Source organism: Crocuta crocuta, unplaced genomic scaffold (assembly GCF_008692635.1).
Source record: "Crocuta crocuta isolate KB4526 unplaced genomic scaffold, BGI_CrCroc_1.0 scaffold193, whole genome shotgun sequence".
NCBI lineage: Eukaryota > Metazoa > Chordata > Mammalia > Carnivora > Hyaenidae > Crocuta > Crocuta crocuta.
In genome coordinates this window covers 2,890,387-2,962,164 of record NW_027529624.1, presented here as the reverse complement: position 1 = coordinate 2,962,164, position 71,778 = coordinate 2,890,387, and the positions used below count along the sequence as shown (strand labels likewise).

The window sequence follows — 71,778 nt, the reverse complement described above, 5'->3', positions numbered from 1 at the left end:
CTGTAAAGTTACTCCTTTTTTCTCCTTTTTATACTGTATCCTTTGGAAGAAAGTCACTATGTGCACCCCACACTTAGAGTGGGAGTTATACCCTACCGCCTTAGGGGTGGAGAGTATACATAAATTACTTGAATTTCTTCTATACAGGAAATTTGTTCTGTTCTCTATATACTCAATCCTTTATGTCAGCGTGGAGTTATATTTATTTTATTCTTTGGCTTATCCAATACTACTTCATTTATTTTCTTGCTCAAATTGTTTCCGACTTTGGCCATTGGGATATCTTTCAGTTGGCTACTGTACGCATTTGATGTCAATGTGGATTTTTGTTCACTTGGGGGGCGTGTGTGTGTTGGTTTTGACCACTTTCTTATTTTCTGACACTATACGATGCTTTAGGACCATTTTGTATATATCCTGCCCCAGCCTTAGAATCAGTCATTTTTCCAAGGTGCCCCAGTTCCTTTTCCTGGAGAGGGGTATTAGAAACCAAAATCTGGGTGCTAGGTGTGCTCATTGCTATTGGAGTGTTATTGCTTCTAAGTCTTCTCAGCTGACACAGCTGAGAGATATGTATATGTACATACGATTTCCATACATAACCATCTATGTCTATATATGAAGCTGAGCATGAGTTCATTTTCTTGTTTCCAACTCTAATCCATTGCCACATGATTGTTCTGGTTACCTTCTTTGTTTATCTGTAACTTCCCAATCCAGCTGTGACAAACCTAGCTCCCCGCCATCCACCATCCATTTACTTAATCATTCATTTCCAGCATGTATAGTGGTTTCACAGTTCTTACCCCATACCCTTGTCAAAAACAACATTGTCAACTGGAGTAAGTGCTTCAACAACAGTGCCTGTGGCCCCTCGCCTTAGAGACTCCATTCTTTCCCAAAGTGACACGGGTCACCATCTTGTTCCCCAATCCCCTTTAGCAAGGTTGTTTCATACATTTGTAATACACTTAGATTCTTTTCTCACATTCTGCATTCTGTCTTGGACCCCTCAATCTCCTACATGATTTTTTTTAAGTTTACATACATTAAGGTTTGCTCTTTGACCTATAAAGTTCTATCAGTTTTGGCAAATGTATAATGTCTTATTTCACCAACCTAAAAAATCCCCTGTGCTTCAACTTACTCCCCCACCCCTGCCCCCCCCCCACCTCTGGCAATCACTGACTTCTTTACCATCACTTTACTTTTGCCTTTTCCAGAATGTCATGTAATTGGAATCATAATGTGTATAGAGTTTTCTGGCTTTATGACTGTCTCCTTTTACTTAACAACATGCATTTAAGATTAGTCCATGTCTTTTTTGGCTTCATAGCTTATTTCTTTTTAATGCTGAATAACATCCCACTGTCTGGTTGAACTATAGTCTATCCATTCACCTGTTGGTAAACTGGTTGATCCCAGTTTGGGGCAATCATGAATAAAACTGCTAAAAATATTTGTGTTTGTGCAGGTTTTTATGTGGACCTAAATTTTCATCTCAGTTGACTAAACACCCAGAAACACCAGTGTTGGGTCTTATGGCAAAACTAGGTTTAATTTTGTAGGAAAGTGCCAAACTGTTTTTCAAAGTGGCTGTACCATTCTGCATTCCCATTAGCAGTGAATAAGAGTTCCATTAATTTGTGTTGTCAGGTTACTTTTCATTTCAACCATTCTAACAGATGTATAGTTGTATCTTGTTGCTTTAATTTATAATTCCTATAATTACTGAGCATCCTTATGTTTATTTGCCATTGATACATCTTCTTCAGTGAGGTGTTTTCAGATCTCTTGCCCACTTTTTAATTATTTTTTTCTTATTGTTGAGTTTCCTTTAGTTTCCTGAATATAAATCAAATTTCTGTACATGATTAAAAAAACCCTTTATAGTCCAACTGGAAACAACTTTCTTCAATCTTCCCAATGACCCCTACTCACACTGCACTAATCCAAAATGCGCTTACCCCCTCCTTACACACTCCCCCACAAGTAAGTTTGTGTGCTCCTGTGTTTTTGCACATGCTGGTCCTTCTACCTGGAACACCTTTTCCTTCTCCCAGGAAAAGTGTGTTGCTCCTTCCTGTTGCTCCAAAAGCACTTGGATCATACTTTTCAATCTTATCCATCATATCACAGCACAATTATTTGCATATCAGCCCTTCTCCAGTCTTAGGTTATGAGTTCCTTAAGGGGAAAAGGCAGGTTTTATCCATCTTCAACAACAGCCAGCCCGCACCTCCATGTTAGGCCCGGTAAAGCAAAATTTTAAAAGGTATGAAGATATTCATGCTAATGTCAGAGTTATTGATATATCTGTTTGGAAAGTAAGATCTTCCTTCTGTCTCTACCTGAGAAAGCCAGATTGACCTTAGTTTGAGTGTTTACTTACAGATCCAATCCATTTTTCTGAATCCTGAGCCTTAATTTACACAGAGTTTCTCTAATAGGTCTGGAGAAGGGCTTGAGAATTTGCATTTTTTTAAATGTTTTATTTATTTCTAGGAAAGAGAGAGAGAGACAGCATGAACAGGGGAGGGTCAGAGAGAGAGGGAGTCACAGACTGAAACAGGCTCCAGGCTCTGAGCTGGCAGTCAGCACAGAGCCCGACACAGGGCTCGAACCCATGAACCGCGAGATCATGACGAAAGTTGGACGCTTAACCGACTAAGCCACCCAGGCGCCCCGAGAATTTGCATTTCTAATGATTTCCAGGTGGGGCTACTGTGAAACCACACTCTGGGAACCACCAGTCTGGACCACGTGATCTTGCTGTAGTTGTTTTGGGTTGTCTTAACACTATGAGGCACTTTGAGGTAGCTGTGCTTGGTAAGAAATCGAAATGGACCTTAAAAATTGTCGCGAGATGAAATTAGAACCATGCAAGGTAGAAAAGGAGCCTTCAGAAGTTGTTAAAATGATTAAAACCTATCCAAGGACCAAATGAAGATGTCTAGAATCTATTGAAATAAATAAATAAAAATATAAAAATATTCTTGGAAAACAACCTAGAAGGAGGCATACAGAAGACAGGGATAAGGGGTGGGAAGAGCACCGAGGATTTTCACCGTTTGATAAGCTTCAGTCTTGTTTGAATCTGTCACCAAGAGAATGTATTCAAATATGTATTGGATAATTAAGAAAAATATTATTAGGAATATTAGAATCTGTCCCTCAAGAGGAGCCGTGTTCCACAGCAAGGGCTAGATAGAACACTTTAATATACTTTATTTTCTTGATTCTCAACCAAGGTGCGTCCAAGGATGTCATACATAGACTGGAGACATTTTTGTCACAACTAGAGTAGGAGAAAATGGTGCTACTAACATCAGGGCAGAGGCCAGCGATGCTATTATTATATGTTCTATATATTATATGCACAGGACAGCCCTCACATCAAAGAATTATGTGCCCCAAAATGTCGATAGCACTAAGGTAGAGAAATCCTTGTCTGTCTGACGTGGGCTCACACTGATGGTTCTCAGACATTTCAAAGTTACGTTACACTATCTTGTGTGCTTGCTCCCAAAATACCCCTCATGTCTTACAGGAGTCATTTACGTACATTTCAGATTTAACGTGAATTTAAATTCACTTTGAACTGCAAATAATAAAATGTAGCTCCCTTTCACACAACTGATAATAAGTGAAGGTAATTGGGTAAGTGGATTTGTTTATTTTTCAAATAATCCAAGGAGGTAGTTAGTGCCATAAACCATTCCAGAATGTGGCTAGTGGAAGGGCCATGGTCTAGATCAGTCACCACAGGCATCAGGAGAGGGTGTCCTGGGACAGAGCTGGGAAGAGACGGGGAGATGCTGCCAGATGTCTCCTCAGCCCTTCCAGAGTGAACTGTAGGGTCAATGATCTCTCTCGACAGCCACACAAATTCCAGACAGCTTCCTCCGGTCAGGAATAAGCTAGCAACTTCAAACAGACACATGTATCTGTGTCACTCTCACAGATTCAGTTAGCAACCTGGAAAAACAGATGTACTACCTAGCAACAGCATCCTTGTCTCTCCTCATCTTCCACATCCCCTGGGCTGTGGGCTGCCCTTTAGCGATCTTCCTGAAGAAGCAGTTTGCCATAGTGGTTAAGAAAACAGACTCCAGGAAGTAGGACACCTGGGTCCTGAGTCCTGGCTCTACAGCCTTAACTGTGACACCTAAGCTTAGACATATACTTAACCTCTTATTTTCCTCATCTATAGAAGTCAGATAATATTAGTACCTCATACAGTCTTCGTAGGATTTGATGAGGTAATATATGGTTGGAGCCCAGAGCATGACAAAAAAATAGATGTTAGATCTTTTTTTCCCTACCTCTATTCCTTCTTCAGGGTGTCCTTTTAACCAGATTTCACCAATACAAAATGTTGGCTTATCCCCCCTTACCCCCATATACAGATGATCCCTATCCATCTCACTTTTCTCTCCTGCAAAGAATAATATGATTTCTCTTCCAAGCTCAAAGAAAGTCTGGAACTCAGATAGATTTTCTCTATATGGGAATAGCCCAGACATTCTAGAAACCAAGAAGGAAGATGCTCAGTTCCTTAACACTGTATCTTGACATCTTTCTTTAATGAACAATTATTCTACCTGGTTAATTATGATGTTTCTTTGGAGTTTTAATTAAAAGTGTCCCTTGATCTGCAGAGACTAACACGCTGTCAGCCATTAGTAAGTGAAATAATTACTCTTACCTTCTAGATTGCCATCGTGGGTAGGCTGGATAAGCAAGAGTTCCCAGCAAATTTTCAGTTAAGTACGAGAAAAACAAAATAAATAATGAAACTGGACACTGTGCTCCTGGCTTTGTCATGATGATGAATTCAGCAAATTTGCCCTAAAGCAACTCCTTTAGCAGAAAGGAGGCTAGCTGAGCTGACTTCTCAGGCCCCTTCCAAATGAAATAAGACAAACCAGCTGCACTCTCTTCTTCCATCTTTGTTTCCTAAACTCGAATTATTAGGAGATCCTCTTTTTCTAGAATTATTCCATGCCCCCTCTGAGTTGCACCATTATTTACTTTTCCCCATAAACCAACACACTTCTTAAACTATATGTACATTTGTTTAAAAGGAGAAGTTATACAAAGGGAAAACGTACTCATTTCCAAATAGAGAGTAAATGTAAAAAATAAATATCATAGAAACTAAACTTTGTATGTTTTTTTTAAGTAGACTCCACACCTGATGTGAGGCTTGAACTCACAACACTGAGATCAAGAGTCACACGTTCTACTGACTGAGCCAGCCAGACACCCCAACTTTGTACATTTCCCAAAAGTTGTTTAAAATATCTTTTAAATTATTAATCTAAAATAAAAATGGAGAAAATATAGGAGTAATGCATCTTATTAACATGGCATGGAAAACTATGTGCTAGCTCATTCAACTTAATTGCCTCAGCGACTTTCCACTTTTACAGAGGATGGTGGAGACCCAGATAAGTGGAGTGAGTGCCTAACTCACCAGTTCCCCCCACCCATTCCCGGGTGCCAGGTGGGGTGGGCAGGGCAGGCCCCTGTGAGGCCAGAGCCCTGGAGCTCTGCAGGATGGAGGCCCCTGGTGCACTTTCTCCAAGCCGCTCTTCCAGAGAACTCTCCTCAAATCCTGCACCAGACGCCCCAGGATACATAATGGTGAGTCAGGTTTCCACCAAGACTTTGAGGTCTTCTGAGACAAAAGGAAAAATTAATAGTTGCATCAGGAAAAATACTGCTGTTTTACAATGTTCAGCTTGCCTGTAAGTCTAGCTGATCCTGTGCAGCTGGTTAATGGACAGGAGAGGGACAGAGGAGGCTGAGCAGGACGGCGATCTTTGTGACTGAAAAGGAATGGGGCAGCAGGGGAGGAAGGCAGAGGCAAGCGACGGCTCTGGGCAGATTTGGGAGGAAGCCTAGGACCGTGGGGGAAGAGAGGAAGATGAGAAACAGGTACTGACACCCAGGGAAGATTCCGAGGAGAGGAAAAGTGAATTGTTTTCCATGTGATGCGTGATGTCATTCCTCTTCTCCCACATCTGCCTTTGTATTCTTTTTCCTCATGTGCCAAAAATGATCACAATACAGTTTCAAGTGTTTCAAGCACTCGAGATAATCCCACATCCCCCAGTAGCCCATGCACCATGGGAAACTGCCTCTCACACACACCTGTCCACTTCTGTGGCTTTCGTTTCACCTCTAAGATGATGACTTAGAAATTCATACTTCCAGCCAACCTTTCCCTGGACTCCAACTACCCACGTGACATGGCTGGTTAGATGCCTAATATCAGTGTTTCTGCCCTTCCTGCTTCACAGGCGCACAGCCCACCTTTGCTGTTCCCCCCACCCCTTCCCGTCCATGCTTTGCCCACCTGGCTTCTCGTGCTTAGACCTCAGCTCAAATATACCTCCTCAGAGAAGCCCTCCTGGACCCTCTCACAAGGTAAGTGTGCTTCCCCCGGTGCCATTGCTCTACCGCTTACAAGATCAGCACACCAACTACATTCCCTATTTCCTTCATAGCACATGTCACGTGTACATTTTTACTTATTTTGTTTGCTTATTTATTTTATGTCTTCACCTAATAAACACATGGACAGGGATTCTTTCTTTTTTACTGAAGAGGCCTTTGCGCACAGTAGGTGCCCAATATTTGTGGATTTAATGCATGGAATCTGTGATGACTGACAATAAGTGATTCTATGAAGAAAATGTCTTCAGGCTCGTATCACCACTGATAAGGCCACATACTAATAAATAAGATTTTACAGCACTTTATAATTTTAAGAGCAAATTCTTATGGCTTATTGCTATGGTCTGAATGTTTGTGTCCCTCCATAGCTCATAGGTAGAAATCTTAGTCCCCAAAGGTGATGGTATCTATAGGTGGAGTCTTCGTGAGGTGCTCAAGTCATGAAGGTGGAAACCTGATGAATGGGATTAATGCCTCATAAAAGAGGCTCCAGAGGGATCCCCTCCTCCTTCCCCTGCGTAAGGACATTGGCAAAAGGTGCTAGCTATGAACCAGGAAGACGTGATCATGCTGGCTCCTTAATCTTGGACTTCCCAGCCTCCAGAACTGTGAGCAACAGATTTCTCTTTATACACCATAGCAGCCCAAACAGACTGACGGCTAACAGCACATCTTTTCACCAGAAGCTATCAAGGTAGGTACTATTCTTTTTTTTTTTTTAATTTTTTAAATATTTATTTACTTTTGAGAGGGTGGGAGGGGCAGAGAAAGGGAGACACTGAATTTGAAACAGGCTCCAGGCTCTCAGCTGTCAGCACAGAGCCTGATGTGGGGCTTGAACTCACAAACCGTGAGATCATTACCTGAGCTGAAGTCGGACGCTTAACCAACTGAGCCTCTCAGGCTCCCCAGGGTGGATACTATTCTTATTCCCATTTTGTCTCTAAGGAAACACAAGTTAAATAGGAAAATATGACTGGAGGTACACTAGATGAGAAAACTGAAAATGTGCCTGCTCTTATTAGGGTTCCCAGTCTCCTGGGTGTTCCCAGGACTGCCCTGGTTTTAGTACAGAAAACCCTGCATCCTGCATCCTGCATCCTGAAGAACCAGGACAGCTGGTCATCCTACCTTACCCCGAAAACTGTAAATAAGACATTAGACACTTCATGCAAGCAGATCCTTGGCCATGTAAAATGCAATGACTAAAACATGGGGGATGGGAGTGCAGACGGGGTTTAGAACTTACAGCTGCGAAGTCACATGGTGGTGGCTGCACCCACCCAGCTTACCTCAAAGGAATGCTGGGAGTGGAAGGCACCAACAACCCAAAAAGAAACAGACACTTAGAGACACCATCTGTGTTTCTACCTACCCTGCAAGATAAAGGTGGTAACTAGATCAGCCCGGTTACCAAGCCTCGTGCTTTCAGACTGAATCCGATCCACCAAAAGTCCAAAAGGCATTGTGGGCAGTGGTGGCCCATCCACTGCAAGCACCCTGACCAGGAGAAACTGGCTTATTATCCCAGAGAAGAAAATCCTTCCTCTTCCAATTCAAAACAATTTGACACCTTTTTCAGTATACTGGAAATCTCGACTTAATCATCCTGGTAACGTAGTCATAATAATTTGTGTGTGTGTGTGTGTGTGTGTGTGCGTGTTGGCAGGGGGTAATCATTGCATGGGTGGCATTGTCTGCTCATCTAGGTAAAGCCTGTAGTGTTCATTCATGCTATTGGGTAATTGAAGTGTAGCAATTATATATTACATTTTGAAAGAGGCATTTTAAAAAAATCCACCACTAAGTGATTCAGACTTAATTATCTTGTCTTTAAGCAGCTGAGTTCAAGGCTCAAGTGGAGAACACATAGCGCTTCAAAGGCAGAAGGAGTCGAAGGTGGTCCCTGGGGTTGGACGCTTCCTCTGCTTGAGGTAAGAATCATGAACGAACTTCTCTGCCAGCACACCTCCCAACTGGGATTACCCTCTTACTGGAGATGCCCCAGATCTGGTAGAACACCGTGGGCAGTCAGCTGTCACATAGCCTAGGTACTAACTGTCTGCCTAGGTTTTTCTGTTTTGTGTTTGTTTTTCTGTCACTCATGTCCACCCAGAAGACTATCAGCGGGTCTAAGAAAGAAAAGAGAATTTTTTTGGACAATAGACTTAGTTTTGCATCACTCAGCAATATTGTAGTAAGTCTGGATTTAATTATGCCTTAATTTCAGTGAGGAACCCAGCTCAGTGGCAGAAAATTCCACTTTAGCTCTGAATTAGCCTAGACGTAGGAATAAAGAACTGCTGTGATGTCTGTGCTTTGGGGCCAGATCTTAAACCTAAACCACATCAGTGACCTACATCTTGCCAGAGCAAAGGACACTCCCACTTGTCAGAATCGTTTAACCTGTTTGTGTTAAGTACAGAGTTTGTAGAAGACCAAGTGTAAATTTTCAAGGTCTTCTCATTAGAGATCTTGGTAAAATCAGATGTGTGAGCTGAATCCCTTGAAATTAGAGCCCATTTCTGTCCATATTCTATGACTGTTGATGTAGACTCCTTAAATTCATTTCGTCTTAACCATTAAGCTGGAATATTATGACAGTTTAGGCTTCTTTAAACCAATTGCCTTAAATTTTCAACCTTTCCCTTGTTTTAAAGGCTACATTTCATTCATTTATCACTCCTTTAACTGATTTTTCCAAAGTCTATTAAAGGCCCCTCCGTGAATACTTATGGTAAGTCGATCTATCTCAGGAATTTTCTAAGTTGTACCGGAGTTTTCTTACCTCTGGTCATTAGAGTAGCTTAGGCAAAGCCCATCTAATATATTTGCGTTTGTATTTGTTAAGTTTTAACTTTAATTTCAATTATTTGACATACGGTGTTTATTAGTTTCAGGTGTATAAATAGTGATTCAACAATTCTACACATCACCCGGTGCTTATCACAAGTGCACTCCTTAATCCCCATCACCTATTTGACCCATGCCCTCATCCACTTCCCTTCTGGTAACCATCTGTTCTCTGTAGTTAAAAGTCTGTTTCTTGGTGTAACATATATATATATAACATATATATAACATATATAACATATATATAACATATAACATATATAAAAACATATATAACATATATATATAATCTTTTTTCCTTTGCTCATTTGTTTTGCTTCTTAAATTCCACATATGACTGAAATCACATGGTATTTGTCTATCTCTGACTAACTTATTTTCCTTAGCATTATACTCTCCAGCTCTATTCATATTGTTGCAACTGGCCAGATTTCATTCTTTTTTTATAGCTGAGTGATATTCCATTGTGAGTGTGTGTGTGTGTGTATGTATGTGTATGTGTGTATGTGTGTGTGTGTATGTATGTATGTATGTGTACCACACCTTCTTTATCCATTCATCTGTCCGGGGATAATTGGCTGGCTCCATAATTTGGCTATTGTAAATAATGCTGCTATAAACATAGGAGTACATGTAATTCTTTGAATTAGTGTTTTTGTATTTTTTTGGGTAAATATCCAGTAGTGCAATTACTAGAGCATATGGTAATGCTATTTTTAACTTTCTGAGGATCTTCCATACTGTTTTTCCACAGTGGCTGCACCAGTCTGCATCCCACCAACAGTGCATTTTTCTCCATATCCTTTGCCAACACTTGTTGTTTCTTGTGTTGTTGATTTTAGCCATTCTGACAGGTATGAGGTGATATCTCATTGTGGTTTTGATTTGCATTTCCCTGGTGATCAGTGATGACCATCTTTTCATGTGCCTGGTTGGGCATCTGGATGTCTTCTTCGGAGAAATGTCTATTCATGTCTTCTGCCTATTTTGTTTTAATTGGATTCTTGTAAGATTTGGGGTGTTGAGTTGTATATGTTCTTTATATATTTTGGATACTAACTCTTTATCGCGTATGTCATTTGCAGATATCTTCTATTCTGTAGGTTGCCTTTTAGTTTTGTTGTTTCCTTCACAGTGTAGAAGCTTTTTATTTTGAAGTAATCCCAGTAGTTTGTTTTTGCTTTTATTTCCCTGCCTCAGGAGACATATCTAGAAAAATGTTGCTTTGGCAGGGCCATCCAATTTAGAAGTGTTGTTCTGTCTGTTCATTGGTATAGAAATTTAATGAGGCTTTGAATCTTGGAAAGAAACAATTCCTTAGAAGCAACAAAATAGGTAACTTGTTGGCAGGGTTTGTCAGTCATCTTGGATCCCTTCTTTTAAGGCAACTCATCCTGCCCTTACTTGTCAGCCAAATTACTTAACCTTTTAGGACTCATCTCCTTGCTTGACAAGGTTCCTTCCCTCCCCTGTCCATAAATTATCATCCTAACAAACAATTCAACTGAAAGTTACATACAGTCTATCCTTTTATAGCCCAGTAATTTCATTCACTCATAAAATCTCTAGAAGGAAAAATATGTTTTTCATGCGCGGTTTTGAGTTCCTGGATCTCTATCAAAGTAGACCATTTCAGAAACATCCTTTCACCAAGAAGGGAAATAGATTTTTGCTGCTGGAAGGGAATTTAAAGTTCCATTTGTGCCCAAGAAAATACAAAAGCATTTGCACTTTGGTGCTTGAAAATTTCCAGATGCTTAATGATTTTTTTTTTTGACATAGAAAATGGTATCAAGCAACTCGTATTTAAAGTTACCAGATGAAGGGGCGCCTGGGTGGCTTAGTCGGTTAAACGTCCGACTTTCGCTTGGGTCATGATCTCGCAGTTCGTGGGTTCGAGCCCCGCGTCAGGCTCTGTGCTGACTGCCAGCTCAGAGCCTGGAGCCTGTTTCAGCCTGTGACTCCCTCTCTCTCTGACACTCCTCTGCTCATGCTGTCTCTCTCTCTCTCTCTCCTAAAAATAAATAAAACATTAAAAAATAAAATAAAATAAAGTTACCAGATGAAGGGGTGCCTCTCGGTTAAGCATCCAACTTCGCCTCAGGTCATGATCTTGCAGTCCATTGATTGGTTCAAGCTCCATGTTGGGCTCTGTGCTGGACCCTGCTTTAGATTCTGTGTCTCCCTCTCTCTCTGCCCCTCCCCTACTCACACTGTGTATGTGTGTCTTTCTCAAAAATAAACATTAAAAAAATTAAGTTCCCAGATAAAAATGAAAAATCTAGGACTTATCAAGTAATTAAATTCATAAACACTAGCATTGGGATCCAGAAGAGCAAGCTGTTATTCCCAGGTGCCTGATTTACTGCATGATCTCAGATAGGTCATCAGACTCTCTAAGCTTCTGTGTCCACATATCTAAGATGGAGGTGGGATAATAGTAACATCTACCCCCATTGTTGTGAGTTTTGTAAATGGTAAAAAAAAAAATACAAATGTATTATTTTAGTTGTTGCTCCATTAACAAGTAATAACTTTGCCTTGGCTTATTGTGCTTTTTTACTGTAAGAATGAAGAACGATTTATATAATGGCTTGGTTTTCTCATTTTTTTTCACACTTCTCTAGAACCTTTCTTAGTTAGCCAGAATCTTGTAAGACAGTCAAGATATTTACTGAGGTCCTACTATGTGCCAGGCACTGAGAGAGCATTTCAACCTTAATTTAGATACAGTCGAATATGTATAGACTTTTTGGTCTAACTTTTTTTTTCCTGTCACTTTCCGCTGCTTTGAAAATGTTTCCCTCTTAAAAAAAAAAAAAAATCCCTCTCCTGCCTGCCTTGGCATGGCACATCCATTTACACTTCTTTGTCCACAGCCATGTCAGTGTGCCTGCACATCAGTATGGCCTCAGCATTTGTTAAGATGTAGAAATACTTTTATACCAGTTGGTGAATAGCCATTAACCTCAGCCCCAGAAGTGTTCCCCTCATAGCTTCATCCATCTCTGCCTGCCCCCCCCCAAGACCCCTTGACCAACTATCATCCTACACTGGACAGCAAGGATCAAGGAGGGCCTAGGGCATATGGCAACAGGACCTAACTCCTGCATTCATTCTAACTGAATATAAGATGTTGATATCACTGTGCCTCCCACTTGCTTCTCCTACTCCCTGCATTTCCTCCAACCTTCAGATGACTAGCTGTCTGACTAGAGACCAGCCCCCTACTCAAATCCCTCCCCCTTGGCATTTACTGTCATTGCTCTATGCTTCCCTTGGTGTCTTCTGCACCCTGACCATCCCCAAGCCACCCCTCTGTAGCCCTGCCCCCCAGCACTGCTGCCCCTTTCTATACATTGTCCTATAGAACAACCCAAATCAACTCTATAGGGCTAAAACATCACACTAAGTGCATAAGGCCATAGCGGTGTTAAGATATTGAAATGCCTCAGTTTCTAATAGTAGTCACTGTGACTACTTGTCCCTCATTCTACCCCCAGTACCCCAACCACACTGGCCAGTCCATCCAAGATTTCTCCTGTCCCCATGATCCAGTACCTACCCTCCCTAACCCTGCCCCCAGACTGTGGCCAACATCTGTTTGAATGGGTGCATGTGCTCCACTAGTGTACAAATGCTTTGTTTATCACCTCTGCAAAGAACTGTAATATAATGCAGAGTGAGGTAAGGACTCTTCCTTAATTTAGAATTCATTGATTCATTCTACCAATACTTATCAATCACTCTGTATCTGAGACATTAAGCCAGTCTCTAAGATCTCCCAACCAGATGAGGTCTCTGCCCTCATGGTACTTACATTCTGGTAGGAGAAACAGACAATACATGAGAAAATAAATGTACACACATAGATAAATACATATTTTGACCAAAGATTCAGAAGGAAATGAGACTAATTAACCTAGGGAAGTAGAAATGGCTTCAGAAAGACTGTGTTTAAAATGGACCTTAAGGATGTACAGGGTTTCTTCAGGCATAGGTGAAGAAGAACAGTATAAGCACAGGCTTTAGGCAGGAAACATGGTGGGTGTTTAGGGACCAGAAGTCCAGTTTGTCTGGACAGTGGGGTACACAGAGATAGCTCCTGGGAGATCAGGTGAGAAAAGTAAGCAGGTTGACTAAGCCAGCCTCTTCTCACACCTGAAGGTAGACTTATACACCACAGAACAGAGAGGTCAAGATCCCAGTTCTCAACCTCATGGCCCTCCAGCAAAATACCAACATGAACATTCACTAATCTGAACATAGGTCCTCTTTGTAGGTTGGGCTGCTTGTGCACTAGACAAAATGCCAGCCCAAGGGATGATGGGGGCAGCCCTTGCCCTTCCCCCCAAGCTGGGTACACTGGTATGGGATTTTCCTAAAACATTCTCTGCTGGCCCCTTTGTGCCAGAAGGTGGGTATATCTCCAAAGGGCCTTTTCCCATTCCAAACAGAAGACCAAGATAGGCTAGCAACAACTTTGCTCAGACACTCCTCTTCCTTCCCAGACTGCTCTGTTCCTCTCAAATAAATCCTCTGGAATACCCCTTTGTCGACATCATTCCATTCCCATCTCTATGGCCTTCTCCATAAACCTCACACAACCCCCTTTATCAAACCTCTTGCTTGTCTTGGTCAAGCACCCCACACACACCCCTCTCAATGATCTTTTCCTTCATCCAGACTGCTCCTGAATCCCAGCCCTTTGAATCCTTCCCTGACTCACCTCCTCCCTTTGCATGCCTCCCACACCTTCCTCTTCCTTGACCACCCCCGCAAAGGCTTCCCTGGTTTGTTTCACATTTGTATGCTAACCCAGTGGGTCTCTGTCACCTGTGGGTCTTTGGCACATATGAATGCAGCAATAGTCGCTCACCCAGATTGTAAACTCCCAGAACTAGAAACAAGGCTTATGAATGTATTACTCACTCAGCTGTCATTAAAAGAAACCCATGTCACTGTTACTATTGGTAACCAGTGCTTCATTCATCAAGAAAATGGGCTGGCACTAATTCATTGAGTCCACTAATGAAATAAGTATACATTATATATTTAATATATGCCAAGCAATAGCAATATAACATGAAAAACATGTGGTCTCTCTCCTTGGAGATGTTTATTTAAGATTTTTTGTGTGTGTATCTACTATGTGCCAAGCATTGTACTAGACTCTGGGATAAGCCAAGCATGTGTCAACGAGGAAGTAGAAGTGTAGGGAAGGGAAGGGCCTTGCAGCTGGGCTGCGAGCTTAAACCTCATGGACAAGGGGGAGTCATTAAGGGTCTTCTTGCAAATGAGTGATTACCTCACACCCACTGAAGCCACCTTTCTAAACTACTGACTCTTATTCTAAAACTGTCAAGAATTCCGAATCCTCACCCCATTATGCTTCCCAAGGCATATCGCAGTTGTTACATTTACGGCAAGGCTCTTATGTCACATTGCATTGTATTGTGTTGAGTTATAATCATCTGTGTGTGTGTGTGTGTGTGTGTGTGTGTGTGTGACTCATCCACCAGTCTGTGGGAAGCAGAGGTCGAAGGCATACATAGGTCATCTCTGCATCCTCAGCACCTAGCATATGTTCTGGAGTGTTCAACCAATGATTACTGGATGGATGGATGGATGGATGGATGGATGGATATATGGACAGATGGGTGAGTAGAGTGGGTTCTTAAGAAATCATAGCAAAGCAGGATGGAACTGACCAATGAAAAAGTCAAGAATAATAAAGGAACCATAAATGTTGGTTGATTGCAGATGCATATGAAGGCAGTCGTAGTCCTCTGGGGATGTTTCTTCCTGTGGAATCTCTACATTTCATCCGCCCAGACCATTTATCCTGGAATCAAGGCCAGGGCAACGCAGCGGGCTCTGGACTATGGTGAGTGGGGTGCTTTCAGCCCCCAGGTGGGGTCTGTAAGCCAACCATGGAAGCTCATACCAGACCGTCTCATAACTGAGGCAAGCTCTACTATGGAGTGATCCAGCCCCTAATGCAGACACTGCAGGGATGGCTGGAAGGAAGTGGTGTCTTAGAAACAGTCATGTTCAAGCACCTGAGTGGCTCAGTCAGTTAAGCATCTAACTCTGGATTTCGTCTCAGGTCAAGATCTAATGGATAGTGGCTCCAAGTCCTGCCTCAGGCTTTGTGCTGACAGCATGGAGCCTGCTTAAGATTCTCTCTCTCCCTCTCTCCCTGCACCTCCCCTGCTCATCCGGACACATGCACTTGCTTGCTCTCTCTCACTCTCTCTCTCTCACTCTCAAAATAAATAATTTTTTAAAATAAAATAAAAGGGCACCTGGGTGGCTCAGTCAGTTAAGTGTCCAACTTTGGCTCAGGTCATGATGATGCAGTTTGTGAGTTTGAGCTCCAAAGTGAGCTCTATGCTGACAGCAGAGGGGCTCTCTGCCCCTCCCCTGCTTGTGCTCTTTTGCTTGCTCTCTCTCTCTCTCAAAAATAAATAAACATTTAAAATAAAATAAAATAAAATAAATAAAAAACAATCAGCTTGACGGTAGACCTATCCAAACACAGCCAAGATATTCATTCTCTCCCCTCCCCTGCCTGCACCCCCCCTACATACATACAGTGAACATCTCTGCTCTAAAGGAGGATACATCATAGGACAGAGGGAAGGAGCTATGAGAGTAAAAGTAACACCTCAGAGCTTCAGAAAGGTCTTGATTCCAAAAGGAACCTAGAGTCCCCTAAAACTGTGCCAAATGTAATGTAGATGATGATCTTGCATTTTCTTGAGAGAAGCTCCATGCATTCATTAGATGTATAAAGGGGCCTGAGATGCTGAAAGATTAAGAAAACCCCTCTAGAAGTGTTTATAAATGTTGGGCAGAGCTGGGGCGAGAGCAGATTGTGTACAGGAGAGGGACTACAAAGTCAAGGTGTGCAGGCCTACTTTTCTCCTATAAATTTTGGCCTGAGGTTAACTGAATCCAGGCAGCAGATCACCCTATCCCTTCTTAACTAAAGCACTGCTAGTCTCACTGAGAAATACCAAAGTGTAACCAGGAAAATCCTCCCCTGCTACACCAGAAAAAAAGTACAAGGAGGATGTGGGTGCCTGGGTGGCTCAACTGGTTGAGCATCTGACTCCTGATCTTAGCTTGGGTCTTAATCTCCAGGTTGTAAGTTCAAGGCCTGTGCTGGGCCCTGCATGCTGAGCATGAAGCATATTAAAAAAAAAAAATACAAGTATGGAAGAAAGGAAGGGAGAGATGGAGGAAGGAAAGATTGAGGCAAATCCTTGTCCTTCCTTCCCCCAGTACCTCATCTGGCACAGGGAATCTTAATTAATCCATCTTGCATGATTCTTATATGAGCTGGCTATAATGAAAAAATACATACCAGGAGGCGCCTGGGTGGCTCAGTCGTTTGAGCAGCCGACTTCAGCTCAGGTCATGATCTCACAGTTGTGGGTTCGAGGCCCGCGTTGGCCTCTGTGCTGACAGCTCAGAGCCTGGAGCCTGCTTCGGATTCTGTGTGTGTGTCTCTCTCTGCCCCTTCCTCACTCATGCTCTGTCTCTCAATAAATAAATAAATGTAAACAAATTTTTTAAAAAAAGAAAAGAAAAATACATACCAGGTACACCTGTGTGTATCCTCATGTATATATGTATGTATATGTATATCTTGTTACTATCTTAACATATTAATATGCACAGAAATAGGTATCTTGAAACAGTATTAAAGTTGTGAAAAACATCTTATTCCACCCTCAAGATCAGAGCAATTAAGAGAACAGAATTAGGGGTGCTTGGGTGGCTCAGTCAGTTAAGCATCTGACTTTGGCTCAGGTCATGATCTCACCACTCATAGGTTCAAGCCCCGCGTTGGCCTCTGTGCTGACAGCTCAGAGCCTGGAGCCTGTCTTCAGATTCTGTGTCCCCTCTCTCTCTGCCCCTCCCCCACTCACACTCTATCTCTCTCTCTCAAAAATGAATAAATGTTAAAAAAAATTAGAAGAACAGAACTCGTCAGTCCACATGTGTGTGAATCTCATTCAGTTCTGCCCCTTTCCTCAACACATAGCCTTGGGCCAGTGGGTTTTATCCTCTGGAAAACAGGATGGGGGAATGATAACAATGGTGCCCCCGTATAGTGACATGAGGACCATGTGGGATCATCTGGGGAAATACGGCATAGACTCAGGAAGGACAGGCTCTAAAGTCAGAACCACTTCTAGAGACTCTATCATAGCCAGGCTCTTTGATATGTGCGTTATGGGCTCTAGGTTGATTTAATTCCAACAGCAACCCTATAAAGAAGGGATAGTCATTTTACAGAGGAGGAATCTGAGCCTCAGAGGGTCTGAAATAATTTTCCAAGTCACACACCAGTAAGGGGGCGAGGCAAGATCAGATCTCAGGTCTGCTCTGCCTGATTTCAAAACCTATGCTTTGCTCTCCTCTTCCTATTCCTCCTAGCCATCGATGATGACACTCAGTAGCTGTGAGCTCTTGGGCAAGCTAGTGAACCTCTCTGAGCCGTACCTGCCTCCTATGTGAAATAGGGATCATGACACCTATGTCACTGGGCTGCTATAAGGATCAAAAGAGAGAATATGTGTAGAGTATAGACAGTCCTGGCACATATAAACACACAAACTAGCTATTCTTATTAATTCATCAAATATTTATGTTGTCACATTATGTGATGTACCTATTATCGGTAGTACCTTCAAGGTATTTGTTAAAATAACAATAATAGTTCCAACCCATGGGGCTATTGTGGGAAACACATAAATTGACATAAAGGTTGGAAGAGAGTCTGGCAATAGCATATGCCTGACAAATATCAATTACTGTTATTTTCACACGGGTGAACAGACCCTTCCACAGTTACTAATGTTCCTATGTTACATATGAGGAAAGCAAGGGACAGCAAGATTTTGTAAATTGCATAGTCCTGCAATGCTAGTGACAATATTAGGACTCGAAACTAAGCTGTCTGCTGGTACTTTCTGTTCCATCTTTATATCTTTTACACTCTATCCCTACAACCCTATATTACAGTATGATTCATGGTATTACAGAGGATAAAATCTGTTCTTCATTGTCCCCAGAAGGATAGCCTAAGTGAAAATGAGCTTAAGCTGCAAAATAAGGGTTAAGGGCAAACTTCCTCCTTAAGAAGGTTAAAATGAAAAGCCCATTCTTCATTTACTATGTAAGTTACTTTTCTTGAGCTCTTTATGTGGAAAAGGGCTCTTTCTCTCCATGATCTCAGAAAAATATGTCCTGGGGTACTATCACGTAAAGACGGGTTTATTCCTAAATTGCACATAAGCAGGGCTTACTAAACTTTTAGGGGTCCTGGGATCTTTGAGAATCTGAAGCAAATGTGGACTCTCTCCCATGAAATATGAGATACAAATGGATACGTATGCATACAACCTATTCATGGACTTCTACTAGAATTTTAGGAAGGTTAAAAGCTCCCAACAGCCCATGCATCTCAGGCCAAAATTTGTTGAGCTTAAAGAATCTAGGGGAAAAGAGAGAGTGTGGAATGACTTTCTAACAAGGCATGGAGTCTAGAGCCAAATTGCCCAGATTTCACTATTGGGCTTTCAGTTCTTTGCTGTGTGAATTAGGTGAGAATTCATCTCTTTGAGGTTCAGTTTGTTCATCTGTAAAATGTGGATAATGATAATAGTTTGTACTTTCCTCCATCACACTGCCCTGTAGTAACTGCCCTTTACCTTAGCTGCATAATGAGAATTTCTCATACTGTTAGCTCTGGGGTCCTGGGGTCTTCGTTAGCCTCTTTGAGGACCAGTGTTTTCACCTGTAAAGCAGGGACAATAACACCCACTTTGTAGGGTTGTTGTTTTCTAAGTTTCTAAGAGCACATACTCTGTAAACTTCTTGCGTATGTTTAATGACATTATGCCCTTATCTCTGTCATTATCAGTAAGAGCTCTCTTTGGTTCCTTCATAGGCGTTCAAGCTGGGATGGAGATGATTGAGCAAATGGTTAAGGAAAAAGACATCCCAGACTTAAAAGGTTCTGAATCTCTGGAATTTCTGAAGGTTGATTATGTGAACTATAATTTTTCCAAGTAAGTGAAAAAGAAGAGCATTTTTAGCGGTGAAATTAATCTTTAAAACCTCAGGGTTGTAGATATGCCACCATGTCTTCTGATGTAACACCAGGACCTGAACAGTAAAAGTTAAACCAACTTTGGTAAGAGGCTTATCAGACGAATGACCCAAGAAAGAGGGGTCATGAAGCTGACAAAGATTGTGGTATTTGGGTCAGAACACCCAGTTCCACATCATATCCCTGCTGCACACTAGTTTTGTGTGTGCCTGGAGAATATGCTGAGTCCCATGTCTTTTCCTCTTTCCTAAAATAAGAACTCCTTGCCCCTTGAATTTCTAAGCGAAATTCTTGTCCATCCCATTGCTGACCCCCCCCACCCCGCTTTAAACCTAGATGTAGAATTCAACCACAGTCTCAAAGACAAATCTATTCTCATCAAGCCTTTCCTTATTTTAATCAAGTTTAGTTAAGATTTCAGAGGTCATAGAAACAGGACACAAGCTCAAAAAGAAAGAGTAGAGGAATCCTTTGGAAGCCCCACGATTTCATCAGAACCCTGGCTTCTTGTATTTCTCTGCCCCACCATCTTAGTTCTGGCTTCTGTCCTCAAAATGGTCTCATGGTCCAGTATGGCCCCTGCAGCTCAGCCATCAAATCCATCTGTCAGACCCGAGAAGGAGCAAGATGCAAGGCTGAACGGGCTCTTGTAAGCTGGGTTAGTCTCTTCACTGAGTTTTTTTTTCTGAAGCCCCGCTCTAATAATAGTCTGCCTATACAGCAATAGGACTTATGGTCATACTTATTAGCAAGGGAGACTGGAAAATTCGCTTTCCAACCAGACATAGTTGACATCCTGAACAAATTCAAGGATATTTAGGAAAGAAGAAGGGGAAATAGATGTTTCAGACAGCAACCGGCAAGCTCTGCCGTAGTTGCCAACAAAAGCCACAAAGACGGTGTCTTTGTCCATCTGGAGCTCAATCTTAAAGGTAAAGCAGAGAGTCAAGATTTTATAGGAATTATCTGTGATTCACAATTTGCCCCAAGGCTTTATCAATCCACTGATAATTCCCTGATGGCTCCAACCCTGTGGAGAAATAATTTCCCTCCTATCAAGGATGATATCCTATAAAATCATGAGTCTTTTGAGGTGTGGGGTAGGGAGAAGAATGATAATCTAGTTAAAGCTCCTGGGAAATGCTCTAGTTGTTAATAAAGGCAGCCATTCAACAACTATTTATTGAACACCCACTAGGTACCAAGGCTTTGTTTTAGTCACTGGGGATATTATAATGAATGACACAGAATATCTCCTGCCTTTAATGTCCAATAAGAGAAATTGACATATTTACAGAATGAATTATTTAATTATGTGATGATAATGCCACAGCAGAAAAATTCAGGGTGAATCATATATTATGAAGTGTGGTGAAGGTGAGGAAACAGTATCCTCATGCATTGCTAATGGGAGTAGATGAACTGGTACAGCACTTTTAGATCTATGCTCCCCACACAGGAGCCACTAGCCACGTGTAACGACTGAGCACTTGAAATGTGACAAGTACAATAAAGGCACTGAATTTTTACTTACTTTCAATCAAGTTTAATTTAAAACTTGGTGCTCAGTTCAGTTATTAAAAAGCTTTTACGTATGTGTGAGACAATTTGAGTATGTAAGCTTACTGTATCAGTTGAAAATTTTATCCAATCAAATATAGGTCAAGTATTTTTGATGAAATTCAATGTTCACCTTGAGTCATATTATGGTGTAAAATGAACACCATATTTTGAAGAGTTATTTTTTTTATTTTTGTTAGATTTATTTAGACCTGCTATAATTTTAGTTGTAACTATATATATATATGTAACTAGGTATATATATATAGTTGTAACTATATATATTATATGTTTTTTTATCATTTATTGTCAAATTGGTTTCCATATAACACCCAGTGCTCATCCCCACAAGTGCCCTTCTCCATGCCCATCCCCCCCCTTTCCCCCACATCCATCAGTCCTCAGTTTGTTCTCAGCATTCAAGAGTCTCTCATGGTTTGCCTCTCTCGCTCTCCCCCACCATTTCCCCCCTTCTTCTCCCCCATGGTCCTCCGTTAAGTTCCTCCTAATCCTCCTATACGTGCAAACATATGATATTTGTCCTTCTCTGCCTGACTTATTTCGCTCAGCATAACACCCTCAAGGTCCATCCATGTTGCTACACATGGCCAGATTTCATTTTTTCTCATTGCCATGTAGTATTCCATTGTATAGAAAAAGGTAAAGTAAAATATCCAATCAGTAATTTTTATATTGACTATGTGTTGAAATGATACCATATTAGATTTTACTGAATTAAGTAAAAAATTTTAATAAAATCACTCTTACCTGTTTCTTTTCCCTTTTTTAAATGTGATTACTAGAAATTTTTAAATTACATATGTGGCTTACATTCAATTTCTGTTGGACAGTTCTATTTTAAATGGTAATTTACAAGGACCTTTTTTTAATGCATGCCCTTTGACCTACTAATCCCACTTCTCCGCATCCTTGCTAGAAAGACACGCACGTAAACAGCATGTAAGAATGTTCTGTGTGACATTGTTTATAACACAGAAATACTGGAAATAACCTAGGTGACCACCAACAAAGAAATGATTTTTTTCATGATACATCCATTGTTTGAATATAAAGAATGGGCTAAACCTATATGTACCAAACTGAAAGTATTTCCAAGATCTGTTAAATGAATCTCTACCATCCTCTTCCCACAGTGGGACTCAGGGTATGAGACAAAGAACAGGTAGGAAAGGATGCAAAATAGAAGAAACAGTAAATAGGCATTTGTTATCAGCTATCACATTTATGTTTTACATTTTTCCTAACCTTGGTTCATAACAATGCCTTTCTCCTGTGCCACAGTTAAACATAGGTGATCTCATTTTGCCCTCCCAGCCTGCCCATAAGTAACCCTTCCTCTCAGTGATTGCCTGAAAGAGGTTAAGTGCCTTACCTAAGTTTGCACAGCTAGCACAAAACTCGTCTCCAAGTTGAGTGCCCCTTGCACAATACATGAGGTAGCCTAGCCTCGTGGTTAAAAACCAGTCTGAAAACAGATCGTGAAGGGCTCCCTGTCTGGTTCTACAACCCACATATGACTTCAAGTTCCTTATCTTCTCATCTCTGGATTGCAGATTGCAAAAACAGCCACAGCATCATGGGATTATCGTGAGGATTAAAATGACCTAATGCATGCAAAGTGCTTACCCTGGTGCCTAGCGTGGAGTAATCACTCAATATACGAGCCTCTACCTATATAGATGACACACAGCCCATTGCCTCTTACTTACGTGTTTGACAGCTCAGAGAATCCTAGGGGAAGTTAATATATTAAAATAGGTTTCTCAACTAGGGAAGATACTGTCCACATAGAGAGCATCTGGGAATAGGAGAAAGGCCCCCTCGTGATTGTCCAATGATGGGGGAGAGGCACTACTGGCATGTAGCTGGCACACACCTGCAATGTGTATAAAGTCTTCTACAAAAAGTAAGTGACCCATCCAAAATACTAATATCCCCACTCCATTGAGAAACACTGGAAGGGCTGAAGGAAAAAATAATGATGGCGACATTGTATTCTCTTTAATGAAACTAAAGAAATCTACTATTTTCACATTTGTTTCTAAACTTGCTCACTTCCCCCTCGACTAGAAGCAAGGGGCTTCCTGGCAAGGACTAAGGGGGAATCAGAGGGCAATGCCCAGAGGCAACACTGCGGACCTGAGGTTCCTTCATCTACAGGAATCGTGGGTTCCACAAACCTCCTTTCTGATTTTTGCCTAATTTAGAGAAGTGCTAGAAGATGTGCACTGACCTCTCTGCTTCTCGTTCTACAGCATAAAAATCAATGCCTTTTCATTTCCAAATACTTCATTAGCCTTTGTGCCTGGGGTGGGAATCAAGGCACTGACTAACCACGGGACTGCCAACATCAGCACTGCCTGGGAAATCAAGTCTCCCCTCTTGTGAGTATCCCACTGAAAAAAAGTCTGCCACTGTTCTGGGAAGAAATGGAATAAAAACTGGAAGTACATAAATCTGGTGATGTTTTTGACATTAGGCTTATTTCCCTTAGCCGTTAACAGTCTTTCTCAAGAGCATTTTTTTTTTTCAGGAGAAATTTAAATCAGGATATCTCTGTTGGGGGCTGGGGATGGGAGGTGGTGGGAGGCCTGAAAAGCATCCATCCCTTAAAGGCAGAGCAAAATGTCATTTAAGATTTCCTAAGAGCTAGTCTTGCTTAGACCTTCAGCAAGTCACTGTAGGATCTTGGTCCATTCAACACATGTCCGCATCCACAGAGGCAACTGATTGGTAGATGGGACCTCCCTACCTCACAAACAAGAGGCTAAGAGGATAATAGTCAGCTCGAGCCCAAATCTCTCCCTACCAAAAGGCCTTTGCACCCTCCTAGAGAAAGGAGGTATCAAATTCAAGGAATGCTTGCAGACCACCTACATGCAAGCCACTGTCCTGGGTGTAATGTTTAGGTCTGCCTTGGTTGGTGCCCTAGAATGGCACATTCACTCATCCACTTCGTCACTCAACAACCATTTACTGAGTGCCTACCAACTACTATTTATCTCCATTTCAAGAACTCCAGTCCTGTAGACTGTAGAGAAATGATATATTCTCACATAAGTAACATGGATTCAGGGGTTCATTCATTTCTTCACTGACTCATCAGCCACATGTTAAGTGCTTATTCTATGTGCTTATCCTGGGGACAAGGAAATGAATAATACACACTCCAGTCCCTCAGAGAGTTCACAGATGACATCTGTCACATCCCCATCTGTGCCTGTCCTAAGTAAGGCTGTCCCGTGTTCTCTCTCCAAGCATGGTATACAAATAGTGCTTAATAAGCACTTAGCCACTGTGGGCACCAGAGCACTCAGGAAGAAAGATCTAAGCTAAAGCTGTCACCATTCACATATGCATTGCTTCATTTGTTCAGTAAATCCATTCAGCACCTACTCTGCTTCTACCCATTATTGGTGCCAGGAATCCAGAGGTGACAAAGTCCTCCAGGAGCTTAGAGGCTGTGAGTAGTCAGAGAAATGATCCCTCTCTCTCCTGCCCAGGCCTGGGTAACCTTGCACTTTTTCTCTCGACAGCCAAGACACAGGAGGAGCCAATCTGTTTCTCTCTGGGGTCTACTTCACCGGTATCGTTGTCCTGACCCGAAATGACTTTGGTCACCCAATCCTGAAGCTCCAAGACTGCTATGCCCAAGTGAACCATGCCCACGTCTCCTTTTCCGGAGAACTCAGGTGAGTGATAGCACCGTGGTGGGCGGTTGCTAGTCTGGGGCTGGATTCTCCAGCAGTACCAGAAGAGGTTTATAACTGGCAGATAAGGTTCCTGAATAAGCCCATATTTTCTTTTTTCCCCAGTATCCTGTACAACTCCTTTGCTGAGCCCATGGAGAAACCCATTTTAAAGAACTTAAATGAAATGGTAAGTCTTTAGAGGTAACACAGACACAGTAAAATGCTCAGCAGCAGTTCTGCCATGCTTTACTTACTTGTTAGTCAATAAACTTTTATTGAGCACCTACTGTATGCTAGGCATCATCCAAGGCACTTTCACACACATTGTCCTCTGCGACTTAAGTTTCACAAATGCCCACCATGAGCCAAACACTGCAATAAGTGCTGGGGATGCAGAGACAAATAAAACAGCATTCCCACCTTCAAGCACTCACCACAGGATAGGCCAACACTCAGGAAGCGTTCATTTATTGTGCACCTACTGCATGCCTACCACTAGGCTACAGGCTGTTGGGGATGTAAGAAAGGAATGCACTTAGCATCTTTTCAGGAAAACCCAACTCAGTCTTGTAGAAAAATAACTATGAGTATTTGAATTTAATACAGAATTACATGATCATTAGATTGAACTGAAGGGGTTCAGAGAAATGGAAAGAGTAAATCAAAGGGGCCTGAAAGCTCCCTGGGGGATATTCTTTAGAAGAAGGAGGACTTGTACTGGGCCTTCAAGTAGAAGTACAATTGATAGGTAAGGAGTGGGGGAGAAGAATGGTTGTTTCCAGAAACAGTGTAAGCGACAAGGAGGTGCTTAATGACCATCAGTGAGGAAATCAGCACGCAAACACATTCAGCAGCTTGTCCAAGGAAGTTACCCAGCTGGTCAGGGGACTCCCAAGTTTCACGGTCTTTCTCCATGCTCACCTGACGGGTGCTGAGTGCCAATGCATGTGTGTGTTAGAGAGTGACGGGGAAGTGCTGTCACGTTCACAGGCCCCACACTCACCATCGTTTCTCTGTTTGAAACAAGGCATGATTCTTTGGCCTCTGACAGGAAGCAACTAGTTAAGTTGGCCTGGACTTTACACATGAGACCACGGATGCTTTGCTTCTAGTATTCCCTCTGTGCCTCGGGAATATAGAAAAGAATGCTCAGACCACAACTATCTAGATTTCCCATCCTAGTAATGTAACTCCTGGCAACTCGTGGAGGCTCTAAGCTTTGGCTTTCCCATCTGTGAACAGGCAACAGTGGCACCCACCTCTCTGTGTCATCGTGAGGCAATGGGGTTAAAACGCAACAGCTGACAGTTACTGAATGCTTGCTATGTGCTGGGCAATTTTACATGGATTACCTCAATTTCTACTCACAGCAACATGATCAAGTGGGTGCAATTATCATCCCCATGTTTCAGATGAGGAGTCTGAGGACAGAGTGCAAACCACTTTGCCAAGGGCACCAGGTCCAGGCGGCCAGGCTCCCAAGCCTCTGCTCGTAACCACCATTGCTGAGAGCTGGGCACATGCCTGGCACACGGCAGCCCATCCAACTCTTTCTCCTTTGTAAAGATGAGCTTGAGTCTGATGCAGGACTGATTTTCTAACTGATTTTCTAATTTTTGAGTGGGCTCTCAAGCCAGTCAAATGGGAAAGTGGAGGCCCCGTCTGTAGCCTCCCCCATCAGAGCATGGCACGTCAGGACAGGCAGGCGTTCCGGCAGCAGGTTCCTCAGGTGTGACCACACTAGCAGGCCTTGGGCACATGTCCTGTCACGCCTCAGAGAGAAAAGCCGAGGGCTCATTCTTTTATGGAGTTAACTGGGTGTCGTCCTGGCTGCTCTGAAGTCTAGCCAGCATTCACTGACATGCCAGCCATACATACGTAACGTGAGGCCCATGGGCATCGACTAATTTCAGGGAAAGTCCTGGCAACCAAAGGGAGAATGTCTTCTAACCAGAAGGTCTTTGTTTGCAGGGTCTCAGCCATAAATAGAGGTTTCAAGTGCAATATGATAACCTGCCATTGTTTTATTCCTTTTGTGGCCAGCTCTGTCCCATTATCATGAATGAGGTGGAAGCCCTGAATGCCAACCTCAGCACAATAGAGGGTGAGTCCTAGAGCTGCCTCTCTGGGATGGGTCTCTTCCCACCTTCACACTCTGGTGCTCTCCAGGTCTGCATTTCAGTGCCAGGTCCCCCAGCTCTTCTGCCTGCTTTATGCTCTGCAAACTCGAGCCACCAGAAGGCTGTGTGTAGGGCCTGCTCTTTTTTTATATTTTTTTTAAGTTTTATTTATTTTTGAGAGAGAAAGACAGAGTGCAAGGGAGGGACGGGGAGAGGGAGGTGGAGACACAGAATCTGAAGCAGGCTCCAGGCTCTGAGCTGTCCACACAGGGCCTGACGCAAGGCTTGAATTCAGGAACCGCAAGATCATAACCTGAGCTGAAGTCTGATGCTCAACTGACTGAGCCACACATCAAGCTGTGTGCTAACAGCTCAGATTCTGTGTCTCCCTCTCTCTCTGTCTCTCTCTCTGCCCCTCCCTGGCTTTCACTGGCTCTCTCTCAAAAATAAACATCAAAAAAAATTTTTTAATTAAAAAAAAGAAGTATATATGCATTGTGTTCATGGGGGCATGTATATGTGTGTATATAAAAGGCTCTACTTGGGGTACCTGGGTGGCTCAGTTGGTTGAGTGTCTGACTCTTGATATTGGCTCAGGTCATGATCTCACTGTACTAGACTCTGCACTGACACTGTGGAGCCTGCTTGGGATTCTCTCTCCCTCTCTCTCTGCCCCTCCCTTGCTTGCTCACTCTCTCTCAAAATAAATAAGTAAACTTTTTAAAAATGGCTATACAACAACATTTTACTGATGTTTCCTTCAGTGTAATGTGATTAAGAAGGGTTTTTACTTTCTTCTTTTGACTTACCTACTTATCCTGGGTTTTGAAAAGTGAGCATGTGTTACTTATAAAATAAGGCTAATTATTATCTTAAATAACAGAGAATTAAAATTACATTGTTCCAGATAGATAATAATTATTTGCTCTATTATGCCTTTAATGTACATTTTTTGTGTGTTTGTTATTTAGTTTTAACCAAGATAGACAACTATACTCTGCTGGATTATTCCCTAATCAGTTCTCCAGAAATTACTGAGAATCACATCGACCTGAATTTGAAGGTAACTTTTTTCCTTTTATAAAATTTATTTTTATTTATTTATTTTAAATGGGCAAAAAACGGTACCTCACTTTATTTTTTTATTTTTTTAATAGTTTATTGTCAAGTTGGTTTCCATATAACATCCAGTGCTCATCCCCACAAGTGCCCTCTATCATCGTCAGAATTCTCTTCCTGGCTCTCAAGAGCCATATTTGAAGAACAAATATTATGTGCAAAAGGAAATGTAATTACATACCCGTCAAATAATTTAATTTCCTTTCAAGCAATTCCCTCATGCTTAGGCTCTTTCAAAAGAGTCTTCAACATTTTCTTGGTTGGATTGCCCAACACATGTCTGCCTTCTTCAAGGAAAGTTATCATGATGCCTTTGTCTCTGGGAACAGGTCTGATGCTAAGGGCAGGAGGTACAGTGTCTCTGCATGTGTCAGAACTTAATACATCAGTAGACGGTACATATTGATACTCCTATTCCTGTCCCATTAGTTTAACTGAGGGATGTTGACCTCGGTCAGGCCCGTTCGCACATAAAAATGGTGTTTGCTGATTCTGGAAAAGAGATTGTCTTTATTTTTAGTTTTGCCCCCCAAAGTTAATATCATTGTTTCGGTAAGTGCATATTAACATATTTCAATCACTTAAAGTCANAAGGGCAGGAGGTACAGTGTCTCTGCATGTGTCAGAACTTAATACATCAGTAGACGGTACATATTGATACTCCTATTCCTGTCCCATTAGTTTAACTGAGGGATGTTGACCTCGGTCAGGCCCGTTCGCACATAAAAATGGTGTTTGCTGATTCTGGAAAAGAGATTGTCTTTATTTTTAGTTTTGCCCCCCAAAGTTAATATCATTGTTTCGGTATTAACATATTTCAATCACTTAGAGTCGTTCAAATCAGTTAAATGTTACTCAAGACATCATTTTGTGGTAACACCCTATAGCTAATGAGGGCAGCATTAGGAATGCCACAAACACACTTAATCCATTGAGAATTCTGGGTCCTTTTGAGTCTTTCTGTGGCATCTGCTCACTAGGCACAGAGTTTGAAGGTCAAGGGTTTGGTGTCTCTACATGGCACCTCAGGAACTATGTGGAGCTGTGCGTCCAGTTAAATGCACCTGCCTTCCTTTGTCGGAGAGAAGATCACATCCCAGGGTGGACAGACAGGTCCATATCTACTCAAGAAGTCATCAGAGCTGTGAAACTAAAGTCGCTGGTCAAGCAGTCAGAAGGCCTTGTCTTTCAGTCCCTAACAGAGTTTCTGGTATTTTCCTGATTCTGACATGAGTGGATCCACTGTCTTTAGTGCTGTATGTCCGAGTCTTCACCTCATACACTGATCTTTCTCTCTGTTTTCCCACAGGGCGTAGTCTACCCGCTGGAAGACCTCACTGACCCCCCCTTCTCGCCAGTTCCTTTTGTGCTGCCAGAACGTAGTGACTCTATGTTGTATGTTGGAATCTCCGAGTTTTTCTTTAAATCTGCATCCTTTGCTTACTTTACAGCTGGAGCCTTCAACGTCACTCTCTCCACAAAAGAGGTGAGGAGAGTAAATGGGTAGTGACAATCAGCACCAGCATTTACTCTTATTATAAGTAGCCCATTACAGGAATTTTAAGTCATAATTTCTATTTCCCAGGCCTCTTTAGACCCCCAATCCTACCAGGACATGAATGAAGTAATTGTGAATTGAATGTTGTTATTAGCTGAGAAGTTGTTGGGTTTCCAGTTCTGCTATTTTCAGTTTTGTGTGAAACCAGAACACTGTTCTAGATTGATCTTAAATAATGCCAGGACTCCCCTCACCACTTATGACCTGTGACTTCAGGCATCTTAAATTTATTTAACGTCTCTATGCCAAAGTGTCATCATTTCGAAAGTGGAGATAAAAATAACTCCATTCTCCCAAGGTTGATGTGGACATTAGGGAGGTTTAAAGATATGTAAAACATTCAGAGCAATGCCTCACACAGAGTAAATGTTACAGAACACTATAAAGTGTTGCTTATTATCTTTTTTTATTATTATGGCTTGTGTTATGCCAACGCAAAGAGGAGAACTTGGTGGTAATTGCAACTGACTTATCTATAATGACTGGTAATAGTACACATACTCATGGATCCTCTTTGCCATGCCCCTCCCTTTTATGATGAGAATATTCTCTCCAGTTGACCCACAACTTTTATCAAGCATCCCCTACTAATCTTTTCATTCCATGGGTCCTAATTATAGAAGTGGTTATAAAACTTGTGTTCAAAACACTAGGTGTGACCACACCAGCTACCATAGAGTGCCAAGAATCAGAAAGGTCTAGCTTCAGATTTGAAAACCATTCATCTGTGAAGATAAATTACTTAAGCATCCTTTGTCTCAGTAATCTCTGAAAAGGTGGGCAATAATACAAGACTTATTGTTAACCACTGTAGAATGTTTACACATGAGTCATATGTGTATGACATGCACAGTGTTGTCAAGGTTAAAAGACACTTTCTCAAAAGGAAAGTACTTCCTATGTGACCTTGGGCAAGTTACTTTATTTCTCTGGGCCTCAGATTTCCTGTGGCCTCAGAATGAAATGATAGAGCTACCTTTAAACACTAATCATTTGTTGGTATAACAACTTCATGATTCATAAAAATATAAAGAAAACTAGATTTTCCCTGAAAAGAGAACCCAGGTAAAACTATTACAGTGATACGATGGTCTTTATTTTCCAGATTTCCAACCATTTGGTTCAAAACTCTCAAGGTGTTGGCAATGTGCTCTCCCGGGTGAGTGCTGGGGATTCAACCCTTTGATAATTCTGGAAGATTCATGGTTTCTTTCTATTCCTTTTTGGTCCAAACCTGAGTCCATTTTTCCATTCTGAAGAGGTTTTCTTTTCTTTTATTAAAATATCCACAAATATTTATGAAACAAGTTACTATTAAAGGTATTATACGTTTATAAGATAAACCAACTGTCCCTTCGATAAGTTTCCAACACACATTTGAAGTGATTTGCTTAAATGGGAAATGAGGGAATAGTGCCCATGTTTGTACCTTTAGTGAAGCAGCTATTAATCTCATGCCTTTGTAGCACCTGCATGTTGGAAATAGTATACTAAAAGTCTCAGGTGTGCTCTTCAGGACAGAGAGAGGCTCATACAGCATCCTGGCTTTAGAGTTAGGATCTTGAGTCAGACAGACCCTAGATTCAAATCCCAGTTCTTCAACTTATTCACCTGGAAGTTAAAGAAATTATTTAACCAAAGAAGACTCACTGTCTTCAGCTATGAAACAGGGATTCTGAAAGAACCTGCCCACAGGGACTTTGTGAAGATTAAGTCAGATAATTTTGATATGTTCAGTGAATGTCAGCTGCTGGTATTATTTGTTTTGTGTATGGTGGTGTTACAATTATTGAAGAACTTTGTTTCTCTTCTAACTGCATGATGTAAGATTTAGTCACCCCAGGGCACCTCGAATTGGTGATTTCCCCTCATCAACTCAAGCCCCTTCTCCACTTCTTTCCCTGGACATTGGCAGATCGCAGAGATCTACATCTTGTCCCAGCCCTTCTTGGTACGAGTCATGGCAACGGAGCCTCCTGTGATCAGGTTACTACCGGGTAATTTCACCCTGGACATCCCTGCCTCCATTATGATCCTCACCCAGTCCAAGAACTCAACTGCTGAAGCCATCGTTTCCATGGACTTTGTAAGCCTGAGGGGGCAGGAGGGCAGCCTGTGGACACAAATCATGTTCCTTCAGTAGGCATGCATTCCTACATGCTCGACTCAGTGTTTGGGGGCATGAGATATGATGCGTGAGTTAGTGGCGAGGACAGGGGTGAGACTGGAGTGGGGAAAGTATGGGAAGCCAGTACTGATCCCCCCTACATGGTAAAATACCTCTCTCCCTTCTCAGCTTCCTTTGTGCCATTCTCTCACTTCAGTTACATTGATAGCTGACTTTCTTTTTTCCCCAAAATAAGTCAGGATGTAATTGAAGGCTATTTAAGCAGATGAAGGCCAAATACAACCCAATGGAAAGGGACTGATACACTGAATCCAAGTAAAGTGTCACACACACACACACACACACACACACACACACACGGAGAAGAGAGATGGAGGGGAAATAGAAAAATGATTTAAGAGAGGTTCCTAAAAAACCTTTATAATTAATTTCCCTACCTGCAAGACAACATTTTCAAAGCTATTTCTTTCCAGCACCTCTGGAAATGAAAGGGAAAGTGGGGCTTACAATATTTGGAAATAAGAAATTATATTTGCAGCCAAAATAGACTAATTCACTCCTCTTAGTAATGAATGCTTTTGTTATCTACAGGTTGCTAGTACCAGTGTTGGCCTGGTCATTTTGGGACAAAGACTGGTCTGCTCATTGTCCCTGAACAGGTAAGTTTAATTGATTTGACTGTTGAAAAACTTAGTAATAAGTGAGTCAACAGACCATAGAGACAAAGTGAACATTAACAGAGCAAGTGAAGTTACCATTGGCTAGATCATGAATCACATAGACACTTCTCCTTTAATGACCCAGATAGTTTTAAAGTATGGGCTTCACTAAAAACTGTGTTGTGGATTTTTTCTTTTTCCTTCCCATTAGACAGTATCCAGATAAAATGGGGAGCCAGATAATTGTAAATATAACTCCATAATACAAATTCACATTCTAATGGTACGTAACAGTATAAATTAATGTTCCTCTTCAACAACTTCAGAAAGCATGCTATGAGGAAAGAGCATGGAACTTTGAGGTCAAGGAACAAAGTGTCAAATACCTGGTCATTGGTTCTATAACCATGATCATGTCTGTTAATGGCTTTGAGCTTCAATCTCCTTGTCTATAAAATACTGAATTGGACTGGGGCATCACTGAGGTGTCTTCCAGCTCTGAAACTCCAACCCCATTACTAGAATATAGAGTTTAACAAAACCATGCCCCAGAGCCTAGCTGGTTCTCAGATGAATGCCATGAAGTGTGAAAGGGATTGGGCAAGTCATATATATACATAGACCACTGGACAGTAATTCCCATTTAGAAGAACCGTCTGCGAAACCCATTTTCCTCAGCCCTGTGAAGCTGATTGATAGTTGAAGCCATGAATCAAACTACCTAGGGAGGGGAAATGATATTCAGAATGATCCATGGAAGGAAGAAGAAAAACTTTATAAAAAGGCCAGAGGAAGCAGAGTCTGGGAAGAACAGGAAACCGACAGAGGGGAAAAGTAAGTCAATCACTGTAAGTTAACTGGATGGCTATGAAGACTATTGCAGAAACATGGAAGATGGTTTCAGCAAAGTGATACTAAATGGAACAAACAGAATACAAAACTGCATAAACACAGCAGTCATCTGTGTAAAATAGCTTTCCATCTGGACAAGAAAGTGAATCGCAGATGAAGAGTTGTGTTAGGAGATTGAATGGGCTTTTCTCCTTAGAATTTTCTCTGTAACTATATTGTTTTCCCAATAAAAGGAACAACAACAAAAAACGTAGTATGGTTTCCCAGAGAGATAAGATTTCAAGAAGGCCTTATTACATTTCACCCAGCTCTGCAATGCAGGACTGATTTCTTCATTAGCCTCAATAGGCATGGATCCTAGAGCCCACAGATACCTTAGGGACCCATGAACATATTTTGATATATTTTGAAAGAAGAATTAGAAAATGAATACAACCCAGGCTGAATTATACTTATCTTCATAACAACACAGTCTTCGAATATAATTTTTAATATTTTTTCATGGAAGAAGGGCTCCCAGAGGCAAAAGCGCCCCGAAGAGAGCCCCCGAAGTCATAATGTGGCCCTATCCCCACAAGGTCAAGGATGATGAAAGTCTAAACTTTGATGGGTCATCTTTGAGATGGCAGTTTTAATAGCTGAGAGGATGGAGGGCAGAGAGCGGGGCGGGGGGTGGAGGGTGGTAGGTGAGGGGTAGGCAGCATGGGAGGTAGGCCAGGAGAGAAGACAGAGAATGCACAGTTTGGTTTGCCTGAGCAGCACCACCACAAGCGCTGGGGAGCCCTCCATCTGCAGCGTGAGAACAGGGCTGCTAGGAGAGGGGGCTGGAAATCGGGCAGAATGGGGGAGAACAGGGGCAAGGCCCCTCGTTGAGGCGGCAAGCTCTTGAGAAGGGAGAACCCCCATTTGCATTTGAGCAGGAGTTGGTTTACTGACAGAATTTGGAGGAAGGATTTAGTAAGGATGGGGCTCCAGACTTGTGGCAGGAGGTAGGCGAGACCTTAAGGAGCAGAGACTAGGCTCACTTCTCTGCTTAGATGGGGCTGACTCTCATCCCCAGCGTTCCTCTGCACACTCAGAGGGCACTAGGTTTATTTACAGGAATAATTGCAAAAACGGATTACGACCTGCTAAACTCACATCATCCAAAGAAACATGTGGATCCATTCTCCAGCTTCCTGCAGCCCACAAGCTGGGGACCTGGGGAACACAAGCTGAAATCAAGACTCCTGCCTTCCTGGAATCTCCCCAACCCCACCCACCGCTGCGCCCCATCTCTGTTAGCTGGGGAGACTTTCAGCACCTTAGGCTTCCTGAGGCCTTCTGAGCAGGACTGGATACACGATTCGCAAGGCCCATTGCAAAATGAAAATGTGGAGCCCCTTTTCAAAAACTTAGGAAGAATTTCAAGATGGAGACAGCAAGGCATTAAAGCAAGTGTGGGCCCTTCTGAGTGAGGCCATGTCCCACTGCACAGGTCACCGGCATCGATCTACAGGTGGCTCCTGCAGGGGTGCTATGGCAAACCTGGGGCTGTCAGAGGACAGGGGGTGAGGCAGATGGGCCAGGCACCACTCAGTCCCCAGGCAGCTGATGCAAGACTTTGCAGAGGAACAGAGGCCCTGCTGAAGGACCACCTTGGTCTTTGGCCACAAGAAGAGGCAGCCCCACCTCCCTCACGACTGCCCCAGCCAGCGCCTCCTCTGTGGTTCCATGAGCCCTGCTTTTCCAGACAGACAGCCTGATTTGGTCTTAAGTGATGTCAGAGAGACAACAGCACCGAGAGGTATAAAGGGGGCAGAGGTCAGTGAAGCATCCCCGAGAAGAACCTGGGAAATAGGGTCTCCACATTAGGCTCCCAGAACACCAACCCCCAAAACACCTTTCTAAACACCCCCCGCCTGAATGTGTCTCCTTCTGGAGCTGTTCACGGCTGGCTACATAAACAGGAGACACAGAAACTGAGGTGAATCAGTGTGGTGAGTTTAAAGAGGCAATGAGAGGCGCGCCTGGGTGGCTCAGTAAGCTGTGTGTCCAACTTGGGCTCAGGTCACGATCTCACAGTTTGCGGGCTCGTCCGCATCAGGATCTGTGCTGACAGCTCGGAGCCTGGAGTCTACTTCAGATTCCATGTCTCCCCCTCTCTCTGCTCCTTCCCTGCTTGTACTCTGTCTCTCTCAAAGATAAATAAGCATTAAATTTTTAAAAATAAAATAAAGAGGCAGTGAGATCACAGATCTTGGCATCAGACTAGCTAGTTCAGAGCCCCACCTTGCCATTCATTAGCTGTGGGATCTTGGGCAAGTTACTTAACATCTCTGGGCCTCCATTTTATTCTCTATAAAATTAGAGAATTTTATATAATACAACCTATATAATAAAAGCCACTTCAGAGAGTTATTGTAAGGAATACATGAATTATCATTGTANCATTCATTAGCTGTGGGATCTTGGGCAAGTTACTTAACATCTCTGGGCCTCCATTTTATTCTCTATAAAATTAGAGAATTTTATATAATACAACCTATATAATGCAAGCCACTTCAGGGAGTTATTGTAAGGAATACATGAATTATCATTGTAAAGTGCATGTTAAGTGTTCAAGAAGGTTGGCTATGGCTATTATTTAAAATTTGGGGCTGGCCTCAGCCAGGGGAAGGAAGTGCTCAGTTATACAAAATCATTTAGGAGTCAGGAAACACTCATTGCCCTGTCTCCCACCCGGTGATGGCAATTGGAGAAACTGTCTTTTATTTTACTATTTATGGCTACTTTTTTTAAATTTTTTTAATGTTTATTTCTGTTTGAGAGAGAGAGACAGAGTGGGAGTGGGAGAGGGGCAGAAAGAGGCAGAAACACAGAGTCCGAAGCAGGCTGTCAGCACAGCACAGGTTGTCAGCACAGAGCCCTATATGGGGCTTGAACTCACAAACCATGAGACCATGACCTGAGCCGAAGTCAGATGCTCAACCGACTGAGCCCCTATGGCTACTTTATTATGGAGGCTACCTGGAGGTAGCTTATTACCCCTGCTTTACAGTTTATAGAGGTCACAGAGCTATTGAAGAGCAGAGCCAGAACTTGAACCTGGGTGAGCGTTTTTCACATCCATGAGTGTTCACTTAAGACATTGTACTGCCTTTGATGTGGTACAGAGCCAAGACTTAGAAGATTTAGACAGCAAATACCCTTGCCCAGAAGAGGAACCCATGAGTATGGAGTCCCACGAAATTGAAGCAGGCAGTATGTCCTTTCTCAATGTTAAATGATAGAAGAGAAGCCACTGGCAGTGGGTGACTTGCAATGGAAAATGCACACGGCCCTTTTCTTGCTGCATTGAGAAATGGGGTGAAGGAAAAAATAAAGAAAGCAAAAGCAGGGAGTACTAAGTAATCAACTTGCTCTCTGTGGGTATGTCTAATTAAGAGCACAGCCCTGTAGTTCAGGAATATCTGTGAATTCCACCTCAGTCATTTGGTAGCTGTGTGATCCTGATCAAGTTATTTAACCTAAGTTTCTCTAAGTTTCAGTTCCCTCATCAGCAAAACAGAGCACCTATCCACAGAGCTATTGTATGGGTAGATGAGATGTCTGAAAAGCACAATGTTCTGCACATCATAGGTGCTCAAGATATTTATTACTACTAGTGGTGGTATTTTATTCTCTTTCCCCCTTCTAGGATCACATTTTGACTGAATAAGAGGGAGAAATTGATCCCAAGAGAGGACAAGTCAGGACAGCCTTAAAAGCTATAGAATTGGCCCTCAAAATCATAAACCAGATTTGTCCTGGTCTATCTACAACTGAGACTTTTATTCCAAACACAGTTCTGTTTGGAGGTAACCCCAGTACAGGTTGGTCCATGTAGTAGACATTTTTGAGACCAAATTAAACACCACTTTCTTTTTTTTGGTCCCCATGCAGATGACTTAATCTAACCCTTTTTCTTAATCACATGCAAAGCTCAAGGCAATTACATATACATTATTGTTGAAACATTTAGAACCTTGGAACAATTTTGACACTGAAACGAGTGAGGCATTGGACACTCCCAAACTGCACGTCACACCAGTAACACCAACATACACACACACACACACAGACACACACACACACCACCACCACCATCAGAGAATATAAATACAGCTGGCTACAAGCTGACGGAGTCACCACCCAGTTCTATGCCTCACATCCTGGGCAGATAAACATTTCCCAATGTGAGTCATCTGGAGGGAAACCCAGAAAAGAAAACAGGTCTAGAAGAAGGGATCCAGTTTCTGTTGAAACAGTGATTTAGACAGGTCATCAGAGCGGGGGCTTGGCATTTGGGCTGACCGCCATCTCCACCCTCCCTCTGAGGTCACGGGGAAGCCTGGGCACAAAAGTTCCGTAGTGGGAGGCCCCTGACAAAGGAGGAAACCCCAAGTGACTCCTTCCCCTTCTCCCAGACTTGCTGGAAGAATTGCCAGTCTGCAGAAGGCAATAAAGACAAAACATTGGGGAACTCTTCCTCATCAAGAGGGTCCTTATAATACTGGAAAGGGCTCAATACATGCCTCATATTAAAATCTTCAATTATTAGGTTAAATCCACAGCCTGGGGTTGTCAAGCACTTCAACTACCTTCCAAGCCAGACAATCTTACCTCTCAGAGCTCCCTAAAATATTCTGCTTTAGACTGGCTCACCCTCGAAATGACCCCAGTTCCAATAAACACTCCCCTACCCATCCTTTATCTGCTCACTTATCCACAGTCAATTAATTCAATGAGAATTTACTGATCACTTATTACATGCTTTACACTGTTCTTGATACAGAGAGTAGAGAAAAAAAGCAATTCATGTCTAACTTCCATGTCCACAGCCTGGTAAGAGAAACACTCAGATTAAAAGGCAAAAACTGGGGAGGGGGTGCCTGGGTGACTCAATCAGTTAAGTATCTGACTCCTTTTTTCAAAGCTTATTTATTTTTGGAGAGAGAACACAGGGGAGGGGCAGAGAGAAAGGGGGACAGAGGGTCCCAAGCAGGCTCCATGCTGACAGCAGAGAGCCCGATGCGGGGGTCAAACTCATGAACCCACGAGATCATGATCTGAGCTGAAATCAGACGCTTAACCAAAAGAGCCATCCAGGTGCCCCGGCATCCGACTCTTGATCTCAGCTCAGGTCTTGATCTCAGATTTGTAAGCTCAGATCTCATGCTCTGTGCTGGGCATGAAGCCTACTTTTTTTATAAAAAGGCAAAACTGGGTACTAAAGGAACATGGTGGAGTGCTTGTGAATGGTAGTGTACAGAGTGCTTCTCTCAAAGGGCAGTCTATCCCTCCCCCCATATCTTACGTGCACAGACATACACACACCCTCCTCCCGCCCACACTGGTTTCTTCACCTTCTCATACCTCTTGGGATTCCTGTGGCAGGTCAGTGTGCTGTGTAAACCCACAATGGAGCACTGAATACAAGCTGCATTGTATTGTTCTCTAATTATTTCCTATACACACAGCTTCCATCTGTCTATCATAAATATAGTTATAATTAAAATTCTTCACATTGCCTCGTGCACTACTGAGCACAGAAGGGTCACCTAGGAAACCTCTTGGCCTGTCCATCTTTTCTCTCCATACTGCAGCCAGAGTGATCTTTACAGAACACAAACATCATCTCCCTTTTTAAATATATTTTTTAAATATTTTTATTTATTTCTACGAGAGAGAGAGAGAGAGAGACAGCGTGAGCAGGGGAGGGTCAGAGAGAGAGGGAGACACAGACTCTGAAACAGACTCCAGGCTCTGAGCTGGCAGTCAGCACAGAGCCCGACGCGGGGCTCGAACCCACGAACCGTGAGATCATGACCTAAGCGAAAGTCGGACGCTCAACCGACTAAGCCACCCAGGCGCCCCTCATCTCCCTTTTTAGAAACCTTCCATAGATTCCTTACTCTTAAGATAAATATCAAAATTTTAACATGGCCTGAGAAACCCAGCCTGGTCAACCACTGTCTGCCTCTCGAGCGTCATCTTACTCTGTTCTCGTCCAAGCCTCCATTCCCTGCATGGTATCTTCACAACCTCTGCAAGACAGTCCCCTCTTCCTTCCCCAATTTGCCTTTTTAATCTTGCTCTTTAACCTTCACATGTCAGCTCAAGGACATAGTTCTCTTCCTTGGGAACCTTCCTGCACTTGCCAATTTAGATCAGTCTCCTCTCTTATTTGCCTCCGTGAACTTTTTTTTTCCTTCAGAGCATTGATCCCAGTCTGTAATTAAACCATTATCAGCGGGCTTATTTGATTAATGTGTGCCTCCCCACTAGGCTTTAAGCTACATGAGAGCAGTGGCTGTGTTTGGTTTCACTTACAATCATTGACTCCAGTACCTGTCCCAGAGCTGACATCTATTAGGGGTTCAATAAGTATCTGCTGGACAGATGAATGAATGAATACTAAGTGCTTCAATGTGCCATCCTCTGTACTCAAGTTCATAGTCAGAGGGCAAAGAGGTAAACCAATGTTATAAGATTTTGAGGGTGAGGATTGATTTTCGTGTCTGCTATGGCCAGAGGGTTGGAGGAGTGGCATTGTGAGTGTCCGTACTTTGGTCCACTTGAACTTCATTCTGTCCTATTTGCTCTATTGACCCAGATGACGACCCCACCATCATCTGACACGCTTAAGAGTTTGCACTTTTGCTCTGGTTTTCCATCAGGGCAGTAAACCTTCTCCAAAACCTTTTAAATAGGCTCTACTCTTAAATGTTTGCAAGATAGGGCTATTTGAGCTCCCTTTCTCCCCAAGAACTCTGTGGTTCTGTAATCAGATTAGTTCCTAGTAGGGGCGCCTGTCAGTTAAGCATCCAACTTCAGCTCAGGTCATGACCTCGTGGTTTGGGAGTTGGAGCCCTGCCTCAGGCTCTGTGCTGATAGCTGACAGCCTGAAGCCTGCTTTGGATTCTGGGTCTCCCTCTCTCTCTCTGCTCCTCCCCTTCCCTCCATCTCTCTCTCACTCTCTCTCTCTCTCCCTCCCTCAAAAATAAGTAAATATTTTAAAAATTAAAGCAAAAAATTAGTTCCTAGTAACTGTGCTTTAAGCAACACGTTAGGGGCTCCCTGCAGGACCAAAGGTCAAAAGACTGAACTCGGTCGCCACCTAGTGGTCGGAGTTGCACTTGTGTGTTTTTGCCAGAGAGTTGCTCTGTTTCTCTGCAGTTAGTAAGATGTGTCCATTAGCAAACTAACCTGATAAGTATGCCTAGAGAACTAGGAAGCAGATAGAAGAAAGACAGCCTGGGGAGGAAAGGATAGTCAGGCATGGGAAACTCCAGGCAAGCTCTACTCACAGCATGTGGTCCTGAAACAGCCAGTCATGGCTTGAAGGTGTGGTGACAAAAATTCACAAGTGTGGGGCTCCTGGCTGACTCAGTCAGTAGATCATGCAACTCTTGATCTCAGAGTTGTAAGTTCAAGCCCCCTGTTAGGTGTGGAGATAACTTAAGAGATTACTTAAAAATAAAATCTTAAAAAAAATAAATTTACAAGTGTTCCACCTCTCAGTCAGATAAATTTCTAAAAACTGGCCTAGGTTGCCCATCATAAATGGCAGTTTGGCCAAGAGGAGACACTCCTCCCTCACATTTCTCCAGCGATGCCATCAAATGTTTGTTCAACTGCTCAGCTTACCTCCTTTAAAGATGCCCTAAGGATTCTCGTCTCCACTTTCCACTGAGATCCACTTGAACCACAGTGCCATTGATGCCATCTCTGATTCTTGTCAGATCTGTCTTTTTTAGTTTTTACTCTTGCCTGTCACGTTGAAGCAATCTCAAAACTTAATTCCTATTGACATGATATTGACTGATAACAAGCAAGCTTACCTCTTATATTAATATCTATCTGCTCCTTAAATGTAATAACATAAAGATGCCCGGAAGAAGTAACACCGGAGTTAAATCGTAAGCAATGAAAAGAAGTTAACCAGTCAGAGAAAAAGGGGAGGGCCAGTTTCAGAAAGAGGGAACAGCATGAGGAAAAAGTGTGGAGGCCAGAAATATCATGGAATATGCAAGGAAATACTTTACAGTTGTTTAAAGATCTTTATGACCTTATCCACTCTAATTTTGGAGAATCCAGCACAAAATATATTGCATTCAATATATTCAATATTCAAATGCATTCCACATTTAATATCATTTAAATTTACCCATGGGTGGAGTTTAGTTAAAGTGACGAGTGGCCATAATGTTACTGGTTGTGGGCCTGTATTAATTTCAATTTTTCAGGATTTTTTGTTATGTGCTCTAAAGCCAATATATTTTTTAACCTCAGATATATAGTGCCTGATTAATAAAACAACATAGCACCAAGCAGTTCAGAGTTCTTGGATATAAAGTTCAAGATGGAGAGTGAACAGAAGTGAGAGCAGAGAGGCTACTGGACCCCAGAATACAGAAAATTTTGTGTGCCGTGTAAGTGTGTTGGACTCTATCACAAGCCATTAAAGAATTTTGAAAAGGAGCGTGTCCTCATCAGACATCCCTGTCATATAGCTGACTCTGGGCATGGTGTGGAAGACAGACTGGAGAAGATCAGACTGGAGACAGGGAGAACCTTAGAAGGTTGATGCAGGGGGAAGGCTCTACACACCTGGGCAAAAGTGAGCCATGGAAGCTAAAGGGGAAAGTAACGTGAGATAGCATCCTACAATGGAAGGGAGGTTTGATGGCCATCCAGAGGTCTGAGTTCTGGTCCTAAATCTGCCATTAGTATTTCCCCTCTTTGGGCCTCAGTTTCCCCATCTGTGAAATGATAGGATCCTCCCTGTTGACTACTACTACTTCATATTACTAATACTATGCACAGAAAATCAAATGTGTATTCTGGGAGTTCAGACCAAGAAACTGTGCAGACTATTTCTCCCATCCAAGTACTGACCAAGCCCCACCCTGCTTAGCTTCAGAGGTCAGATGAGACCTGGCACAGTCAGGGTGGTATGGCTGGAGACTGAAAACTGTTTTCTTAAGATTGTGCTGCATTTGAGTTGCCAACATTAAGTCCCATATAGCAAACACACTTGAGAAATCCATTCTAGTTACAAACCGAAGCCTTTTGCTACTCCTGCTTTGCTTGGTAAGCAGCAAATATAGGGATAAAGATGCAATAGAACATTATATCCTTACAAGTCTGTGTGTGAGTGTGTGTGTGTGTGTGTGTGTGTGTGTGTGTGTGTTTAAAATAGTGGCTTATGGACCTTAAAAAAAAATCCCATTTCCTTTTTGTTCCTTTCTACTGAGATGGTCATTTTTAAATCTTCCGTCCTTTAAAATGTTTCCTGTTTGTTTTGTTTTGTTTCAGATTCCGCCTCTCTTTACCAGAGTCCAATCGCAGCAACATTGAGGTAGGAGTCAAAGCTCTCAGGGTTCTCTGTCAAGGGAAAAATGAGAATTTTCATATGTAGTAGCTGGATGACAGTTTTCTAGGCCCCTGGGTACTTGGCTTCACCTTGAGCGTAGGTTTTAACTTTAAAATTCCTTGTGTAGCTACATGTCTTCCAACCCCATTAACTTTTAAACAGGACAGGAACTCTCCAATTCACTTTTATCTATTCAGAAAGACTTAAAAGAATTTTTTAAAAACTAAGACCTATATAATGTTGGGTGAAAAAAAAAAACAGTCATTTTAAGGGAGATTTCATTTTTTGGATAAAGAATCTTTAAGAATTACGGATAAGATCCAGACTCCCAAAGGATGAGGCTATCTGTAAATTATTAAGCCATGATTAAGTTTGCTCTTTGAAGCCTTTCTATCCATCTCCTAAAAGCGTATCAAGGCTGGCTGTGCAGATACCTTTTTGGGGGTCCCAGTCTAATGACCTCCTGATTGGAAGAATATAGTCCATGGAAACAAGCCCCTCCCCCAAACTTCAGGAAGATCATCCAAATCACTAATTGATGTCCCTATGCTCATGGTACCCACATTCCAGAGCAGTGGGTCTCACCTAAGTCCAGTTTTGCCCCCCACCCCCAGCCCCGAAGACATTTTTGTTTGTCACAGTCTAAAGGGTGCTATAAGCACTTTGTGAGCAGAGGCCAAGGACGCTGCTTAACATTCCACAGCGCACAAAACAACCCCCACAGCAGAGAATGAGCCTTCCCAAAGTGTCAACACGGCCACTGTTGGGCAGTCCTATTCTAGAATGTGAGAGAGAGAGAGAGAGAGAGAGAGTGAGTGAGAGACAGGGGGAGGGGAAGGCAACAAGCAAATTGATATTGTATGTGCTGAAAAATATTATAGAGAAAGATAAATCAGGGCAAGAGAATTGGCAGTGCAAGTAAGCATGGAGGTGGGGATTATAGCGTTGGGGTTTTGAGACGATTAGCTGGGATTATATATGAAATTTATTTAGCACATCGAACACATGGCAGGTATTAAATAAATTATAGCCATTGTTTTTACAAAAATTAATTTTGTAAAAAAAAATTTTACAAAAATTAATTTCAGTTATTGCCACCTCTATGTCAAGGCGCAGTGTAGCGTAATGGTTACCTACACAGACTCTGAGACCAAAATGCAAGAGTGAACTCCCACTTACTGGCTCTGTGGCCTTGGTCAGGTCACTTAACCCCCCACAGGGCAGTCCTGGGACATGGTAAGTACTGGATTTATTACCATGTTCACCAGAAGCAGCTATTAAGAGAGAAAGAGAAAATAGCAAAGAAACCAGAGAATTTATCCAGGAGACCAAACAAGACGTTTTTATAGGAGCATCTTGATTTTTAGGTTGGGAAGATGAGGAGCCAGTGACAATAGTGTCAACAAGCCGGAGACAATATCTTTCATGCCAGACATTGAAATTTAAAATACCAAGATCGTCTCATGCACTATGGGTTAGCACCTCCATGGCATAGCTGTTTGGTAGAGGACAGACTATAGTCCATGAGAAAGCATGGCTGACTTTCTCATGAATAATATTTCCTGAGCCTAGACGAGTCCCAAGTCTTCCAAGAAGACTCAAAAAAAACTGCTTCGTATGAACAAGAGAGCGTGCTAATGATGACATTTCTGAAAAAATGACAGTGGTCAATACTGGGCATTTTACATGATATTAACTTGTTTAATCATGAGAGCAACCCTGTGACATTCATGCTGTTTATCTTCATTTTACACTTGAGGAAACTTAGACACAAAGAGGTTAAAGAGCTTTCCCAACATGACCTAAGTGGTAAAAACAAGAGATAAACCTAGGAACTCAGCCTCAGAGCCCTCCTCGCTAGACTGCATAGCTTGCTAAGCATGTAGGATGTTCAAATATATTCACTGAGTGAATCCATGTTCGTCATGTCCATTTATTTTTAATACCTGAACTTTCCCAGGAACTGACACTCTGCTAAGGTTTAACAACTACCATAGTTTGCTCAAGATAAATTGGATGTTCTGGTGAGACTATTAAATATAGAGCATAACATAATGCAAAGGACTTCAATTAAGGGCATACTTCAATTAAAGGTATTCCTAATTGGGATACTTGGCAATTGTTTAGATTGTCTGACTTGGTAATTATCTGAGCTGCCATGTTTGCTGCCACCATGTGGTCCCTCTGCATTTGTTGTCACCATGATCTAGCATACCCAGGGGCAGACATGTCTATCCTCAAGGAGGGAAAAAAGGTTGGGAAACTGTTGAATATGCTTTCCTGCAAAATAGCTTTCAGTGTCTGGAAAGTGAGCCTGTCTCTATGGGGAGATTCTAACTACCGCCCTCTGCCGTGATGAGGTCTGGGAAAGTGCACGTCCAGACCAGGCATGGTACTTTCAGAATGCCCTGATTTGGCAACTGACTTAGTATCCCTTCTCATTTTAGGTCTTGAGGTTCGAAAACATTCTGTCCTCCATTCTCCACTTTGGCATCCTCCCACTGGCCAACGGTAAGGGATTCTTGGGAACATGTGCCTTTGACGTTAACCAAACATTGGGGATTGTTTGGGACTTTCCACCCCAAAGCCTGTACTTGTAGCCTGTTATTTTGTGAATCCAGGACAAAGCCAGAATTTACAACATTTGTACCATCAACATAGTGGTTGCAAAATTAGTTATTCCAGTCCAAGCCTTGTTAGCAACACTACCTGCAGAACTCAGCAAGAACAGTTAAACTCTTCCTCAACTCTGGTTGAGTTAAACAGATTGAAACTGCCCTCCTGAGGCAGTGAAGAATCTCCTTGGGGTCAGCCAGAATCAACCAGAAATGAGACTATTCTCCCTAGAGGGCATCTCTGTGGTTCTTATAAGCAGACCACCATCTGGATAGACAGTTCTCATGAAGGACCGTCCTAGGCTCTCTCCCTGTGCGTAGTCACCCACTAACTGCAGCATCTTGAGTTTGGCCTGGTTAAAATACACTTTGTGTCAGAGGCCAGAATGTTCTCAGACCTACAAATTAAGGCATTTTCAAAATATAAACTGGACAAGTTGCCAGCATTTTTCTGCCATGTGAATGTACATAATCACACATGCATTTTTATTAAGCACTTTGTTAATTAAGTGAAGAGCATTCATCCAGGAAAATGCTAGAGACATAGAATGAAAACTCAGAATCAGAAAGAAGGAAAAGTTATATATTTAAAAGCTATTTATTTGTCCTTTACTAAAAAGTTTGCTAAAACTTCTGTGTCTGTGCCTAGTTATCTTACACCTTGTTCTATATTTTAGCAAAATTGCAGCAAGGATTTCCCCTGCCCAAGCCACACAAAATCTCCTTTGTCAATTCAGATATTGAAGTTTTTGAGGTAAGAATATGAATATTCTCCTAACTGCACAAGTTGTTTTCATACTAGAATAAGCCTCTTCCTAATTTCCTTATCTGTTTTATGCTACTTTGTTCTGCTTCGTGTGTTTCCAGACCACATTTTACAGACAAAATGTTTAGCCCTTAAAGTTTGCAGTTAACAATGAAAAGCATTTAACCATGAGTTTAAAAATCAACCCAAGGGGTGCCTGGGTGGCTCAATCAGTTAAGTATCCAACTTTAGCTCAGGTCATGATCTAACGGTTTTTGAGCTCGAGCTCCGCATCTGGCTCTGTGCTGACAGCTCGAGCCTGGAGCCTGCTTCGAATTCTGTGTCTCCTTCTCTCTGCCTCTCCCCCATTCACACTCTGTCTATCTCTCTCTCAAAAATAAACATTGAAATTTTTTTAAAAATAAAAATGAAAATAAACCCGAGCCTGATTTCCCTTCACAGCCAGACCTATTCACACCACAGTACGAGAAGGTACACTGCAGTGTGCCTATTTAGTGTATTCTCATTGAACTGTTGCCTGAACCAAAGACCCTCCTCTAGTTCAGGATCTGTTGTGAGCTACTTCGTCATTAATCGTTACAAACAAGCTTCAGAACACCTTTTTTCTTCCATTTCGAAACTTTTCTTTGGGGGAGGGAGGTAGAATAAGATTCTGATGGAATTTTCCCATCCTGTACACTATCCTGCCCACCCCCTTCCCTCCCCACCTCCCCTTCTATAGTTGTTTAAGTCTCATAAGGTGACAGCTATCCCAAGTGGCCTGCTCCTATGTCTGAGGCATTCACAAGGGGATGGGGGTGGAGAGGGTGCGACACAGAAGGACCTGGTAAAGGGACCACCTCTCCCTCACTCTTCAGCAAACCCAGATAGCCTATGGCTGCGGGTCCCCAGACTGTGACGTTGTCTTCACCCTTGTGTCTTTTTCAGGGTTTCCTTTTGATTTCCACCGACCTGAAGTATGAAACGTCCTTAAAGCAGCAGCCAAGCTTCCATGGTTGGGAAGGTCTGAACTTCATAAGTAGACAGTGGAAGGGGAAGCCAGCTGCTTGATTTCCTGTCTGGAGTCCACTCCAGGAAGTAGATGGCTCTTAATCCCACAGCTACTGTAACCCCAGAAGGGGCAGACAGTACACACCGGATTGGAAGCCCTTGTGAAATGCTTTGGCTGACAGTTTTCTTTCTCAAACCCTCAGGGACAGAAGGAGGCAACCTGGGTTAATGAGCTAAATCAGGGTGTGTGTCCCCATGTGTATGGAGGGGTGGGTGTTTGAATGTGTGTTCATGTTTGAATGCATATTTGTGTGCTCCTGTGTTAATAAAGTGCTGGGGCCAAGAGCTAGGCATGCACTTCTGAGGAGGCGCCTGAGAAACTCTGATTTGCATGAGTTGTTACTGGGGGAGCTCCCTTGAGCTCTCTCAGCAACCCAGGGTTTCCCACACTTCCCTGCATTTTGGATTTTATGTTTTATATTTACTGCCACTGTCCTCTGTTTTTAATTAAACTTGTTTTCTATCAATGTCAACCTTCTCTTTTTTGGGAAAAATTCCCTGCTCTGGATTTTTTTTTTTAATAAAGTAAGACAAAGATGACAGAATTTAGCATCTTTAAGTTGATGAAAAGTGAGGTTGTACAGGTTTCAAGGCTTGATTTTAAAAGGGAATACTTCGGGAGGCCTGGGGGGCTCAGTCCGTTAAGCCTCTGACTCTTGATATCAGCTCAGGTCATGATCTCACAGTTTTAAGTTCAAGCCCTTCATTGGGCTCTGTGCTGATTATTCTGAGTCTGCTCAGAATTCTCTCTCTCTCTCTCTCTGCCCACACTCACTTGCTTTCTCTTTCTCTCTCAAAATTAATAAACCTAAAAAAAGTTTTAATAAAAGTAAATAAAAGAGAATACCTTGCCTCTTAGATGTTTCTAGTGAGAAACTGTGGTCACAGGAAACTCTGGAAGCTATATCACTTCTTTAGGTTTTAGGATATTTTCCCTCCCACATTAAATGAAATGGCAGTGCAGAATACCAAGCCTAGATCATTGGTAGTTGATGACATTAAGGTGTTAGAGCACCTAATCATCAGGGTGAAACTGAGGCAGAAAAGGAGGAAAGGGGAGCCCATATGGATAACGTAAGAAATGAACAGAAGACACAAACTTCGCCTCTGTGGCTCTGACAATCCGGCAGGGAGTGGAAAAGAGCCCTTTCCTGAAGTGCCTACCACGCCCCATGCTGGTTACTCCATGAGCATCACTCATTTAATAGTCAGATACTCTTAAGAATTGTGGTCCCATTTTGGACCTTGAGGGTGTTATGCTGAGCGAAATAAGTCAGGCAGAGAAGGACAAATATCCTATGTTTGCACGTATAGGAGGATTAGGAGGAACTTGACGGAGGAACAAGGGGGAGAAGAAGGGCGGAAATGGTGGGGGAAAGGGAGAGAGGCAAACCATGAGAGACTCTTGAATGCTGACAAAAACTGAGGACGGCTGGATGTGGGGGGGAGGGGGGGATGGGCATGGAGGAGGGCACTTGTGGGGATGAGCACTGAGTGTTATGTGGAAACTAATTTGACAATAAACTATTTGTTAAAAAAAAAAAAAGAATTGTGGTCCCATTTTATACATGAGGAAATAAAGGTGACGAGAAATGAATCACACAAGGCTGGTAAGCGGCAGAGGTAGAAACGGAATCCAAGTTTTCCCAATTTCGAAGTCACTGCTATTTACGTGAGGCAGGACTAGAAGCCGAAATCACGTAAAGATCACTTACTACTGTGAGCAAGCGAAGCGTATAAAAGAGCATAAGCATAGGGTCCCTAATTGTCCACAGGGACTGCGATTTAGTCACCTTCGTCGTGCATATCTGGCCACAATTACCACCGCCATCAGTGTTTGGTGGAATAAATGATGAACTGTCACGTTTCATTCTTTGGAATGTGCTTTTTCGACAGAAAAGTTATTTCTTGTGCATCCACAAATTCTTTCCGAAACATTACAAATCTCCAGTTATATTTATTGAAACACGTTTCTCATCTCTAGACATCTTCTTCCCCTCTCTGCTGGGAATGTAAACTCCACGCAGATATTCATTACGGCAGTTGGACCCGATCCAGACAAGCACTTCCAAAACGAAGGATGACTGCGTTTCACTTAGAACGACTGCATTTAGATTAGCTTGAAGCCTGGAAGAGGACAAGTAAATATCCGAAAAAATAAGCACTAGAGGGCAGTCTATCTTTACCCGAGAAAAGCGATTGGCCCCACGAGTTTCGAGCCTCGGCGCTTGCCGTCGCCCATCCTGCGGCGGAGCCGGCCGCGCCTGCGCGTTGACTGCTGGAGGTGGCCCTTCAGGCTGTGGGACAGCGCGGCAGTTGCTCTTCAAAGCGGAGCCGGGACTTTTCGCCACCGTTGCCGCCAACATGAGTCGCAGCTATAATGATGAGCTGCAGTTCTTGGATAAGATCAATAAAAACTGCTGGAGAATCAAGAAGGGCTTCGTGCCCAACATGCAGGTGAGGCGAAGAAGCAGGAGCCGGTGACGGGGCCTTCTCGCCTGGGGGCCCGTGGCACCTCCCTGCCCTCCCGGCCCGGCCTCCCCCTCGCCCTCCCGACCCCCTGCTAGCGCCGGGTCCGCGCCTACCCCGGGTAGTGTGTTCCGACAGCCCGGATCCCACCCCCACCCCCACTCTCCGACCGGCCTCACCTCCCGGCGGGAACGGTCGCTAGGCCACGAGGAGCAGCCGGGCGGAGCGTGCCTGGGGAAGCTCCGTGAACGCTTGCACACAGAAGTCTCAGAAACGCCCTGTAAGATGTTACATTCCCGAGCTTCAGAGACGTTAGTGGGTTTTTTTTACACGGTGGCACAGCCACTCCGGGGTGGAGTTGCTGGGACACGAACTCTGTTCCTGAGTCATGCTGGCCATCTGGGTGACGTTTACAGACCTTTGATGGCTGAAGCAGGTGGTTAGCGTTCACTGTTCTGTGTGGGTTTTTTAAGACGTTTTTTGTGTCTCACAACAGCTTAAGTTCACAGAGCAGGGTGGCCTGTTTTTAATATTCACCTCGCTAAGGATCGAGTGGTGACACAGCTTCCTCTGCCCCCCTAGTAAGAAGCTCAGCCAGGACTTGATATCCGTTTTACTTGTCTTTCCTCTGACAGAGGGATGTATTCCCCGATGGAGTCTCAGGGACCCAGTGCAGCGGAGTGTGAAAGCCTGGGCTCACTTGTATCCCTAGGGCTTCATAGCCATTTGTGTCTGTTATCTTCCATTAAAGTGAATGAAAAAAAAGGCGTTTGTAAGGTTTTGGTGCATATGTTATCAAATAGCTTTTGAAATCCCTTAAGGTGCCCTATAAATGCATTGAAAGTTTGTGACTCCGTGTCTTGGTAAAAGTTCCTGATAGCCATTTCACTCTTTTACTCTGTATCAAAACTTGCTGAGTGTCCCCCATGAGCAAAGCACCTAGCTAGATGCCGAGAGAACAAGCCCAGGGTCCTAAGATTCTTTTTTGAGTTTCCCATTTAGCCAGTTCCTGTTGATGGAATCTCGTTCCCTGGAAGAGGGAATAGGTAGTAACCATGACCTGATCCTAACAATGACACACTGTCAGTGTCTGGTGATTCTAGCTTGACTTTGACGCACACACTGCTGCTGCTGATTCTGCCCGGAGCAAGTCTCTTTCTGCTAGGCAGCTCTGGTTTAACTGTTTGTACCCCACTTCACTACCGCTTCCCGCCTAAGAGGGGAGAGTTGAAATCTCCATATGCTGCTCTTTAAAAAGATACAGACCTTTTTTTTTTTTTTTTTTTAATGTTTTTTTTTGTTTCTGAGAGAGAGCATGAACAGGGGAGGGCCAGAGAGAGAGGAAGACACAGAATCGGAAATAGGCTCCAGGCTCCGAGCTGTCAGCACAGAGCCCAACGCGGGACTTGAACCCACAAACCGTGAGATCATGACCTTAGCCAAAGTCGGACACCTAACCGACTGAGCCACCCAGGCTCAGTAAAGATACAGACCTTTGATGCTAAACCTGGATTGCGTTCCCATTCTCAGCGAGATTAGGGAACTTCACAGTAATTACCGTATCCTACTTAATCTCCATTCCTCCCTTAAGACCTGCGTGCTGCACTAAGAATCCTCTTCCCTATAACACTCCCCTCCCATCTTTGTCATCTTTGTGCCTCCTTTGTCTCCCCAAGAATTTTGTCGCTTCCGTAATGTCTCTTGTCTTTGAACTGCTAGTTCAGACAGTGAACGCCTGGGAAGGCGCCTCAGGCTCCCTGGGCTGCTGAGCCACTTCTGCATCCGCTGCTTCCATGGGACTCTCCTGCCACAGCACTTGCCTCCTGTACCCTCCATTTTCTAGTCTAGGCCGCATCCTGGACTGGAAACTCCTCAAAACGGGATCTTATGTATTCTTTGTCTCTCCCCTAGTGGCCCAGTACAGTGCCTAAACAGAAGTCCTCCGTAAATGTTTGGTGAATTAATAAATGTCCTTATGGGGCGCCTGAGTGGCTCAGTCAGGCGACCGACTCTTAATTTCAGCACAGGTCATGATCTCACAGTTCGTGGGTTCGAGCTCTACATCGAGGTCTGCACTGACAGCAGAGGATTGGGATTCTCTCTCTCTCTGCCCCTCCCCAACTTATGCATGCACATACTCTCTCACAAAAATAAATATCCATTAAAATATGTGTATAAAAATAAATGTGGCACTTAGAAAATTGTACTGGAGACATTTTCCTTCAACTGGTATTGTCATTCATGTGGAAATCCTCTTCCTGATAAAAGAAAGAAATTTGTCCAGATGATTAAGTGTTAAGTCTTTATCCACTAGTGGGAACCTCCTTCAGAATAGTTGGTCTTTGATAAAAATGTTCTGGCCTTTGGTGTTACATAATTATGTCCTCCATTGCCATTTTGTATTCTATTATCAAGCTTCTTTATCCTCTTAAAACTAACTATATAGGTTATAGCACTAAGCACATAGCTGCATAGCTATGTGTTAAAAATTTTTCACTATTTACCTAAGTATAGATCTGTAAATCAGCATAGGAAACAATAAAGTGTAATGTGCTATTGTCTTCAGCACAGAAAAAGTACACTAAGGTCAGATGACTGCATTTTTATATTTAGAATCTAATTTTTTCGATTCATCTGTTAAGACCCACTGATTTTTGGAAGCACAAGAGCAGTAGAACTTTGGGCCTCAATGAGAGCATAGTTGGAAGACTTTGCTTTATCACACATGCAAAAATATTTTACCTGATGGGGCGCCTGGGTGGCTTAGTTGGTTAAGCGACCGACTTTCGCTTAGGTCATGATCTCATGGTTTGTGGGTTCGAGCCCCGCGTCGGGCTCTGTGCTGACTGCCAGCTCAGAGCCTGGAGCCTGTTTCAGTCTGTGACTCCCTCTCTCTCTGACCCTCCCCTGCTCACGCTGTCTCTCTCTCTGTTGCCTAGAAATAATAAAAAACAAAAACAAACAAAAAAAAATATTTTACCTGTTGAGTTCTTTTTTTTTTTTTTAACATGTATTTTTGAGAGCGAGCGAGCAGGGGAGGGGCAGAGAGAGAGAGAGACAGGATCTGAAGCGTGCTCTGCGCTGACAGCAGAGAGCTTGATGCAGGGCTCAAACTCATGAACCGTGTGCCCCTCCCAAACTATAAAATCATGACCTGAGCTGAAGTCAGCCAACTGAGCCACCCAGGCGCCCCTACCTGTTGAGTTCTTCAGTCTGGCTTGGGGAGTAGGAGAATAAACAAAACAATTTGTGAACATTGCAGCATTAACATATATTTAAAGATAGGAGCATCTTGTAGTCTTTGGAAGTTTTCTGCTTGCTTAAGGTAATGAGAAAGTGTTTTATAAAGAATAAAGCAAAATAAGTATTAGGTACAGTATTTATATTCTGTCCATTGCCTAGACACCATGGGCATGTGCTCAGACATGGTTTTTCCTTTTCTTTGGTACCAGGTTGAAGGAGTTTTCTATGTGAATGATGCTCTGGAAAAATTAATGTTTGAGGAATTAAGAAATGCCTGTCGAGGTGGTGGTAAGTCCATTAGAGTTTTACATAGTGTCTTCTCTGTGGTCTGAAAATAGTAACTCAAATATAATTTTAAAATGTGACAGTATTGTAGCTGATGATCAAGACTTAAATGAGATCAAAACCTGTTACTTATTTGTGATCACATTGTTGGCTGCCTACCTTCGTAAGAAACTGTTTGATTGCTTTTGCAGCTAACCTTGGGCAGTAATAATGAGCTCTTATTTATTGTGCACTTTCTGTGTGCCCGGCACTCTGCTCAGTGCTTTACGTAGATTATCTCATGTAATTCTTAGAGTCACTTTAAGAGGAAGATGTTCTCTCCATCTCACAGGTGTCTCAGTGACATTAAGTAGTTTTAACTTGTCCAGGATTGCAGAGCTTCTCGGTAACAGAGGCAGAACTCAAAGCCAGGAGTATCTGATTCCAAAGTCCAGTACACTGAGTAGCCTCACTGAACTTCAGCTAATCTTATCTATAAAGGAGAGTTTTATTACACATATCTTGCTGAACTGCAGTAATATTTAGAGATAAATGTATAAAGTTCCAATATAATGTTCTAATGGTGATTATGGTATAAAAATGGAACCTAGTTTTAACCCTTTTATTTTCAGCTCAACAAACTAAATCCCACTCCTCTCCCCACCAGGACATCCTGACTTGCCCACAGTGACATAACAACCAAGTGACAGAGCTGGGACTGGAGCCCCATATCCCCTGCCTCTCAGTCCAGTGTTTTCCCAGCTCATCCACATTGCCCTCTTTGTCACTTACAGTAAAAAAAGTGCTTGGTTTGTTTTTTTGGGGGGGAAGGGGTAAATAATGTGAACTACTGAAAGAATACATTTTTTTACATTGGCAACATAACCATTTAATAGTTGTTTTACATCCCTCAGTACAGTGTTCTCAAGTACCCTTCTCATGGTATGCACAGAACCCTGACGCCAGGTTTGTGGTCCCTGTGGATGCCCTCACTACCGCCATGTGCGCATGCTGCCTTCCTCCTGCATCTCAGACACCCCTTCTGGTGGTCACCACTACCCTTCATTTAATGCAAGCTAGAAATGTATGAATATACTGAATGCTAAAACTCACCTGTGTCCCCTTTTCTAATGTTGAATTTTTGTCTTCAGGTGTTGGTGGCTTCCTGCCAGCCATGAAACAAATTGGCAACGTGGCAGCCCTGCCTGGGATTGTTCATGTGAGTCCATGTTCAGAGTTCTAATCGTTTACATTTTCTCTTCGTCTGAAAGCTTGCTGAGTGGATGAATGGCCATGGGTAACTGCTAGTGGTGTCATTTAGACAGTGATCTTCAAACATCTAGAAATAGCCATGGGACTTAAAGAAGTAATGGAGTCTGGGAAACATCTCAGTTTTGGGTCCCTTTTGCTAGAATCTATAAGCATTTGAGAAACTTTAAGTAGTTTTGTTTTCTTGTTTCTTTGTCATAGTCCTGGATCAGGGTACCACCATTGAAAGTTTCACTCTGGCCCCATGTGAGAGGATGCCTAGAGAAAGAATGGACAGAAGTTTAATGGTTAGGACTGTGGGACGGAAAAAAGGACAGTGTAGCTGTTGTAGACATGACTGGAAAAGGATGGTGGTGGTGGTAACAGGGAGGCCTGACGGGACTCCAAGTGGGGCCCCCTCCATAGTCTGACATTCGGGGTCCACCATCAGAGGAAGATGTTAAATCCTTACAAGAGACTTTTTTTTGCGGTCTTTGTACCATTTACTGTGCTGGCACTTGGAGGAAAATGAAAAGACTTGGCTTGTGCATTTTCTAAGTGTCTTGGTGTCTGCATATGTCCTTAACATGTTTGACCTGCATTCTTCCTGGATCAGGGCCCTTTCCAGGCCCAAGATGTAGACAGTGTACAGTATTCATACCATCAAATGGATTATATTTGTCTGTGATTGCTTAAACCTAAGGATCTGTATAAATCAGATTACTTCCCTTCATTTATCCTGACATGACCACAGTTTGTCCATATCTAAAGTTTATCTTTAAAATGTCATACTATCTTAGGGGCACCTGGGTGGCTCAGTCGGTTGTCCAATTCTTGATTTTGGCTCAGGTCATGATCTTACAGTTCCTGAGTTCAAGCCTTGCGTTGGGTTCTGTGCTGATTGGTGCAGAGCCTACCTGGGATTCTCTCTCTCCCTCCCCCTCTCCCTCCCTCCCCCTCTTGTGCACTGTCTCAAAATAACTAAACTTAAAAAAAAAATGTAATAATACCTTAAAGCTGGTGTGTGGTCATCCTATATCATGTTATATTGAGGCTTTTCTGTTTTTGGTTTCCTCAATTAATGGTCACACTTCATTAAAAAGAGGTTTTCTTGCTATAGTTAGCTTTATGATTAGGAGTCTTAACACTTATTTCCACCAATAGAGATTTCATGAAAACAAAATCTTGATTTGGGAAGAATTTGGCCCACAACCTACTTGAGAATTAATTTGACTTGTCAGGCAACCAGAATGCTGGGTTGATAAAGATGTATTGCATTTTCTAATTCTCTTTCAGCGATCTATTGGTCTTCCTGATGTCCATTCAGGTTATGGGTTTGCTATTGGGAATATGGCAGCCTTTGATATGAATGACCCCGAAGCAGTGGTATCCCCAGGTAAGGTCGCCTTGCGCGTCTGCTGTCAGGTGTGAAGCATAGTCCTTCTGGGACAGGGTATGGACACCTCTCAGTCTCACCATGTTCTGTCCTTTCCTGCCCTCTCATTTACTGAGAGAATTAGTTGTGAGCACTCAGAAGCTACTAAAACATCAAGTAAAGCATACATTTATCAGAATTATTTGGGCTCCTCTATGCCATGCACTTTTTAGACATTGGCTACAGAAGGAACTGAAACACTTCACTGGCAAATTATGTGCCTTCTTTGTGTCCCAGTAACTCTTGGGCAAATTGGAGCTGATATTACCTCCACATGGCATTACTGTGAGGATTAAATGAGTTAAGCTGTGTAAGATACCTAGCACAGTACCAGGCTTGTACGTGTTTGCTCTCATCATCATTGTGGTTGATGTCTACGTGTATACATCCTCTCTGCTGTGGGTGCTTTCACTGAAAATACTTCACACCAGATAATGTCTTTGCTTTCAGAGTCTGAAAAAGAAGTGAAAGTTTAAATTATATCTTGAGAGTTCTGCCTTTTGCAATGGTGGATACACTTGTTTCAGAGCCATCCTCTGCCAAGAATAGCAAGAAAGACTGAATAAAAAATATAAAATAAAAGACAAAAACACATCTGTTTGGAAGCACAGGAAAGCTTTTGGAACAATAAGAATTTGTGAGGCAAAGACCAGAGAAAAAGTGCAAATACACGAGCCCTGCATTTAGCTTTCTTTTTTTCCTGAGATAAGGGCAGATTTCAGTCAGTAAGGATGTAGATTTGAACAATCCAGTTAACAAAGTTAACACCTTGACCTCTAATATACATGTGTGGTGTGTGTGCACACACATCACAGTGCATCTAAGAACTGTGGAATACACCTTTTCTTAAGCGCACACACAGAATGTTTACCAAAATTGGCCACATTGCTGAGCCATAAATTGGGTCTCAAATTTTAAAGCATTTAAATTACAGAATAGCAGTTCTCAAACTTTTTGGACTTGACCCCTTTATTCTCTGAAAAAAGATTGTGCGTTGTTCTCAAAGGCTTTTATTTGTATTTACCTTTCCAGAAATTAAAACTGAGAAATGTTTAAAATAGTAACACACAAGTATGTTTCGTTATCTATCACCTGTCATGTAGCCTTTGGAAAACTCTGCTCTTAAGAGAGTAAGTTTAAAAGTGAATAATATGCTAGCGTTATTTTTTTTTAATTTTTAATGTTTATGTTTGAGAGAGAGACAGAGTGTGAGTGGGGGAGGTGCAGAGAGGAAGATACAGAATCTGAAGCAGTTTCCAGGCTCTGAGCTGTCAGCACAGAGCCTGACACAGGGCTTGAACTCAGGAACTGCAAGATCATGACCTGAGCCGAAGTCGGACACTCAACCAACTGAGCCACCCAGGTGCCCTAGCATTATTTAGCTACGCTTACAGACCTGAAAGCTTCTCTGGACCACACTTAAGTACTACTGGTACAGAGGGTATTATCTACTGTGGTGGAATTAAGTTAGAAGTCATTAAGAACAACAAAAGCTAGGGGTAAATCCCATATATTTACGAATTAAGTAGTGTGTGTTTAAATAACCCACGGGTCAGGGGCACCTGGGTGGCTCAGTCCGTTGAGTGTCTGACTCTTGATTTCAGCTCAGGCCATGATCCCAGGGTTGTAAGATCAATCCCTGTGTCAGGCTCTGAACTGAGTGTGGAATCTGCTTAAGATTCTCTCTCCTTTGCCCACCCCTCATGCACATGCATTCTCTCTCTCTCTCTCTCTCTCTGAAATATAAATAAATAGAGGCTCCTGGGTGATTCAGTCGGTTAAGCATCCGACTCTTGATTTAGGCTCAGGTCATGATCTCACAGTTGGTGAGTTTGAGCCCCATTTCGTGACAGCACGGAGCCTGCCTAAGATTCTCTCTCTCTTGCTCTCTCTCTGCCCCTCCTCCACTCTCTCTGTTTCTCAAATAAACTTTAATAAATAAATATAAATAAATAACCCATGGGTCAAAAAAAGATCATAATAGGAACTCAAAATAATTGTAACGATGTTAATAAAAAATGCTGTGTCTAGAAACTGGCTTATTATTAATGCCAAACTAGATAGAAACATAGTCTTAAATGTACAAATTAGAACAAAGGCTGAAATAGCAGTAATCTAAGCATCCTTCTCAAAAAGCTAGAGAAAGAACAACAAACCCAAAAAAGATAGGGAGATGGTAATAATAAACAAAATTAATGAAATGATATATAGTAGAAAGGATGAACAAGACCAAATATTGGCGCCTTGAAAAAGCTAATAGAATTCATAAACCCCCAACAAGAATGATCCATAGAAACAGAGAAGCAAATAATTCCCATTTTAATTTAATTTCTAGTCTAGATGATTCTCATGGTTCATTACCACCTTCCTGGCCCACCAAGTACCTGTAGTATGTATATAACTTTAAACATCTTGATGCCATCAGACTTGGCCTACTTTGTGAGCTCCTTTAAAACAAAAGTTAACCTTGAGGCACCTGGGTGACTCAGTCACTTAAGCGTCCGACTTCGGCTCAGGTCATGATCTTGCAGTTCGTGATCTCAAGCCCCTTATTGGGCTCTGTGCTGACCGCTCAGAGCCTGGATCCTGCTTTGGATTCTGTGTGTCTCTCACTCTCTGTTCCTCCCCCACTCACACTCTCTCTGTCTCTCTCTCAAAATTAAAGAATAAAAAATAAATTATTTTAAAGTTAACTTTTAAAAGAATAGGTGTCTTTCAAACCCCGTATTAATGGTGAGAAACCACAGGTAACATTGCCCAGCTACCTGGTTTTGCTGATCTCTGACTAACTTCTCTGTTTTGTAGGTGGTGTCGGATTTGACATCAACTGCGGAGTCCGCTTGCTCAGAACCAATTTAGATGAAAGCGATGTCCAGCCAGTGAAGGAGCAGCTCGCCCAGGCTATGTTTGACCACATTCCTGTTGGGGTGGGATCAAAAGGTGTCATCCCCATGAATGCCAAGTAAGAGGACAACTTTCCAATAAATGGAGTGAGAAAGAAAATGACCACATGACCTTCATATTCATATCTAATATAGGCCGCCTAGGAGATGGGGATTGTTCAGTCACTTTTCAGGAAGTGGTAATGAATTGTTCTTTTAAGCATGAGGTCCTGCCCATTTATTAGAGGCATTAGTCAACTGATGTTCATTAGAACAGCCTTTGACATACAGAATTTATAATAGAATAATACCAACTGACAGTGAGCACTTCCCACATGGGAGGCACTGTGCTACAGCATATGTATATCCTGTTGTTTCATCTAGATGGTAAAGCTAGTGTTATTCCCAGTTTACGTGAAAGGAAACTGAGGTTTAAAGAGATCATTGTAAGGGTGCCTGGCTGGCTTAATCAGAGGATCATACAACTCTTGATCTCAGGGTCATGAGTTTGAGCGCCATGTTGGGTGGGAGTTCTTAAATAAATAAATTGTGTTAAAGTGTATTTGTCTTGAGAGAAAAAGGGAAAGCGAGAATCCCAAGCTGTCCATCCTGTTGGTACACACTCTGTCTCTTAAAAAAAAAACAACTTAAAAAAAATTTTTTTAAAGACTATAACATCTCTAATATGGCACTTAACTTGTTTTTTGCCACTTATGTTGCAATTATTTATGTAACTGCTTTCCTCAAAATACTGGAGTCTCTGAAAGCATAAATTTTGCATCTAGGGCAGTGTCTGGTACGCGGGCGATAAGCAGTAAGTGAAACTGCTTCCCTCTGCCCTGTTGAGATGTGGTCATCTTAGCGTTTGCTCGGCCTTGGCTGTGAAATGACCAGACCTTATTACTCACTCAGAGACTTGGAGGAGGCCTTGGAGATGGGTGTGGACTGGTCCCTAAGGGAAGGCTATGCCTGGGCTGAAGACAAGGAGCACTGTGAGGAGTACGGAAGGATGTTGCAGGCCGATCCCAACAAGGTCTCCGCAAGGGCTAAGAAAAGAGGCCTTCCTCAGGTAACACTTTGGAAGGATGGCATGCTCATTTTTTCCATATGTTTTTGTTGAGGGGAAAAGTTGCCTTCTACGTAGCAAATATATCCCCAGGTTTTTTCGCAGTGTATCAAAAAGAACACAAACTTGTTTATGTTTTGTTCTTCCTCTTTTGGAAAGCCATGAGGAGCTCACAGATGTTTATAAAATAAAATAAGATGTCCTGAATTAGACATGGATATGAGAAAAGTGGGATATGATTATAAGGCGTAAAATGTATGCCCAAGTTGTATATGTACCTACTTTGACAATCTGCAGATTTGGCTGAGAGTTTTCTGGATCCTAAAGTGAGAAGACCTTAGTTCATGGTGTCCAATGAGATCAGAATATACCACATGTTTGAAATCTACAGCTAATTGTGATGGCTTTGCCACTAATTCACTGTGACTGTGGGCAAGTCTCTTTTGCTTCTCTGGGTCAGTTTTCTTATCTGAAAATTGGAGTGGTTAAAACTAGACGCCCTCTAACAACTCTTCCAGTGCTTCTATTACATAGTTCCTAAATCTATTAATTCCAGGTATGGGACATTCTCTTTCAGTGGTGGATAGTGGTAGGTGTCAGTGAACTCATAGATGTTTCAAAAATCATTTGAATTTGGACCTTGTATAAGAGTCCACATTCACCAGAGTTCATCCCAAAATTTGACCCTTTTCTCCACAATGTTTAAAATGTCCTATGAGCCCTTTAATGGTCTGAATTTTGGTTTATGAAGCTTTTAATATGTGTGTACCTCAAGCAGATAGTGATACAGTAAACTTCAAGAACTACTGTACTGTATTTTTATTGTGTATTGCTTTAAATGCATGAAGCATTTCTAAGGCTCAGAAGTGTCTTTGTTATATAAAACATTGTGATTATTTTTTGTTATTGGTTGTTTCTACCTGTTTGCTTCTTAAATGAATTTTTTTTTAAAGCAGAATAGAAGCTATTTTTATCAGACATTCTTACTTTTGCAGTTGGGGACCCTGGGAGCAGGCAACCACTATGCAGAAATCCAGGTTGTGGATGAGATTTTCAATGAGTACGCTGCTAAGAAAATGGGCATTGACCATAAGGGACAGGTGTGTGTGATGATCCACAGCGGGAGCAGAGGCTTGGGCCACCAAGTAGCCACAGGTATGTTCTGGAACTAATTTTTGACTCAGTGCTCAAGCATGCATTTATGGAAACAGAGATTTAAGAGAGAAAGCCCTGGAATCATACTGTGGGTTTTTACTCTGGGAACAGTGTGGGTTTTTACTATTTCAGATGGTGGTGTCATGGAGGATTAAATGAAATCGCAAAGTTCATGTAAAGTATTTATACATTTATGGCATATACAAATGTCTTAACATACCTATACTGCAAGATTAAGTATTATGGTGGATTCACGGAGGAAACAGGCAAGGTCCTGCCCTCAAATTATCTCAAGAAAAAGATGTCAGGTTCATTAAAATGAAAAGCTCATAGTTGATAAAATACTATAGAAGAGTCGATGTAAAGTGTGTAGGAAAAAGATTTTGGGAGTGGCATGAACACGTACTATTGCAGTCTGGATAGTCACGCACAAAGGACATTCATGACCGAAAGAGGAGGCAGGGGAATAGCAGCAAGGTCGCTTTGATGATAAGCATGTGTGAAAGGACTGATGAGCATGTGGACATATGGGAATTATTGTAAACCTTATCTGTGTGTTATATAGTTCATCATTCTGTGCATTTTTCATCCTATGGGAATTTAATAATTTGGGCCAGCCTAACCCATTAGAATCATTAATCTGGCAAATATATGGAGCATTGGTGAGTAATACTAAACCTTCTACTGAGTCCTCTCTGCACTTTGTTATCAATTTGGTTTTCCTGCAGTTCTAGCAACCTGTCTCTCTTTTCTGTTAAGTCATTGAAAGATTATTTTTTAAAACCATGATGGTAATAAAATGTACTTTACTACTTCTATTCATACATTCTCATGCCAGGAAAGGAATGACTGAGACCATGTTGTTACTATTTGTGCACACATCTCATTCCCCTTTAAAAGTTCCTGAAGGGAAGGTGTTGTCTTTGTAGCCCACGTAACTTCTGTCACACAGCTCTGACAGAAGGTGCTCAATAAGTGTGTCTTGACCAAGATGAACATAGAAACACTTCAAAGGGAAAGTTGTTTTTTGCTTTTTTTAAATTTTTTTTTTTTTAATGTTTATTTCTGAGAAAGAGAGACAGCGTGAGCATGGGAGGGTCAGAGAGAGGGAGACACAGAATCTGAAGCAGGCTCCAGGCTGTGAGCTAGCTGTCAGCACAGAGCCTGACACGGGGCTCGAACCCATGAACCGTGAGATCATGACCTGAGCCGAAGTCGGACGCTTATCCAACTGAGCTACCCAGGCGCCCCGTTTTTTGCTTTTTAAAGAATAGGCTTGAAATTAGCTTGCTTTTCTGCAAATAATCTGAATTATAAAGGGAAAACTGGCTGGTTTAGACTTGCTTCTCTCTCGTCCAGATGCACTGGTTGCTATGGAAAAAGCCATGAAGAGAGACAAGATCATAGTCAATGACCGGCAGTTGGCTTGTGCTCGGATCGCTTCCCCAGAGGGTCAGGACTACCTGAAGGGAATGGCAGCTGCTGGGAACTATGCGTGGGTCAACCGCTCTTCCATGACCTTCTTAACCCGTCAGGTACAGTTGAAGTTGCTCCTCTGTTACTCATGGTGAAGTTTAAAACAGAGCCTATAGAATTTGGTTTTCAAAATGAATGTAATACTGGAAATGTCCAGGCTCTTGGTGTCTCCTCAAACTAAACTAAATCAGCAGGGTATCAGGCTTGGGGAATGAGGGAAGAAGAGAGCCCAGAATTGTTCCTAGAATTTGCCTTGAGCAGCAGAGAGGATAGAAGTGCCATCCACGAAAATTAAAAGGCTGAGGAAGAAGTTTTGAGTGTGGGATCAAGAATAGCCCAGCGGCTTTTCAACCAGAGTTGGAATTTATGGAGTGGAATTTGCAATGTGGTGTAAAAGATGGTTTTGTCTTTTATGTGAAGATTAATAATGCCTCTGTATTTGAGTTCTTAAACGCCTCACTCCCTTCAGAAACTGATGAACTGAAATCAGATGAGTTCTGAAGAGCTGGTTCTGGCTGCTTTTAACTCCGGTTTCTCCCCTTAGGCTTTTGCCAAGGTCTTCAACACAACTCCTGATGACTTGGACCTGCACGTGATCTATGATGTTTCTCATAATATTGCCAAAGTCGAACAGCATGTGGTGGATGGAAAGGAACGGACGCTGTTGGTGCACAGGAAAGGATCCACCCGAGCTTTTCCTCCTCACCATCCCCTCATTGCTGTTGATTACCAAGTATGTACTAAGCTATTTGTGGTTTCAAGCCATGGCGGCATGATATAGGGAGCTCTAAACATGGGTGAATTTAAACAGAAAGGCTGGGGCACCTGGGTGGCTCGGTTGGGTGTCTGACTTTGATCTCAGTTTGTGAAATCGAGCCTTGTGTCAGGCTCTGTGCTGACAGTGCAGAGCCTGCTTGGGATTCTCTCTCTCCCTCTCTCTCTGCCCCTCCCCTGCTTGCTCACTTGCTCTCTCTCTCTCTCTGTCAAAATAAATAAACTTTAAAAAGATAATAAGTAAAGAGAAAGGCAGCAGTTGTGAATAGAAGATCTGTCATCCATGAGAACGGTGATTTCCAGTCTTCTCTGAAGTAGCGACTCCTAGCATCTGCTTGCAGTGGGCTGTCTAAAATATCCTGCACGGAGATTATTTTACTCCATAAAGGTGATCTTTCCAAGGCCTGTGAATGATTGGAAGGCAAGATTAAGATTAAACACGGTCTTCATTTCTCTTCTCCTATTGATACCTGGCTGTGATTGAGGTAGAAGGGCCCTTAGTCTGCCCCCATTTTATAGATGAGGAAACCAGACCTTGGAGAGGGCAAGGTGCCTTGCCTGGGATAGTTCTTCCTAATAAGACTTCTCCAAATGTTTGAATTTGGCTTTGCTCTTATATTGTATGTCTTCTGCTGCCTTCCTGGTCCTCACATTTTCACTCCCTTCCACTTCTCTCTCAGTTATCAAAGAATTAAAATAATTTTATAATACAGTTGTGAAAACAATATATCTAGAGGCCCAGGTTTCTCCCACAGTCTTGCAATGCTAGAGGAAGTGTAAATCCCAGGCATCAAAAGCTCACGCTTTTCTAAATTGTAATATATTTGATTTGTGTATTCTCAGCTCACTGGACAACCAGTGCTCATTGGTGGCACCATGGGCACCTGTAGTTACGTTCTTACTGGCACTGAACAGGGCATGACTGAGACCTTCGGAACAACTTGTCACGGAGCGGTAAGGAAAACAGAAACTTAGGTAGTAATGCTGTCTTCCATTTCATCATCATTTTGCATTTCGATAGGTAGATGTGTTTGATTGAGCATTAACAAAGTTGAAGTTTGGATGTATCTTGCCTTCTACCTGAATTTATTCCCATAGTGTACACTGTCTAAGGAACTGACTAAGGTCACCTAGTATGTCTACTTTAGTGGAGTCATTGTAGGGCCAGAGGCTGTGCCTCGTCTCTGCACGGCCACAAAGTCCAGACTGAGAAATTGTCACACCAGCATAACGAATATAACTTTAACCGATGCAAGTTTACATCAAAGCTTATCTCAGCCATTCACTGGACCTAGTCATTTGCATAATTTGCTCCTTACTAGGTAGGTCCACTCAAGATTTGGAGGATTTGCAAATCAGAGCCCAGGCATAGACTGCATACACACCTATTGACCATATCTCCTCTTACATTCTAAGTCAGGGGTTGGTAAACTTTGTAAAGCATCAGGTGGTAAGTATTTTAGGCTTTTGGGCCAAGTGATCTCTGTAGTAACTATTCCATTGTGCCATTGTAGTGAAAAAGCAGCGTACACAATACATAAACAAATGGGAATGGGAATTACTGTGTTCCAGTAAAACTTTATTTACAAAAATGGGTGGTAGGCCAGATTTGGCCCACAGACCATTTTGCCAGTCCCTGTTCTAAGCCATGAGAGTGCTTAGCTAGTGATGAAGTAGAAAACAGAAATTAAAGTACCTTCTCCTAGGACAGACCTTCACAAATATATTTAAATCCTCCTTTTTCTCTGATCCTTTCTCATTTCCAGCTGCCTCCCAATTCCTAATTTTAACTCAGTGATCAAAACCAGCACAACAGCTCACACCACACATTAGCAACACATGGAAGCAGTTGTGTTTTTGTTTTGGTTTGGGTGGGGGGGGGTTGTTTTTGGGGGGGGGGTTTGTTTTTGTTTTTGTTTTTTGGTCACAGTGAGGTGGAGTAGCTTTGCTGCTGACATCTAGTAGAGGCCAAGGTTGCTGCTGAACATTCTACACGACAAAGAATGATCTGGTCCAAAATGTCAGTAGTGTTGGGGCGCCTCGGTGGCTCAGTCAGTTAAATGTCCAACTTCAGCTCAGGTCATGATCTCATGGTTCATTGGTTCAAGCCCCACGTCAGGCTCTGTGCTGACAGCTGAGAGCCTGGAGCCTGCTTCGGATTCTGTATCTCCCTCTCTCTCTGCCCCTCCCCTGCTTGCTCGCTCTCTTTCTCCCTCTCTCTCTCTTTCTCTCAAAAATAAATAAACATTTAATAAGCGCATAAATAAAATGGCAGTAATGTTGACATTGAGAAATTGTCTTAAGTCACAAAGCATAAAGTTTTTGTGATAATAGACATACTGTTTACAATTAACGTCAATGTATTTATATTGAATTGATAGTTTTTAGAAACACAAAACAAAATCTTTAAATACTGAATGTTTTGTATAGATGGAAATTTGTTTTCCAGAAGGTTATGATGAGACTTGTAACAGAAGTCACCTAATAAGGTTAATAATACAGAAAATGATTGTTGTTTTTTAACTTTTTTTTTTTTTTTTATTTAAAAAGAAGTCAAGGAAAAGGCATATAATCCCAAGGGCTTAAATAATTGCTGGAATTGAACATAGATTGTAGCTCAGAATTTATAAGTGAAGTTCATTCTGTTCCCAATCCAGGGCCGTGCACTGTCCCGAGCAAAATCTCGACGTAATTTAGATTTCCAGGATGTCTTGGACAAACTGGCAGATATGGGGATCGCAATCCGCGTTGCCTCGCCCAAACTGGTTATGGAGGAGGTGAGTGAAAATTTGATAAATATTCAACACAAAACTGTCTGTGATTAAGGTCACTACACAGAATAATTTTTAGTATTGCTTTAAGATATTATGTTTGGGTTTTATTTTTTAAACAACCTCAATTATAGTTTATCATTGTCTTTTGTTTGGAGATTAATTATAAGCCAAGTCCATAGAATGATTCTTACCTTTCTACATATTAAACTTTAAAAATTGTTTGAGCTGACTCATTTTAACTTTTCTTTTGCACAGCTGTATACTTAAATTTGAAAGCTGGGCACCTGGGTGGCTCAGTCGGTTAAGCATCCAACTCTTGATTTTGGCTCAGGTCATGATCTCACAGTCGTGAGATCAAGCCCCCATTAGGCTCCACACTGGGCATGGTGCCTGTTTAAGATTCTCTCTCCCTCTCTTACTCTCCCCTTCCCATGTTTGTGCACACTCTCTAAATACATATAATACATAAATAAGTTTGAAAGCAGATTTTAAAAGGCAAGGGTAGGGGCGCCTGGGTGGCTTAGTCGGTTAAGCGTCCGACTTTCGCTTAGGTCATGATCTCGCGGTTCGTGGGTTCGAGCCCCGCGTCGGGCTCTGTGCTGACTGCCAGCTCGGAGCCTGGAGCCTGTTTCAGTCTGTGACTCCCTCTCTCTCTGACCCTCCCCTGCTCACGCTGTCTCTCTCTCTCTCTCCTAGAAATAAATAAAAATATTAAAAAAAATAAAAATAAAAATAAAAAAAAAATAAAAGGCAAGGGTAAACTGTTTAGGGAAATAATTTTGATTAAAAAGGGAGCCAAGGTTTTGTTTAAATTATGTGTATGTTTATGTACCGATATGTACATATTCAAATTAGAAGCAATATAACTTTTTTTAAAGTTTAAAAGAAAAGTAGTCATCCAGAAACTCAGTGCCCTAACACAACTGTTACCTCCTTTTTTAAGATGCTGACTGCCATATTCTCCCTAAATGCTTTTTTGGAAAACTAATTATAATCATGATTTACAAACATTTTGTAGTCCTTTTTTTAAGTTAGCACATTACTGTAGTATTGTTTATAAGGATCAAACAATTAATTATTAATGATTGCCAAATATTCTGCCAGTTAAGTACCATGAGTTTCTGCCCATATTGGACATTTAAGTAGCTTCCAAATTTTTGCTGCTATAAATTAAGTTGCAATGTGTGTCTTCATGCTGTTTTAATAATTACAGTGAAGTCCCAAAAGTAGGTTTACTGAATCACAGAGTCTTACAAAGCCTTATTTTTTAAGTACTAATTTTTTTCTATGATTTTAAGAATAATGCCTATTTAATTAAGAGAGTTTGGAAACTCAAAGAGGAAAACGAGCCATGTAAAGTTCCACCAGCCAGAGATAACCTCTATTAACAGTTGGTATTTTCCTTAGTTGCATGTTTTGCATATGATTTATTTCATTAACTCAGGAAACACTTATTAAACATCTGCTATAGTTAGGTGCTGCTCTGGGTGCTGCAGAGAAGAAAACCAACAAATCCCTTCCTTGTGAAATTTAGCATATAGTAAAAGATGTAATGTGTTGGATGACAGTAAGTGCTACAAAGTACAAAAGGGACAGGGATTGGGAAAAATAGGAAGTAGGTGCAGTTTTAAATAGGGTGTAGCGGGTAATACTTGAGTGAAGACCTGAAGGCAGTGAGGGGGTGGGCTGTGGAGTATATGTGGGGAACTAGGGGCAAGCTTTCCAGGCACAGAGAACAGCCATGTGCAGAAGCCCTAAGGCAAGGTTATACCTGAGTGTTCGAGACATAGCAAGGAGGCCACCACGAGTAGATGAGGTCAGAGAGGCCAGGGCACCAAATTGTGTGGGTCCTTGCCTTTTCTTACTTCAAAAGAAGACTTTTGCTCTTCTTACTCTGAGTGAGATGATGAGAAGACATTGGAGAATGTTGAGCAGAAGAGTAACAAGGTCTGGCACCCTGATGAGAATGATCTAGAAGAGAAGTTGGTAATGGAGGAAAGCAGAGGGAATTACTGGAGCAGTGTCTTTGGAGAGAGGAGATGGAATCAGGTGTGCAGGTGGGTGAGGTTGGTTTTGCCAGGAGCTCAGATAATGAATCGTTAATAAAAGCAGAGAAGGTAGGATGCAGGTAGTCAGGGAAGATAATGATGAGAGTTTATGGAGATTCTATTCCAGCTGTTTTCAGTGTAACAGAAAGTAGTACGAGCAGCTAAGAGTAAGGCTCCAGGAGAAGGTAGGAGATGACTATTTAAGAGAAATAGTAATCAGCCTGGGGAGGTTTTGGGTAGTTGCCAGGACAACAGCAAGCACCTACTTGAGCTAAATTCAGTGGTTGGGTATTTTTCAACTACATTCAGCTGTGCAGGTGCAGGCCTGGACTAGATGTTGGGCTAACTTAAACCGGGTTTGCAAGTACGGTGCAGTGGAAGAGAAGCAAAGTTGTTGAGGGTGTTGCAAAGGGGTTATAGGTCTTGTTGGAGATGGAGCACAGGAGGGGAGTGAGTTGGAAACCCAGCCGTCGTCACCAGCCTGACATCCTTGAAACTGAGATTATGGAGGGGTTGTAATCGCTAGTAATGACAAGTTCTGGGGTACGGCCCTGGGTGGGAGTGAATGGCCAAGGTAAGCACTGAGGGAGCAAAACTCAGAGCGCCTGGGCTGCTCAGTTGGTTTAGCATCTGACTCTTGGTTTTGGCTCAGGTCATGATCTCATGGTTCATGAGATCAAGCCCCCATGTTGGGCTCCGTGCTAACAGTGCAGGATTCTCTCTCTCCTCCTCACCCCGCCTCTCCCCTGCTTGTGCTCTCTTTCTCCTCTTTCTCTCTCAAAATAAATAAAACAAACTTGAAGGAGCAAAACTCAGGGAACTAAGAAGCCAAGATACTGAAAGGGTCCTCTTCCTAGATACTGAAATCATTTGGAATTATTAACAAGAGAGAGAGGGACAGTGAGCCAAGGGTAAGAAATCCTCAGGTAATGCTGGGGAGTGATTCAGAGTCTAGCAGAGAACTGTATCAAGTAGGGGTAGGAACATGTTATGACTGTGAGACTCAAAGCTGGGGGTACTTACGGAGGAAGGAATATGAATGGTCTGGAAAGAACCAAGAAGAGCAAGTCTGGGCCTCATGACAGGACCCCATTTAGGAGAGAAAATAGCTACTACTTCAGAGGTTGGAGGTGAGAGTAATAACCCTAGGGGAGGTCTGTGCTTCAGCAAGAACGAGAAGGGGAAGGGGCTCTCTGGAGAAGAGGGGAAGAGGGAGAGGATTCTGCACACGACTCCCTGGAGGGAGTTCTAGGGGCTGCGGTGGGGAAGTTAGAACTTAAAGGGAAAGGGACATGAGCTCGAGAGGAGTGTGTGCAGAGCCCTGTGGGAGTCAGCCGGGAGGCCTGAGCGCCTGTGCTGACATGACCAAGAACGGGTGTGTGGAAGGACACTGGTGTTATGATGGTGGCAGGACAGTGACCGGGTGGGAGGCATGGGTGGTGGTTTTGCTGGAGACTCACAGTGTGCGTGTACGTGTGTGTACACATGAACGTATGCACATACGCTGGCAGTGAGATACATGCATTGAACAGAACTTTCCCTTATTGTGAAGGTAATATGTGTTCATTCCAGAAATTGTGATAACTGCAGAAATATATAGGGAAAGAAAATCAAAATACCCAGTAACTACCATCCATAGATAATTACCACTAACAGGATAGTTTGGTGCATTTCTTTTCTGTTGGGTATTGGTGTCTATGTTTTGTTCAGTTACATTTACCTCTTTTCCTAGTAAAACAAGTAACATATGTTCTATGGGGAAATTATGAGAACTACAGAAAAAATATAAAACAGGATGGAAGTGTTTATCTCACGATCACCCTTACCAACACTGAGCTCATTCGTCATTTTAATCTTTATTTGATAGACAAGAGGAAACTCCGTATGCACATTAATGTGCATTTCTGTAATCCCACATGAAATTTAATGCTTTCGAGGGCTCAATTTTGATAGACTTTGACAATGTCTGACCCCCCTGCAGGCTCCTGAGTCCTATAAGAACGTGACCGACGTGGTGAACACCTGCCATGACGCCGGCATCAGCAAGAAGGCCATTAAACTGAGACCGATTGCCGTGATCAAAGGCTAGAGCACCCACCACAGCCGCCGAGCGCCACCGCCCCTCACAGCACAGAGGTGGACTGAAACGCTCCTCAGACACCAGACTTGAGACCTGACGGTTCCAAATTGTGCAGCTATGACTGCCTGTCGCAAAGCGGCTGGCAGGCGGCTGCTGCTTTCAGGAGCCAGTGTTGCAACGTTACGTTCCGGGAAGAGTCCTGCTGCCCTCCGTTGGCAAGGGTGGCTGTGCTTCCTCCCTGACTGCCCCACAGGTTTAGGAAAATCTATTAGAAGGGGGTGCACATAGGCCAAGATACTGCCTGACTCAGTCCTGTAAGTCTTTACTCATCAGAATGAACCTTTTAACACCGAGCTTTGTTTACATTCTGAGGGGTGTCATGAAGAACATCCTATTAACTAAGAAAGTTTTGAAACCTTTCCTTGCCCTCCTCCTTTTGTCAGTTGGTCCATTTATCCACGCATCTGCCTCCTTCCGTGATCCTAAGCACCGCTCTCACTTTGGAAAGTACCCACAGAGTCCTATCCGGATATTAGATGAATGGATAATGGGACATACTGAGCAGGGAATGAGTATGTGGGTGTAGGAATAGGAGCCCAAAAGAGAAAATAGTTTTTTATAGACTTGGTACTTTTCTCCTTCTAAATATGAGGCAGAGTTTTGGCTTACCTGCACAGTGGCACCAGCTGGTATCTGCCATTAATTGGGCCTGGTCTGGTAGGCTGTTCGTGGGTGATGCCTTGCACGGCAGCAGCAGTGACCTCTCACATCGTACCGACTGTCTTATGTTTGTGATTGAGTTAATACAAATACATCGAGTGGCCACAGCTGTGATGTCAGCAGGTGCTCTGTTTGACAGCTTGACTGGTCTTGTGCCACCTAGTCAGATTTGTGCTTTGTACTGTTGACACCTGACGTGTTAAAGTTACAGGTTACTAAGGCCTTTGAGTCCAAACAGCCAGTAAAATAGAAAAATCTAATAAAGTTGCAATATGTTGTTTATATTTTCTGCTTAATAGTTTATAGCGAGGACAATTAGTATTTTTGCTTGATTCACTTGGGTTAGCGTTGCTGTTTCCTCATTTTTCTCACAGGCGGCTTTCAGTGACTTGGAAATATCCTTTCCTAAAACTTGTCCTTCAACTTGTAATACAAACCCTCACTGGAGTATCTTCTACATGCTGCTGTTTGGAAGGCTGGAGAAAGTAGACGTCCTCTGAAAAAAATGGACGATCGGAAGTAGCGTAGCATGTCTTTACTCTGAGCACTCAGTAGTCTAAATATTTTGGGTACAGTTTGGAAATAACCAATAAACCAGTTAGGAATCTTAATGCAGTAATTACAGGTTACTAATGTCTGCAGTCTGGCCCAGCCACTGTCGCGCACAGATGACAAGGACGCAGGTGGCTGGTGAGCACCAGAGGGCACCTCACCATGAGGAGCAGGCTCCTGGCAGGCGCTAGGTTCTCCTGAGGTGGGATAGCCTCGGAGTGTAGACTCCCTCTAACTGGGCCTTGTCATCTGAAACTAACTCAAAGCAAGATCTGCTCCCAGAACTGACTGATGTCAGTGCGCGAAATGTTGTGCATCATCTTAATACATATGTGGAGTTTTAGCAGATGCTTTGGAAGTTACTCTTAGGGAAGTAAGAGGAAGAGCGGTGAGAAGGGGAGATACAGAGAGCGGTTTATGTGATGGCATTTCTGCTGTATGAGCTTTCCTTGTGTGCCGCATCTGCAGCGAGCTTGGGATCACCATAGGAAGTAATGGTTAATGTTTTGAGTTCAGAAAGAAAGGTGGTTTTCCTTGTTCTAAAGATGTTATTTTCCCATTTGAGGCAGAAATGGGAAAAAGCCACTTAAAAAGAAGTGTTCAAA

General features: G+C 42.5%; 2 protein-coding genes across 2 annotated transcripts; both read left to right on the top strand.

The window, feature by feature from the left end:
• The first annotated feature begins 15,081 nt into the window (after positions 1–15,081).
• On the top strand, positions 15,082–46,987 carry BPIFC (BPI fold containing family C). The gene is made up of 15 exons (XM_077761942.1): positions 15,082–15,205; positions 19,286–19,406; positions 23,284–23,412; positions 24,565–24,720; positions 24,844–24,907; positions 26,764–26,824; positions 27,812–27,903; positions 29,269–29,445; positions 30,623–30,676; positions 31,433–31,603; positions 32,237–32,304; positions 42,499–42,541; positions 45,004–45,067; positions 45,849–45,925; positions 46,865–46,987. Exons 1-15 carry the CDS (start codon positions 15,082–15,084, stop codon positions 46,985–46,987), a joined length of 1,524 nt encoding a protein of 507 aa, XP_077618068.1.
• Positions 46,988–49,263: 2,276 nt separating this feature from the next.
• RTCB (RNA 2',3'-cyclic phosphate and 5'-OH ligase) lies at positions 49,264–70,903 on the top strand. Its single transcript, XM_077762023.1, has 12 exons — positions 49,264–49,444; positions 52,909–52,987; positions 54,115–54,182; positions 55,508–55,607; positions 58,452–58,608; positions 59,441–59,597; positions 60,590–60,749; positions 62,109–62,284; positions 62,770–62,958; positions 63,843–63,953; positions 65,657–65,776; positions 69,803–70,903. Exons 1-12 carry the CDS (start codon positions 49,352–49,354, stop codon positions 69,908–69,910), a joined length of 1,518 nt encoding a protein of 505 aa, XP_077618149.1. The 5' UTR covers positions 49,264–49,351; the 3' UTR covers positions 69,911–70,903.
• Positions 70,904–71,778: the final 875 nt, after the last annotated feature.

Excerpts from the sequence above, each read along its gene's own strand:
- BPIFC (XM_077761942.1), top strand. The coding sequence starts at position 15,082 with ATGCATATGAAGGCAGTCGTAGTCCTCTGGGGATGTTTCTTCCTGTGG. Across the intron at positions 24,908-26,763 it reads TAAAGAACTTAAATGAAATG|CTCTGTCCCATTATCATGAA; the intron begins GTAAGTCTTTAG and ends TTTTGTGGCCAG. Across the intron at positions 45,926-46,864 it reads CAGATATTGAAGTTTTTGAG|GGTTTCCTTTTGATTTCCAC; the intron begins GTAAGAATATGA and ends TGTCTTTTTCAG.
- RTCB (XM_077762023.1), top strand. The coding sequence starts at position 49,352 with ATGAGTCGCAGCTATAATGATGAGCTGCAGTTCTTGGATAAGATCAAT. Across the intron at positions 49,445-52,908 it reads GCTTCGTGCCCAACATGCAG|GTTGAAGGAGTTTTCTATGT; the intron begins GTGAGGCGAAGA and ends CTTTGGTACCAG. Across the intron at positions 65,777-69,802 it reads CCAAACTGGTTATGGAGGAG|GCTCCTGAGTCCTATAAGAA; the intron begins GTGAGTGAAAAT and ends ACCCCCCTGCAG.